General features: G+C 41.9%; 1 long non-coding RNA gene across 1 annotated transcript; it reads right to left on the reverse strand.

The window, feature by feature from the left end:
• Positions 1-25,915: 25,915 nt before the first annotated feature.
• On the reverse strand, positions 25,916-28,008 carry LOC127526177 (uncharacterized). The gene is made up of 4 exons (XR_007933804.1): positions 27,718-28,008; positions 27,494-27,587; positions 27,112-27,311; positions 25,916-26,304 (listed from the first exon to the last, which is right to left on the reverse strand). It is a non-coding gene; the product is annotated as an uncharacterized LOC127526177 (long non-coding RNA).
• Positions 28,009-72,089: the final 44,081 nt, after the last annotated feature.

Below are 72,089 nucleotides of genomic sequence, written 5' to 3' on the forward strand. Positions count from 1 at the left end.
GCTGAGTGCCCGTTGCTCTGCTACGGATGTCAGACCGTCCAGCTCTATGCCAACAATAGAGCCTGCCTTCCTCACCAGTTTGTCCAGGCGTGAGGCATCCTTCTTCTTAATGCTGCCTCCCCAGCACACCACTGCGTAGAAGAGGGCACTCGCCACAACCATCTGATAGAACATCTGCAGCATCTTACTGCAGATGTTGAAGGATGCCAGTCTTCTAAGGAAGTACAGGCGGCTCTGTCCTTTCTTGCACAGAGAATCAGTATTGGCAGTCCAGTCTAATTTATCGTCCAGCTGCACTCCTAGGTATTTATAGGTCTGCACCCTCTGCACACAGTCACCTCTGATGATCACGGGGTCCATGAGGGGCCTGGGTCTCCTAAAATCCACCACCAGTTCCTTGGTTTTGCTGGTGTTCAGTTGTAGGTGGTTTAAGTCGCACCATTTAACAAAGTCTTTGATGAGGTTTCTATACTCCTCCTCCTGCCCACTCCTGATGCAGCCCACGATAGCAGTGTCGTCAGCAAACTTTTGCACGTGGCAGGACTCTGAGTTATATTGGAAGTCCGATGTATATAGGCTGAATAGGACCGGAGAAAGTACAGTCCCCTGCGGCGCTCCTGTGTTGCTGACCACAATGTCAGATCTGCAATTCCCGAGACGCACATACTGAGGTCTGTTTGTAAGATAGTCCACGATCCATGCCACCAGGTATGACTCTACTCCCATCTCTGTCAGCTTGTCCCTAAGGAGCAGAGGTTGGATGGTGTTGAAGGCACTAGAGAAGTCTAGAAACATAATTCTTACAGCACCACTGCCTCTGTCCAAGTGGGAGAGGGATCGATGTAGCATATAGATGATGGCATCTTCCGCTCCCACCTTCTCCTGGTATGCGAACTGCAGAGGGTCGAGGGCGTGTTGGACCTGTGGCCTCAGGTGGTGAAGCAGCAGCCGCTCCATGGTCTTCATCACATGTGATGTTAGAGCGACAGGCCTGAAGTCATTCAGCTCACCAGGATATGATACCTTTGGGACTGGGGTGATGCAAGATGTTTTCCAAAGCCTCGGGACTTTCCCCTGTTCCAGGCTCAGGTTGAAGATGCGCTGTAGAGGACCCCCCAGCTCTGATGCACAGACCTTCAGCAGTCGTGGCGATACTCCATCTGGACCTGCTGCTTTGCTGGCACGAAGTTTCCTCAGCTCTCTGCTCACTTGCGCTGCTGTAATTGTGGGTGGGGATGTCTCTCCTATGTTGGTATCAGCAGAAGGATGTGTAGAGAGTGCAGTAATCCGAGGTGAGAGTGGGTTAGGGTGGTCAAACCTGTTAAAGAAGATGTTCATTTCGTTTGCTCTCTTCACGCCTCTCTCGATGGTGGCACCCTGCTTCGAGCTGCAGCCAGTGATGATCTTCATCCCATCCCACACTTCCTTCATGCTGTTATTCTGCAACTTCTGCTCCAGCTTTCTCCTGTACTGCTCCTTCGCCGCCCTGAGCTGGACTCGGAGTTCCTTCTGCACGCACTTGAGCTCATGCTGATCACCGTCTTTAAAGGCCCTTTTCTTCTGGTTCAAAAGGCCCTTGATGTCACTTGTAATCCATGGCTTGTTGTTAGCATAGCAGCGTACTGTTCTTACTGGAACTAAAGTGTCCATACAGAAGTTGATGTAGTCAGTAGTGCAGTCAACAACCTCCTCAATGTTCTCACTATGTGATCCCTGCAGGATATCCCAGTCTGTAGTTCCAAAACATTGTCTCAGAGTATTCTCAGCCTCCGGGGTCCACTTCCTGAATGATCGTTTGGTTACAGGTAGGACTCTCACTTTTGGTTTGTAGTGAGGCTGAAGCAGAACCAGGTTATGATCTCCTTTCCCAAGCGCAGGCAGCGGGGTGGCACTGTATGCGTCTTTAACGTTTGCATACAGTAAATCAATAGTCTTATTTCCCCGGGTGTTACAGTCCACATACTGGGAGAATGCAGGTAATGTTTTGTCCAGCGTCACATGGTTAAAGTCTCCAGCGATTAGCACAAGTGCCTCGGGGTGCTGCGTTTGTAACTTAGCAACAGCAGAATGGATGATGTCACTCGCTATCTCCACGTCCGCCCGAGGAGGTATGTACACGATGACAACAATGACGTGTCCAAACTCTCTGGGCAAGTAATAGGGACGCAGACTTATGGCCAACAGTTCGATGTCCCTGCAGCAAGTGGAGATTTTGACTTTAACATGTCCAGAGTTACACCACCGTGTATTAACATAGAGAGCGAGTCCTCCTCCTTTGTGCTTCCCACAGGTACTTGCGTCTCTGTCCGCTCTAACGGTGCTAAACCCGGGTAGCTCCACATTAGCATCTGGGATGGTGTTAGTTAGCCACGTTTCGCAGAAACACAACAAACTGCATTCTCTGTAAGTTCTGACATTTTTCACCAGCGCAGCCAGTTCGTCGATCTTATTTGAGATTGAGTTTACATTCCCCAGAATAACAGAAGGCACCGAAGGCTTAAAACGCCACTTTCTCGCAAGCTGCTTCATTTTAAGCTTAGTGCCGGCTCTGCTGCCACGATACCGCCTTCTTACCTCGTCGGGTAAATATGGAACCACACCGGCACTGGCATTTGTTCTCAGCGCCCGAAGTTGAGTACTTGAATAGGTGAGTCTCGGCGTGTAAAAATCCATGCCCATGTTGTAAAAGTAAGTGTGTCCAGGGAACGAATCCACATAAAATAAAGTGGTAGGAGTGATCAATAAATAAAAATAGAAAAATAAAAGTAGAAAAATACACATATATATACAGTCATACACGGAGCTGCTGAAAAGGCTGCCACTCTCGGCGGCGCCGGATGTCAATATCAAACTATTTATTTTTTCTTCAGCCGTGGGGCACGTCTTCCTCGTGTTCCACAGGCCCTACACAGTCCCCAAAACACACAAAAAAAAATCATCCCAAATCACACTCTTTGTCTTCCTCCACTACTCCTCCCAGGCAGCTTCGTCCTTCTCCTCCCAACTCTGGCGCCCTGAGTAGTGGCTGCAGGCTCCTCTTATAGCCCACCCGGAAGTGCTGCAAGTGCTCGTTGACCTACTTCTGGCTGCACTTCCAGGTGTGGCTGCTGTCCCGCCCAGACGGGCTCGTTAAGCCATGCAGCTCTATGCAGCTCTCCCTGGCAGGCCACGGAGCCCAACCAAGATGAGCTCCGATGTTCCATGAAAGTGGCCCCGACGCAACTCGGGGGCTGCCAACAATGGTTCCGAGGGACGTAGCGTGGCTCTCATGGCTGCTCCCCCGGATCTAGTGACAAAGGGGCGTCCCAGCTGGGCATGGGCCCTGGCCATCCGCCACAAAGACTATCACCAAGCAGTTTAATGTTGCTGTGACAACAACTGGAAATATTATTAAGAAGTTTAAGGTTCACAGAACTATAGCCAACCTCCCTGGACATGGCCAAAGGAGGAAAACTGCCCCCAGAATGGGCATAAGGATAGTGAGAATGGTAGACAAAAAGCCATGGATAACTTCCAAAGAGGTACAAGCTGAACTCCAGGATCAAGGTCCATCAGTGTCTTATTGCACCATCTGTCACTTTGGACAGTGGACATTGGAAGAAGATCCAGGAGGACTGAGTAGAATTTGCCAATTGACAAACCACAGTGCTGCTGGGAGAATGTACTTTGGACAGATGAGACAAAACTGGAGCTTTGTTGGCCAAGTCATGTCATCTCTATATTCACAGACAAAAAAAATGAAGCTTTCAAAGAAAAAAACACCATACCTACTGTGAATTGCTTGTTTGTAGTGATTGCCACCCAAGGTTGTGCACCAAAATTTTAGGTTAAAGTTCCCAACATTTTTGTCCACACTATTTTCAATCAAAACTCTAAAACAAAGTCTGATTTTTGCTGAATACAGAATAAAAATGATGAGTGCCAATTACTTTTGTCAAACAATTATGGGTTCTACTTTTTTGTAGAGGAATACCAACAAATTTGTCAAAGTCTGCTTATGTTACATACATAATAAAGACATTGAAAAATGTTTTCTATGTTTTCTGTTACTCGATTATGTTTACCTCTTTTGTAAGTCGCTTTGGATAAAAATGTCTGTCAAGCAAATGTAAATGTATTTCATATACTGAACTACACTGTTCCATGTCCAGGTATTAAATAAAAAATGATTTTAGTTTCAATAGACCTGTCTTGGCATGTCAAGCATAAGCATCATCAATATCTCTGAGTCTCTTTAAAACTCATAATTTTTCTGTTTTATTAGTCTTGTCTAACCATTACAGATTGTACTCCTCACCTTCGAATATGGATTACACCAAATTAAAGAAATAATGTTTGGAGACTGCAGTAGAGTGCTGACATCAAAACAGGGATCACAGACAAAACAGTTGGCTCAACTGATTGTAAGAGGGCATTGTGATAAAAACACAGACCAGACATCATAAAAAGGTTTGGGGCAGCCACCCATATAATATCCCTGGCTGCAAAAAGTTTTTTAAGTTGACAGCGATGTTCGCAATACTGAGTCCAAAACAGAACTGATTCCTTGGTGGTAAAATGGAGGCTTTAAAGGCCCATATAGGAAGTGACGTCATCGAGGGGGACGGACCCGGAAGTGGCGTCACCAAGGGCCCCAGACCCAGAAGTGATGACATCGAGGGTGCTGGACCCAGAAGTGACGTCATCGAGGGAGCCGGAACCTGGCATGATTTTTAAGGAACGGTCTGCAGGGAACTGAGAAAGACAGTTAGTGCACCCCGCCGCCCCCTGGTCAGATGTGATATTACCATTACTTAAGCCCTTCAGCTGCCTCCTACTCACACGTGTGTGACAAGGCCCTCCCTTAGCCCAGACCCATCGGGTTGGGCAACCTGCACCGAGAGGTCGTGAGCACGAGAGAGAGCATCAGCGTTGGTATGGAGAGAGCCCTTACGATAAATGAGCAAAAACTTATAAGGTTGTATGTCAAGAAACCACCTAGTGACCCATGGATTCGAATCTTTGTGAAGGACCATCCACTGTAAAGAAGCATGATCCGACACAAGAGTGAACTGTCGGCCCAAGAGGTAGTACCTCAACCGCGTAATTGTTTATTTAATCGCCAGGGCTTCCCTTTCCACCGCCACATACCTGGTCTCTCGATCCAGCAGTTTCCAGCTCAAGTACATGATGGGGTGTTCAAAATCATCGACACTTTGGCTCTACACGGCACCAAGGCCTGTGTCCAAAGCGTCCGTCTGGAGAATGAACGGGAGAGAAAAATTAGGAGCTATTAATACAGGTGCTGAAGTAGAAGCTTGTTTTAAATCACAGAACGCAGTTTCCGTCTTGTCAGTCCATACCACGTTGTTAGGAGCTCTTTTCTTCATCAAATCAGTCAAGGGCACCGCTCTCTCAGAGAACTGAGATACAAACTGGCGGTAGTACCCGGCCAATCCGAGAAATGCTTGGACTTGCCACTTGGCCATGCCATTTCAAAATGGCATCTATCTTTGAATACTGTGGTTTCATGGTGCCCCGACCCACCAGGTAGCCCAAATATTTAGCTTCTTTCAGTCCAAAGAAACATTTCTTTGGATTGATTCCGAGCCCAGCTTCTCCTAATGTCCGCAAAACGACTCTGACCTGCTGTACATGCTCCTTCCATGTGCTGGAATAGATGACGACGTCATCCAGATAGGTAGCACTATACGCATTATGGGGATGAAGCACTTTGTCCACCAGACGCTGGAAAGTCGCAGGAGCCCCGTGTAACCCAAATGGAAGGACACGATACTGCCAGTGTCCGCTAGGGGTGCTAAATGCTGTCTTCACCTTTGCGGATTCCGTTAAAGGAATCTGCTAGTAACCCTTTGTCATGTCAAGTATGGTCAAGAACCTTGCTTGGCCCAGCCTTTCGAGGAGGTCGTCCACGCGAGGCATGGGATAAGCATCAAATTGGGAGACTTGGTTAAGCCAACAGAAGTCATTGCAAAACTTCCAACTGCCATCAGGTTTCCTAACCAAGACAATTGGACTGGACCAAGGACTAAAACTTTCCTCTAGATAGATAGATAAATACTTTATTAATCCCAAGGGGAAATTCACATACTCCAGCAGCAGCATACTGATAAAGAACAATATTAAATTAAAGAGTGATAACAATGCCAATAACAATGTAGGTATACAGACAGACAATAACTTTGTATAATTTTAACGTTTATCCCCCCGGGTGGAATTGAAGGGTCACATAGTAACTATCACTCTACCACTCCTAGTTCCAGCATTCGCTTGATTTCCAGCTCCACTTCTACTTTCTTTGCCTCCGGGAGTCTATAGGGGCGCTCCCGGATGATAACCCCAGGATCTGTCAATATGTCATGCGCAATTAGAGAGCTCCTTCCGGGTTTCTCACTCACCACCTCTGGAACAGACAGGATAGCTGACTCCAGCTCCCGTTTCTGTCTGAAAGTTAATTCCTTGCCGAAATTAAGGGTGTCTATTAGAGCAAAGAATGAGCATGGCTGAGCGGAGGAGGGATCGGGATCCCTGTCCTTCCACGGCTTCAGCAAGTTTACATGATAAATTCGCTCGCTTGGTTGATGATTGGGTTGTTTCACCAAATAGTCGACCAGCCCTTTCCTCTCCTTAATTTCATAAGGGCCTTGCCAATGGGTGAGTAATTTGGAATGGGAGGTGGGAACCAATACCATGACACGATCTCCTGGATGGAATTATCAGAGCATCGTGCCACGGTCATAATAATGGGCCTATGTTGCTTACACCTTTTCAATATGACTTTTTATAATAGGTCGAATATTTCCAAATCTATCGCTTAATTGCGCAATATATTCCAATACATTTGTAGAGGGAAGAGCCTCTCCTTCCCAGCCTTCTTTCAAAATATCTTATATACCCCGGGGTTGTCGACCGTATAACAATTCAAAAGGTGAGAATCCCGTAGAGGCTTGTGGGACTTCCTGGTATGCAAACTGAATGAGAGGGAGGAGTTGATCCCAATTCCTCCCATCCACGCTGACCACCTTGCGAAGCATCTGCTTGAGAGTCTGGTTAAACCTCTCTACTAGACCGTCGGTTTGAGAATGATATACCGCGGTGTTTAAGTGCTTTATTTTCAGTAACTTGGCCATTTCCCTGAACTTTTCCAAGGTAAAAGGCGTCCCTTGGTCCGTTAAGACTTCTTTAGGGATGCCGCATTGCGCAAAGACCCCTACAAGTTCCCGCGCGATTGCTTTAGATGTAGCTGAGTGCAAAGGAACAGCTTCCGGGTATCGGGTCGCATAATCCACGAGGACTAATATATATTTGTGTCCTCGGGCTGAGGGATCTAAGGGTCCCACTATATCGACCCCATATTCTTTCAAAGGGAACGCCAATTAGGGGAAGGGGAACGAGAGGAGCATGGTCCCTCCTAGGAATTTGCCGTAGTTGACACTCTGGACAAGAAGTACAAAAACAGTGAACCTCCTTTTTAATTCCCAGCCAATAAAATCTGAGCTTGATCCACTCTAAGGTTTTTCCGGTGTCTAAATGGCCTCCAAGGAGGTGAGAATGTGCCTATTCACAAACCTGCCGCCAGAAAGTTTGTGGGATTAACAACAATTTCTGGACCTCCCCCTCATTCTCGGTGACCTGATATAATAAGTCATTCTCTATTACGAAGTGAGGTCCTTGTGGCATGGACTGATGCGTGCGTTGGCCATTAACGAGAACAACTGTGTTTTTTGCAAATTTAAGGGAGTCATCATTCCATTGCTCCCTTTTAAAAGAAGCCGATGTTTCTCTAAACTGAAAATTAATTTGGGAGAGAAGATCCGGGTTGACCTCAAGGGGCGGAGACTTGTTCTGAGTCGTTGAGGCGTGTGTGGATGATGTTTCCACCTGCGACAGTCCCGGTCTCTCCGTCCTCCTCACAGGCTTCCATACCTTTCTCTGCCAGCTGAATACACAGCATGGAGACAGCTTGAGAGGAATCATCCTCATCTATAACTAGGCCCAAGTGTGGATCAGGAGTAGCCTCTAGCTCACCGCATTTATTATTAGACCAGTCCCATCCCAGAATTACTGGAAAAGGTGGATCAGGGAGGACCGCTACAGGGAATTTTTTTAGCGATCCTCCTTTAGAAATGAAAACTAGGGTGGATTTATAGGTACAGACTTCTCCGTGAATACATTTGATACTGGTCTTTACTTTTGTCCTTTGTCGCAGCAAGAAATATCGGCAATCAACAATGGAAATGTTGCTGCCGGAGTTGAACAATACGTTGAGTTTATAAACATTTATAACTACTTGTCCCATATGGGAAACCATCAAGGGATTAGCAAGGGTACACCAACCACTCTCTGTCCTCTGCCTGCATTCCACCTCGCTCCCGGATAGGTTATCCGCCAAGCGGCCCGGGGACTTCGGAACAGGCTCCAGTTTATGTGGAAGAGACTTATGGTGTAGGACATAATCTCGAGGGAATCCACTAGAGGACCGTTCTGCTCTCCCAGATTTCGAGGCTGATTTAGGTTGTTTTATGAGCCGTACCAGCTCTTCCATTGAATAGAATTCTCACCAGACCGGATGGGCAAAGTGATGGGAAAGCCCTTGTAAAAAAATAAAGCAGGCTATTTGCTGCACTGTTTGAAAGGGGGTTAATTCAAATGGCCTTAGCCATAATGACACCTGTTCCCATAGTGCCATAGCTTGCCCCCGAACTGATCCCTTAGGATCGAATTTCCAAGCTTTTATTCTCCCTGCCTGCTGGTATGGGGCTAACCCATTTTTAACTCCCCACCCAGAAACTCGGCCCCGATACTTTCCTACCTGGCTGAAGTTTAGGTCCTGTCCCGGTCTCTTCTGGGACAAAATCCTGCCGGCTACGCCACTGTGATAAAAAGGTATAATATACCTGGCTGCAAATGGTTTTTTAAGTTGACAGTGATGTTCGCAATACTGAGTCCAACACAGAACTTATTTCTTGGTGGTAAGATGGTGGCTTTAAAGGCCCATATAGGAAGTGACATCATCGAGGGGCCCAGACCCAGAAGTGTCGTCATCGAGGGGGCCGGACCCGGAAGTGATGTCATTGAGGGAGCTGGAACCTGGCAGGATTTCTCAGGAATGCTCTGCAGGGAACTGAGAAAGACAGCTAGTGCACCCCGCTGCCCCCTGGTTGGATGTGGTATTACCAATACTTAAGCCCTTCAGCTGCCTCCTACTCGCACGTGTGTGACAGCATGTTGAAAAAATCGATGTGCTTTGAAACAAAGAGAAATATTGTTTAAGTGAGTCTCATATGAATTGGAAAATGTCATCTGGCACTTATATATTCCTATAAAACAATTTATTTTCTTTCTAAACCTCTAACCTCAGGCTCACATATTATTTACTTCATCTATTTTGATTTGTTCAGTGTAATTTAAAAAATAAATACAAATATGAACATTTTCTCAGTTGCCACCTTCTACAGATCCCTCCAACCTTTAGCTGTGAACATCATCAAAACATGTGGAGTTACTAAATTGTTATAAAAGAAAGAATCAATTTCTCAGCCTTCTCAACCTCTTAGACTACTGTACAGATTTTCCTTATTACATTTCTTTTTTTCTCTTATTAGGGATGATTTAAATAACCACACAATAATAATAATAAAAAAAAAATTCACAAATTGACATAGCCCTAAATCCCTTGGCAGACAGTGTCCCATCAACAAGTAATATAACAGATGTTGCTCTGTTGTACGAATTTATCAGTATAATTACATGTAAATGTCCATCAAGAATGAAGCTCATATGAAAATAAGAACAACATACATTATCAAGCCAGTGTGGAATCAAATCAGTGTGCAACAGTTATGTGATGAAGTGTTAATAAATCTTCATACTACAAGACGTCACTTTGAAACTAGAAAAATAGTAGCAGATTTGAAGAGATTTCATGCCAAGGAGCTTGAGAAATAATGGAAAATTATTTTTCATTAGAATAAAAATTATGTTATGATTTTCTTACTTTATATGTGCATGGCTTAATCTGTAATAACTTTGTAAAAGTTCTGTTAAAAAGTTTGGTTCACACTTGGGAAAGTGTCAGATTTAAAGTATATACATAAGATACAAATCTCCAAAATATCTTAAAGTTGTACCTTATACTATATAAACTTGGCTTGCATCAAAATATAATTAACAACTTAAGCATATGCTGCCTTTGTGTGAGTTTATTGAAATCTCAACCTAGTCACAATCTATAGGTTGACAGACAGGTTGGACTGCTCTTGGAACACAAGAAAGGGCAGAATAGGCTCTTTTTCCTGAAGAGACTTTGTGTTTTTAATATGGGAAATGACATAAATTACATCTTCTATAAATCTGTATATGATTTTCTATGCTGTGGTGTGCTGGGTTCTTAACATCACTTCAAGAGAGGCCCACTGAATCAACAAGCTATTTAAAAGGACAGACTGAGTTATAGCACACACACTGGACCCCCTGGAGGAAGTAGTAAAGGCAATAATTAAATCAATACCAGAGCCATTATGTACAATCCTGTGCATCCTCTCTCTTACATTATCACTGAGTACTTTCTGCCAATGAGTTTTTCAGAAGAAGCATGTCAGGAAATGCTACTGGGGCTCCTTTATCCATCCATCCATTTTCCAACCCGCTGAATCCGAACACAGGGACACAGGGGTCTGCTGGAGCCAATCCCAGCCAACACAGGGCACAAGGCAGGAACCAATCCCGGGCAGGGTGCCAACCCACCACAGGACACACACAAACACACCCATACACTAAGCACACACTAGGGCCAATTTAGAATCGCCAATCCACCTAACCTGCATGTCTTTGGACTGTGGGAGGAAACTGGAGCGGCCGGAGGAAACCCACGCAGACACGGGGAGAACATGCAAACTCCACGCAGGGAGGACCCGGGAAGTGAACCCAGGTCCCCAGATCTCCCATCTGCGAGCCAGCAGCGCTACCCACTGAGCCACCGTGCCGCCGGGCTCCTTTATATCAACAGTAATATGTCTGCATAATGCCTCATTGTTTTTTAGTCATTCAGGTTTGTGTGAGACCAAAATGTGTTTATTTATTTATTCATGTGTTTCTTTGTTTAAATATAATCTATCTATCTATCTATCTATCTATCTATCTATCTATCTATCTATCTATCTATCTATCTATCTATCTGTGGATTTTGCATGATTTTCTCACGTTTCCACGGGTGTTCCACAGACATTTTCCTCCCATATTCCCAAAACACACATATAAGCCAAATCAGGCACTCCAAAATGACACTGTATACCGAAGCATGGATGGATGTGTGAGTGTACACTGCGGTGGACTGAAGCCTTATTTCAGATGTGATTTTATTTGTCCAATTCTATTGTGATGGGCTGGATATTTGTATTTACATCTTTGAAAATTATATGTTTATAGGATCATTGATGTCACGTGTATAGAGTTACAGTGAGATTCAAAAATGCATATGCTAATCAACATGCAATGTGTCATCACTCATGTCATCACTGATGAGTGTGTATAATTACATTGACTTGAAATTCATGTCTTCTTTACATCAAAAATAACACATAATTAACATTAAAATTTGCTTCATTTTGTTAATGCTTCAAAAACTGCACTTGCTCAGTGGGTGCGAAATACCATACTTCTCTTCTCCTTTGTTATTAATTACTAGTAAGTGTGACTCCAGATTTGGCCTAATGGACTAATGTATTTGTAGTGGTTGCAAAGTCGGCTTCTGGTGAGGCCCAAGGGCTCTGTCAATAATGTTTGAAATATAGTCTTTCTCAAGAAAATTGATTTGTGCCCTAAGCTCTTAATGGCAAGTTCTTTTAATTCTTGACAATATGAAGAACTGTAAAAATGGAGTTTATCATGTGCTAAGGATGAACTGTCAAGAGTGAGGTCTATTTCTGCTTGCCTGATGATCACATAGACAACATGAGAACATTGGCACCTTTGTTCTGGAGCATTTTTGTGGAGATTCCTACACTGAAGATGACTTACAGTATAAATTGAATTTGGAAATACAGTATATGCTACTATATTATAACATCCATCCATCATCCAACCTGCTCTATCCTAACTACAGGGTCACGGGGGTCTGCTGGAGCCAATCCCAGCAAACACAGGGCGCAAGGCAGGAAACAAACCCCGGGCAGGGCGCCAGCCCACCGCAGGGAGTGCACACACATGCACACACACACACACACACACAGCAAGCACACCAAGCACTCACTAGGGACAATTTAGAATCTCCAATGCACCTAACTTGCATGTCTTTGGACGGTGGGAGGAAACCGGAGTACCCGGAGGAAACCCATGCAGACACGGGGAGAACATGCAAACTCTATGCAGGGAGGACCTGGGAAACGAACCCAGGTCTCCGAACTGCGAGATATGAAACATATGAAATGCAGATTTTAGAGTTAGAAGGCAAAAAATAGTATCTGTGTATATGAAGGTGGAGTTTAACACAACACAACAAATGTAAGACGTTAATGCTGTGATGTGTTTCATGACTTAGGAATCAAAAAGCACACAGGTTTTGAAAATACTTTCAAAGTTGCCCTCTAGGGGGGAACTACCAAACCCTGTCTAGAAACTAATGGGAAAAAAAAAATCTTTATAAAATAAAAAGGTTTATTTACCAAAAGGATCTGCAATACACACAGCTCTGAACAGCACAAGGAATTGCCTGAAAAAGCAAGGCAATCCACAATGAACAAAGTCCCAATACAGAATACAAAACTGTAGTCAAGAAATAGAGCACAGGGCTGAAAAATGCATAGAATACAAAAACAATAGCAAAAGCAAGGCATCATAAACATAAGAAGCACACCACTCCCTAGCACATTTGTAATGAACATCCAGGATCTATGGTAGGCCCTCCCATAAATAGGATGGCTGTTCCTGGTGGTGACCAGCAGGTGTCTCATGGGACAAAACACATGGGACATAGCCTGGATCATTACCACTTACAAACAAACAAAAAAAAAATATATACATGATTAGAAGGACCCTTGCTCTTCTCTGCACATAGAAATGGATTAAATAGAGTTTTAACAATAAATTAATGTTACTTTATTAAATTTATTAAAATATTTCAACTAAAGTTTCTTTATTTATTACATTTTTAGTCTGTCCTGTCAGAGTCAAAATGTATAAATTGTCCCTCTGACTGATTCCTGAACATGCCAAATAAATCTGGCCATGCAAAAGGCAAGATGTGTGCAAATAAATGCCAGTAACCAAGAGTTTGTCCTTTAGGTTTGTTTCTAGTTAAAGCAAAGCAAACTCCTATAGGGAATTGCAGTCATTTACATTCAAAGGGATAGTCACTGGGGATCATTGGAATCTGAGTAATAAATACTTTTTCACCTTTTGCACACCCAGTTATTATTGAGGCCTCGATAATATTGGTTTGCAATGCAGTCACTCTCAAATGGGTACAGTTACATACTGTAGTTTCAGAGCATTTAGATTTTGTAACTTTATTGATGTACTTTAAGGAACACTACTTCTTCATGATCTAAAACAGAATCAATTCAATTTTTTTTTTTATCCCCATGTGGTTTGTCAATCATATACATATTTTATCAGCAGTATCATTTTTAGGCAATAGTATGGCTTTTTCACATAACCACAAATAAGTTTTTATGTAAATTTATAATATCCAGGTAAAAGTTTTCGGCAGCAATATTAAATTAATTTCATCCAGAGCGTATATTTTCCCCTGATTCTAGCAGACATTTTCCAGAATTTCATTGTAAACTTTTTTCTGATCGTTCACTAATCTAATGCAAATAATGCGATTGTATCCTCTGTCTGAGTGTTCGAGAATACAGAGAACACAAGATTGAATGAGCCACTCAACAAACCTGGTGTCCTCATATAGCTTGGGTGTGGTGGGGGAGTAGCAGGGCCAATGGTCCGCAAACCCACCACATTTGTGAAGTGGTGAGAACAGTTTAGTGAAAGTATATTTTACGCTGGTCAGTCTGGTTGCTTGATGACACATGGAGTGCATTCCAGCCCAATAATCCTGTTGGCTTCAGGTGTAGGCTAGCAGCTGCAGCCACAGTTTGCAGAGAGGCAGACATGGACATTTTCGTTTTAATACTTCTTATTAATAACTAATTATTTCTTCTTTACTTTGCATTACATTAAATAAGCATACATACTTCACTCGTTTCAAGTTCCTAACATATCTGTAAGTAGGCTAATTCAATATCCCCCCCATTCATGGTTCCTAGGGGACTTGAATTTCGATTTTTCCCGTCAAGATGATAGCATTACAAAGCCATGTGCCAAACTTCAAATTTATAACTCATTTGGAATTTGGTTTTCAAAACTCAACAAACATACTATGAATGATTTGATTCCAAACAAATTTACTATTTAGATTTACTATCCTATATGGAGATAAGGTACATCTTTAACATGTCACTACACTGAGACACTTTTTTTTACAGAATTTCTGACACAGCAAAGAGGCCTTAACTTGCCTATCTGCTGTACAGAGACAGGCCCATTGAAGCACAGAGACCCTCAGCTTTAGTGGAGAAAATCTTCCATACTTAAAGTAATACAAAATTGTGAATGTTTATCTGTCTGCAAGCATTTATTCATGTTATTTTTAATCACTTCCTGAAGGAAACTATCAATAGTTGATACTAAATGTACCCATTTGGCCTTCATTTTAAGTTATTCATTGAACTGCTTGCTTTTACTGTTTAAACCCCTAGACCAGGGGTAGGCAATGTCGGTCCTGGTGAGCCGCAGTGGCTACAGGTTTTCATTCCAACCCAATTGCTTAATTAGAAACCAATCATTGCCAATCTCAGACCTTATTTAATTTTATGGCTTGTTAGTCTGTGCAATGTAAGGCTCTTATATCGTAGATTTTTTTCCTTTCCAAGGATATCATCCAAATGATTTGAAGCCTAAAACAGATCATTTTCAGTCTGTCACATTTTTCTATTAAGTGTTTTATTAAATCAAACAGTGCATGATGAACACACACAGATGTAATTGGAAAAAAAATAGCTGGAGAACTGCTGGCTGCTTTGTCTTTTACATCTTATTGCTAATAAGGAGCAATTAAAACACTGAATGCAGCAGTTTAAGATTGAAATAAGCATTTAAGGTTGGAGAACCTTAACAAGCGAGACCACTAAAATGAAGCATCAAAATGTCACTTAAACAATGTGTGCTTCATCAGCAATAATTGAGTTCTCGTTAAGGAACTGGGTTGGAACAAAAACCTGCACATACTGTGGCTCTCCAGGACTGACATTGCCCACCCCTGCCCTAGACATTTAGTGGATATGAGTCCAGGGGGCCTGACTTTGGGGTTACATTATAGTTGCAAGATGGAGAGAGGGTGGTGGTCATGAGGGTCTCACTGTGATAAATCTGCTACTAAGTAACCAAATTTATTGTAAAACTGGGCATAAATGAGTGTGAAATTTTTGTTGCTTACTTTAATATTAAAACAATTATCTATTTTTGTGCCTTTGGTTTTTTGGTTTTTTGACCAATGAATGAAGGGAAGAGGCCTGTCTCAATTTAAAAGCACAATCCTGCGTGAAGGGGCTTCCTGTTTGTTGACTACTTTCATTTTCATTATGTAACAGTATTTCGGCAAAAAAAATAGCATTTTGCACATTGTGACTATACAACTGGATGACTTGACATGTGGATTATGCAACACGAGTAATGTGAGATTTTTTCATGGAATATCATTTGACCAGCGTTGGCCACTATTGGATTCTTTTCTGTCAGAAACATTATTATGTCAATTCTGCATGAAAACATGACAATATTTTTATTTCCCAATCATCATTGCAAATTGAGTTGAGTAAGTAAAATAAAAGATATTTTTGTGTAACATGTATGGTAGTTCCAATACATTAATTAAAAAATAACAAAATCCTGACTGATTTAAACTCTTTAAAAATCTGCAAACTAATAATTAGGTAATTGGTTAAATAGGGTGCAAGGACAAATATTGTTTCCTAAAAGTTCTGCTAACTTGAGTTTATTTTGTGGTCTGATCAGTGTCTGCATTTTGTGACTTCAAATGCAGCCAAAGTCCTAATAACTCAAGAAGTCAGAAAAAAGGCAAAACATGAAAATGGGTAGGGAAAATGGTCTGTGTACTTTTTGGTATTTGAAATTTTGTTTCAGAAAATTTCATTTAAAAAAGAGAAAGTGACACTTATTTGATTTTTAACTTAAAAGGGAAAAATGAAAAATGCAAAACAATTACTTTTTTCCTTTTGTTCTTTCGCACATCAGAAAAGAAAAATGCAAGAAACGAGAATGAGAAAACGCCCTTTATTTATTTTGTCTAAACTGGAATTTTTTGTTTGTCAACAACTTGGTCAGGTAATTCACCACTTGCAGTAAACACTAGTCACTGGTGTGTGTCCATCATCACGACGTTGGAACAGTATTCAGACGTTATTTTACAGATGGCAAAACAAGGCCTGTCATCGAAAATTATATCTGAACGGAGAAGCAAGAGGGTTTTCTGTGAGAAATGTTAGAAAGTTTTGTGCTGAGCAAATCTCTGGCTGTTGACTCTCTGACACACATTTGGAGATAGAAGTGACAAAAGCTATAAATGAGGCAAGGCACTCTCTTCCTACACCTTATGATTGTGTCTGCTTGTCTTAACTGGGAGTAGGGGGGTTATTGCGAGACTGTGTGTATATGCGTTCATGTGTCTTGCAGGTGGTGGGTTGTTATTTAACAGATGTCTGTCACTGATATTAGTACAGTTAATTAGCACAATAATGTTTTAGTGTTACACATTTGGTTTTAGAATAAGCTACTTTACATTTGTTATTCTTGCATGAACTTTATTTTAAACAGGTGGGCCCAACATATGGCCGCAAAATGATGAAGGGTTATCTGTCGATGAAAGGGATACATGCTGCAGAGGGACGAATTGGGTCAATTTTAAGAGAGGTGCATCAACCTTATCATGGAGCAAGATGCCAAGTATGTTATTCAGTAATCTTTCACCAGAACTGTATTCAAAAGCTGTTTAAGTCATATTTGTTATGTAACATCTGTAATGGTAATTCTGTTTCACCGAATACAGTTTGAATTATTGGACACTTCTCCAGCTTATGATAAAATCTGTCTTTATCCTATTAGCTGTCATTTATTCTTGTGATTTGTTTAAGGTAGTTCAGAATCTTAATCCCACACCATACCATGCTGAATACATGGGGCACAAGCTTCACCTGGACCAAAACAAAAAACTTGCAATGTTCGGGGTCACCCATGTTTTAGCTATAGATGGATTCAGCAAAAAGATTGTGAGTCACTCCACAATACCGATCAAAAAAACAACTTGATCATCTATGAAGATGTTTTCAAGTAATACAACCTTTAAAAACTTTTATTTAATTACTGACTTATTAACAAAGGTCCCCTCCTTTAACCGTCACCTTATCGTGGTGGAGGGGTTTGCGTGTCCCAATGATCCTAGGAGCTCTGTTGTCCGGGGCTTTATGCCCCTGGTAGGGCCACCCAAGGCAAACTGGTCCTAGGTGAGGGATGAGACAAAGAGCGGTTAAACAAACCTCCTATGAAGAAAAACCATTTTGGACGGCGTTTTCCCTTGCCCGGACGTGGGTCACCGGGGCCCCACTCTGGAGCCAGGCCTGGAGGTGGGGCTCGATGGCGAGCGCCTGGTGGCCGGGCCTGCACCCATGGGGCTCGGCCGGGCACAGCCCGAAGAGGCAACGTGGGTCCCCCTTCCCATGGGCTCACCACCTATGGGAGGGGCCAAGGAGGTCGGGTGCAGTGTGAGTTGGGTGGTGGCCGAAGGTGGGGACCTTGGCGGTCCGATCCTCGGCTACAGAAACTGGCTCTTGGGACGTGGAATGTCACCTCTCTGAAGGGGAAGGAGCCTGAGCTAGTGCGCGAAGTTGAGAGGTTCCGGCTAGATATAGTCGGGCTCACCTCGACGCACAGCTTGGACTCTGGAACCAATCTCCTTGAGAGGGGCTGGACTCTCTACCACTCTGGAGTTGCCCCCGGTGAGAGGCGCCGAGCAGGTGTGGGTATACTTATTGCCCCCCAACTTGGAGCCTGTACATTGGGGTTTACCCCGGTGGACGAGAGGGTAGCCTCCCTTCGCCTTCGGGTGGGGGGACAGGTCCTAACTGTTGTTTGTGCGTATGCACCGAACAGCAGTTCGGAGTACCCACCCTTTTTGGAGTCCCTGGAGGGGGTGCTAGAGGGCATACCTTCTGGGGACTCCCTCGTTCTGCTGGGAGACTTCAATGCTCACGTGGGCAATGACAGTGAGACCTGGAAGGGCGTGATTGGGAGGAATGGCCCCCCTGATCTGAACCCAAGCGGTGTTTTGTTATTGGACTTCTGTGCTCATCACGGATTGTCCATAACGAACACCATGTTCAAGCATAGGGGTGTTCATATGTGCACTTGGCACCAGGACACCCTAGGCCTCAGTTCGATGATCGACTTTGTGGTCGTGTCGTCGGACTTGCGGCCACATGTCTTGGACACTCGGGTGAAGAGAGGGGCGGAGCTGTCAACTGATCACCACCTGGTGGTGAGTTGGCTTCGATGGTGGGGGAGGATGCCGGTCAGGCGTGGTAGGCCCAAACGTGTTGTGAGGGTCTGCTGGGAACGTCTGGCAGAGCCCCCTGTCAGAAGTAGCTTCAACTCCCACCTCCGGCAGAACTTCGACCACATCCCGAGGGAGGTGGGGGACATTGAGTCCGAATGGGCCATGTTCCGTGCCTCTATTGTTGAGGCAGCTGACCGGAGCTGTGGCCGTAAGGTGGTCGGTGCCTGTCGTGGCGGCAATCCCCGAACCCGCTAGTGGACACCGGCAGTGAAGGATGCCGTCAAGCTGAAGAAGGAGTCCTACAGGACCCTTTTGTCCTGTGGGACCCCGGAGGCAGCTGATAGGTACCGGCAGGCCAAGCGGAATGCGGCTTTGGTGGTTGCTGAGGCAAAAACTCGGGCGTGGGAGGAGTTTGGGGGAGGCCATGGAGAATGACTTTCGGACGGCTTCGAGGAGATTCTGGTCCACCATCCGGCGTCTCAGGAAGGGGAAGCAGTGCAGTGTCAACACTGTATATGGTGGGGATGGTGCGCTGCTGACCTCGACTCGGGACGTTGTGGGTCGGTGGGGGGAATACTTCGAAGACCTCCTCAATCCCATTAACATGCCTTCCAATGAGGAAGCAGAGCCTGGGAACTCAGAGGTGGGCTCCCCCATCTCTGGGACTGAGGTCACCGAGGTGGTCAAAAAACTCCTTGGTGGCAGGGCCCCGGGGGTGGATGAGATACGCCCGGAGTTCCTCAAGGCTCTGGATGTTGTAGGACTGTCTTGGCTGACACGCCTCTGCAACATCGCATGGACATCAGGGACAGTGCCTCTGGATTGGCAGACCGGGGTGGTGGTCCCCCTCTTTAAGAAGGGGGATCGGAGGGTGTGTTCCAACTACAGAGGGATCACACTCCTCAGCCTCCCTGGAAAAGTCTATTCAGGGGTCCTTGAGAGGAGGGTCCGTCGGATAGTCGAGCCTCGGATTCAGGAGGAACAGTGTGGTTTTCGTCCTGGTCGCGGAACAGTGGACCAGCTCTATACCCTTAGCAGGGTCCTGGAGGGTGCATGGGAGTTTGCCCAACCAGTCTACATGTGTTTTGTGGACTTAGAAAAGGCATTCGACCGTGTCCCTCGGGGAATCCTGTGGGGGGTACTCCGAGAGTATGGGGTATCGGCCCCCCTGATAAGGGCTGTTCAGTCCCTGTACGATCAGTGCCAGAGCTTGGTCCGCATTGCCGGCAGTAAGTCGAACCCGTTTCCAGTGAGAGTTGGACTCCGCCAGGGCTGCCCTTTGTCACCGATTCTGTTCATAACTTTTATGGACAGAATTTCTAGGCGCAGCCAGGGTGTTGAGGGGGTCCGGTTTGGTGGGCTCAGGATTGGGTCACTGCTTTTTGCAGATGATGTTGTCCTGTTTGCTTCATCAGGCCGTGATCTTCAGCTCTCTCTGGATCGGTTCGCAGCCGAGTGTGAAGCGGCTGGGATGAGAATCAGCACCTCCAAATCCGAGACCATGGTCCTCAACTGAAAAAGGGTGGAGTGCCCTCTCAGGGTTGGTAGCGAGATCCTGCCCCAAGTGGAGGAGTTCAAGTATCTCGGGGTCTTGTTCACGAGTGAGGGAAGAATGGAGCGTGAGATCGACAGGCGGATCGGTGCGGCATCCGCAGTAATGCGGGCGTTGCATCGGTCTGTCGTGGTGAAAAAGGAGCTGAGCCGCAAGGCGAAGCTCTCAATTTACCAGTCGATCTATTTTCCTACCCTCACCTATGGTCATGAGCTATGGGTAGTGACCGAAAGAACGAGATCGCGAATACAAGCGGCTGAAATGAGTTTTCTCCGCAGGGTGTCTGGGCTTTCCCTTAAAGATAGGGTGAGAAGCTCAGTCATCCGGGAGGGGCTCAGAGTAGAGCCGCTGCTCCTCCGCATCGAGAGGAGTCAGATGAGGTGGCTCGGGCATCTGATCAGGATGCCTCCTGGACGCCTCCCTGGTGAGGTGTTCCAGGCACGTCCAACCGGGAGGAGGCCCCGGGGAAGACCCAGGACACGCTGGAGGGACTATGTCTCTCGACTGGCCTGGGAACGCCTTGGGATTCTCCCGGAAGAGCTAGAAGAAGTGGCCGGGGAGAGGGAAGTCTGGGCATCTCTGCTCAAGCTGCTGCCCCCGCGACCCGACCTCGGATAAGCGGGAGACAATGGATGGATGGATTAACAAAGGTGGGTAGTAACGAGTTACATTTACTCCTTTAAATTTACTTGAGTAACTTTTTAAAAAAATTGTACTTCTAAGAGTAGTTTTACTGTACCATACTTTTTACTTTTACTTGAGTACATTTGTGAAGAAGAAACGCTACTCTTACTCCGCTACATTGTGCAACACTCGAATCGTTACTTTTTTTCCATTAGATACAGTACACTATATTTTTGCCAGAGAGAATCTGCCAGTGGATCTACTGCATGACTGTTTCACCAATCAGACGTAGCAACAATAATCACAAGACTCCGTGTCACCAATCAGACGTAGCCATACAGTCACATGACCACACACAAACTGTCGCGTCCTAGTGGCACAAATTCCTCACAGACAGCGGGCAGGGAAAGAAACAATATTGTACATGAAAAATGAGAGCCAACTCCTGCTTAACTATCACTTCACTGAGTGAATAACAAGCACGTTTTAACCAAACATGCACAGACACAGACAGTCAAGGTAAAGTGAGACTTCTTGTACGTGCACAAGCTGCCTTGTTCTAATGTTATTTTCTATCAGCTGTGCTATTTGGAGGGCAAGTGAATATGCAGTATTATACTGTCAGTGTACAGGAGGGGTGCCCAGACTGTTTTCAGCTTGCGAGCTTCTTTTAAAATGACCAGGTCAAAATGATCTATCTATATTAAAAATGCGATATATATATATATATACTGTATATATATATATATATATATATATATATATATATATATATATATGTATATATATACAGTGCATCTAGAAACTATTCACAGCGCACCATTTTTCCACATTTTGTTATGTTACAGCCTTATTCCAAAATGGATTAAATTCATTTTTTTCCTCAGAATTCTGCACACAACACCCCATAATGACAATGTGAAAAAAGTTTACTTGAGGTTTTTGCAAATTTATTGAAAATCTGAGAAATCACATGTACATAAGTATTCACAGCCTTTGCTCAATACTTTGTCGATGCACCTTTTGCAGCAATTACAGCCTCAAGTCTTTTTGAATATGATGCCACAAGCTTGGCACACCTATCCTTGGCCAGTTTCGCCCATTCCTCTTTGCAGCACCTCTCAAGCTCCATCAGGTTGGATGGGAAGCATCGGTGCACAGCCATTTTAAGATCTCTCCAGAGATGTTCAATCGGATTCAAGCCTGGGCTCTGGCTGGGCCACTCAAGGACATTCACAGAGTTGTCCTGAAGCCACTCCTTTGATATCTTGGCTGTGTGCTTAGGGTCATTGTCCTGCTGAATGATGAACCGTCACCCCAGTCTGAGGTCAAGAGCGCTCTGGAGCAGGTTTTCATCCAGGATGTCTCTGTACATTGCTGCAGTCATCTTTCCCTTTATCCTGACTAGTCTCCCAGTTCCTGCCGCTGAAAAACATCCCCACAGCACGATGCTGCCACCACCATACTTCACTGTAGGGATGGTGCCAGGTTTCCTCCAAACGTGACGCCTGGCATTCACACCAAAGAGTTCCATCTTTGTCTCATCAGACCAGAGAATTTTCTTTCTCATGGTCTGAGAGTCCTTCAGGTGCCTTTTGGCAAACTCCAGGTGGGCTGCCATGTGCCTTTTACTAAGGAGTGACTTCCGTCTGGCCACTCTACCATACAGGCCTGATTGGTGGATTGCTGCAGAGATGGTTGTCCTTCTGGAATGTTCTCCTCTCTCCACAGAGGACCTCTGGAGCTCTGACAGAGTGATCATCGTGTTCTTGGTCACTTCACTGACTAAGGCCCTTCTCCCCCGATCGCTCAGTTTAGATGGCCGGCCAGCTCTAGGAAGAGTTCTGGTGGTTTCGAACTTCTTCCACTTACGGATGATGGAGGCTACTGTACTCATTGGGACCTTCAAAGCAGCAGACATTGTTCTGTAACCTTCCCCAGATTTGTGCCTCGAGACAATCCTGTCTCGGAGGTCTACAGACAATTCCTTTGACTTCATGCTTGATTTGTGCTCTGACATGAACTGTCAACTGTGGGACCTTATATAGACAGGTGTGTGCCTTTCCAAATCATGTCTAACCAACTGAATTTACCACAAGTGGACTCCAATTAAGCTGCAGAAACATCTCAAGGATGATCAGGGGAAACAGGATGTAGTTCAATTTCGAGATTCATGGCAAAGACTGTGAATACTTATGTACATGTGCTTTCTCAATTTTTTTATTTTTAATAAATTTGCCAAAATCTCAAGTAAACTTTTTTCACGCTGTCATTATGGGGTGTTGTGTGTAGAATTCTGAGGAAAAAAATGAATTTAATCCATTTTGGAATAAGGCTGTAACATAACAAAATGTGGAAAAAGTGATGCGCTGTGAATACTTTCCGGATGCACTGTACATATATATATATATATATATATATATATATATATATATATATATATATATATATATATATATATACTGAGTATACTTTATACATAAAATATATGTTGTCGTACCTTGCATAACTGAATAACCCTTATGGCACAATAACAATTCAATACATTTATGGTCACTACAGTATTTGGATTTAATGGTCTTCATGTGGGAAAAGGCTGACTCGCATAAATAAGTAGAGCCAAATAATGCAGTCAAGGAGGTAGCACATTTCCTGATGTTTGGGTACTTTTCCTCTGTGAGTAAGTTCCAAAACTCTACATGAGCCCCATACTTCAGCTGAATGTCATCCTGCAGTGTCAAAATGTCATCCTCCACTGTAGAGCAATTTTAAGTGAAACAGTGTTGCAATTTTAGATGCGGGTGAATCACCCTCAACATCTTCCATAAATGGATAGCACTTAAATGTAGCGATTGGCTCAAGTAAAGCTGAGTCTTGAAACCGTCTGTCAAAGTCTGACAGACAATTTTCAGTCTGCTCTGTGTAGTGTATGCTGTCAAGTTGCTCACACACCTTCCATTGCGTCTGCAGCTCTGACACAAGGTTTTGGATGTTCCCCAAATCAAGGCGCTGCAGCTTTGCAAAATGTCGCATTTTTCGTTTGAAAGCATTAACTGAGCTAATCATATTGACCATGGTTTTCTCTTTTCCTTGCAGCTGTAAATTAAGCTCATTCAACATGTTGGTCAGATCGGAAAAAAAATGCCAAGTCTAGCGGCCATTGATCATTATTAAGTTGCTTGTATTCTGCATGTTTAATGACAAGGAGAAACTCCTTCTTCTCCGGCCAGGGGTCTTGAAATCTCAGCAGGAATTTCTCCCTAGCCATCTGCCCCAACGAAGGCCTCTTTTATCATCTCTCCATCTTGGAAGGACTTCTTATGCTTAATGATCGAGTGACTCACCCAGAAAGATGCTTTGGTGTGTCTGCCTTTGCTTTTGAATTCAGCCGAGTGAAAAATGATAGCTGTCCGATTAACTTGCGATTTTAGTTCCCTCTCCTTTCTCTTTCTCATATCGCTTTTCGGAAGGAAGTCAGTTTCATAGTTTTTATGAACAGTTCAAAGTGACTTTCCACATTTTCCTTCATTGGAATAGCAATGATAGATTGACAGATCAGACAAACACACTTCAAGTGTGACATTGTGAGAGAAAAAAATCCTCTTCCAATTCCACATCCAGCCCATACCCTTCCACAAACACATTTTTTTTTAAATCCCTTCTTTAGTTGATATAAATTGGAAGGCTAACTAGATCACTTAGATAGGCAGACTTTTTGCAGTAGCTCGCACGTTTGATTGTGCGTGCAGGATGACCAGTGTGTTAGAAGAAAAAAGATCTTAGACTGGCCGCCCTGTATGTCAATCAAGTGGCAAATGCCATAGGGAGGATATATGATAAAATTTTTTGAACGCAACACGATCTACCTGCATTATCTTTCCGATCAATGTATCGGGCACCCCTGGTGTACAGTATATCTTGATGTGATGTTCTCACATCATCGCTTCAGTCAGAAGAAATCGCCATATTTACAGACTTCATCCACAAGAGTAAGATTTTAGTACCATTAACAAAAGCTAAAAGTCTTATACTACTACTTACATACTTGTAAAACATTTAAGAGATGTTTCTGCTAACTCAGAACCACACAGATGAAAGGCTTTGGCCTGAGATCAACAACCGTGTCAACTATCCACTGAAAAAAGCCCTACTCCAGCTGATGGACCAGGAGGAGATACTGTGTGTCCAACCTGACCTTCCAGCTGTGCCACAATGGTCTTGTAAGTGTGGCAGAATCATGGAATGCTCATAGAATTCCAGATAAAAAATAAAAATGAAGTGTGAGAATGATTACAACCCTGATAATGACCACGCTTAAACACCTACTCTTATTCTGACAGGAAAAGGCATGCCAAATCACTTTGCGGAACCTGGGTGTAAAAGAAGAATTTCTCCAGAGCTCTTGCCACATGCACTTGAAGCTGCAGACCTTTACAGGTAGTACTTGTGATCTGCAATCAAAGAATATACAACTTTTGGAATTGATCCCTTCACAACAGAACAGGACAAACTAAGAATAGAGAGTGTGACACCAGAGGGCGCTGTCACTCCTCAAACCACGCAGACAAACGTCCAAGATACCAAGTAAAAGCACTAGAAATATTTTTAATTTCTTCTTTTCGATATTGTGCCACAGTAGGCACCACAATCACCCCAATAAACAATAAATCAATAATCACAATACAATAAATCAATCCTCTTCTCCCAGCAGCTCCGTCACTCTAGCTCCCAACTCCAGCTCAGCTTGCTGGGTCTCGCATAGTCCTTTATATAGTCTTTGACCCGGAAGTGCTCCTGTCCATCAGTCCATGTGATTGAATAGCACTTCCGGGTCAGATGAAGACTTATATTTTTCTTCAGCCCGGAAGTACTTCTGTTCTTCCATCCCCGTGACTTGGGAGTACTTCCGGGCTAAAATAAAAATCCTTGCGTCTCCCTGCAACATCACACGGTGGCACCCACGGTCCCCAGCAGGGTTGTGAATCTAAACTCCATATCCCATGATGCCCTGCGGGAATCCAGGGCACCTCTATGCTGCAGGGAGGACTCCATCTAGCGGCCTGGATGTGTCGGCCGGGATAAGCTGCCGGCCATCTATCACAAGAGTCATTTTGCAGAAAAATATTCTGACATTTCACATTTGTTTTTCAGAGCCGTAAATGGTGACTTTACACCATACAAAGAAGCTCTGCTCTTTCTCATAAACGTAACTCAGAGAAATGTATGAACTGCTGCATCTGAAAACTGTACAGAACAGACAGGAAACGATCAACTGACTGTAAATTTAAACCTTTGTGTGTGTAAACACCACATTACTCCTCTGTAAAAAATTATTTCAACACAGAAAATGCAGCTGTTAGACCAGTAACTTCTATAACACTGTTGTTGGCCTCCCTGCATTTTGCACAGTGCTGAGATGTCTCTAGCCACTGCTCCACACATGTCTTGCAGCCAATAATGCTTCTGCAGCACCGTGAGAGCACTGGTTCCTCAATGATGTCTTCAAAAGTAAATCACAAAAGTCACAGACTGTTATCTATTTACCTAGAACTTAGTACAAACTGTATGTTCTAAGTCTGTCTTATGACATTCATTTACAGACAGCATATACCTATATGTGCTGAAAGTTTTTGGTTATGCAGTAATTCCTCTTGTTCATGCTGTTCTGAGAAAGTCCCTCTCTATAACCACTTTGAATGTATTTGATGGGTGACAAAATCAGTCCTCTTTCTGTGCAAAAACTGCTCTTTCACATTTATTCTTAAAAAGGGGAATAGGTTTTCTTGATTAATTGAGGTCTGTGGGCAACAAGAAAAAAAGTTGGTGTGCCAAAAAAACAAACAGGTGGATTTCTGCTTGATTCAACGTAGGCAGTTGCAGCCCCATTTTAACTTTGAACCTTTAGGTTTTGCATGACTATGAAATTTGTCACCCATCACTTATAGCGCTTTGAGTACTGAGAAAAGCGCTATATAAATGTAATGAATTATTATTATTATTATTACACTGTAATCAATTTGAAAAGCTATATTTTCATAGTCAATAGAGCAGGGACAACTTCTGCTCAACTAAATGTGCATATGAGCTTGAGAATATTGTTATGTTATAGTAGAGCTGCATCTTGATTGTCCTAACTCTCTAAATGGACACTGCTAAGTAAAGAGCCAGCTTATTAAAAATAAGTTTGACCAAAATATTGCTTGAATGTGGTTTGACAATGTTTTTACAATTAACAGTGTTTTAAAATGTAATGAAAATGTTAGTTAATTTAGATGTAGTGCAATTACTATGCAAATTGTGAACATACTCATACAAACAACACAGCTAAATCCCTCCTTGTTGGTCTGCAGTTTGGGAGCAGTGAGTATGACTCTCTGGGTAACTGCAAGATCAGTGACCTCTCTGATTGCTGCTGTAACAGCTGGTAGACTTTGAGATGCCATTACCAACTGTTCTATTTTGACACTGACTTCTCCCAAACCGGCACTGTCATCATATTTACGGCTGCTACAAATACAAATGGAAAATCAAATGTCAATGGGTACTGACTGGCTTAAAGGTACATCACTGTATTGATAGATGATGATAGATGAAGAGATGTCTTACTGCTATTATGAGACATAAATCTAATTAATTCTTCTGTATTGCTGTACATCCTATAGCATGTAAATTTGTATTGATTTACATACCTCAGTTTCCTCCTCTTTGTTCCCTGGAGGCTATTAAAGTCTTGTTCAGGTACAACAAGAACTTTTCGTGCATTTTGTTTCCAGTACTGTGACCCTATGGATGAAAAACAACACCAAAGAACTGTTTAGAAGCTAATACCCTAAAACTAAATATTACAAAGAATCTGTTATGAAGTGTCTCTCCATAGGATAGTATGGGTTTTAGCTGTAATACTGTGGCTCACCTGTTGTGCCTTCAGACTCCAGAATTGCATTGCCCTGTGCATCTGTCAAAATGATGGGGTTGTAATTGCCAATGGCATCTTGAACTTTTCCTACTATCCCCTGAAGTGTAGCCTCACACTCTAGGAATCATACAACCACCATTCTGTTGGGAATCAACCTCCCACCAACCACATCTGCAAGGTACACTGATCTGTAAAACAAAACATTATAATTTTACATTTCTTGTAAAAGGCAGCAGGCCACAAATCCATTCAGTGATTGTTTGCTACTTGAGCCAGTTCTACTAGCACAGCTTTGCTATTCTTAACAATTCAATTGTCCATGCTTGTCCCGAGAATTATATTCCTTTATATTTTGCTTGTTCTTTAATTTATATATAACAAATATTCAAGAGAACAGACACACCCTACCTCTGAAATGTTTTGGAGATCACAGGGTGACTTGAAGTAGCATGTTGTGAATGTGAAGTGGCAGCTGCCACCACAGCCAGTGCTTGCATAAATGCAAAACACTGACCACTGGAACCTGCTGCTGGCATCAATTCCATGTCTTCTCCGTGAACCTCATAGTGACCTCTGGGTGTCAGGTCTAACGCGCTGAAAACACCAGAGGCTCCTCCGGGGAACATCTGTGATGTACAGTGTGTGCTGACACCTGTTTAAGAAAACGTTCTGTAAATCACGTTGCTCTCCTAACATGTGTTACACTTGTGTGCACTGTGAATACTCAAAACATTTACTAATTAGCTAGTAACTAGTAGCTGGTAAAAGTCACACATTTACACATGTACACACATTCAGAATGCTAGCACTATAAAAATAGCAAGACTTAGTGTTAGTAAATTAAATCACCAAATGTTAGCTGTTTCGCAGTAAGCAACAACAATAAAAGAACTGCTACATCAATGAAGCAATGTTTGCAAAACTTGTATCTTTACATGAAAGATGCGACTCAGTTTTTTTGCAGTCATGTCCTTATCCCGGAGTGTCACTCTTTTACTGTTCCGAAAACCAATGTAATGGTCCACCCTCTGCTGAAGCCAGTGCAACTTCAAGGCCGTTGATCAATGTGTTGTGAGGAAGACTGTTCGCACATGTCATCAAAAATCACGCAGAGAAAGAAGTACTTCCAGTTTCAGACAACGAAAATATGTCTGTTTTGTTGTTTTTGAGTTATTACACTTTCATTATGTGAATCACAAATGAATCCAGAAAAGTATGTGTAATTTTAAGTTTATGACTGCAATTTGTTACCATATAATTAAAAAATACATTATTTTCTCTCATTTTATTCTTTAAATAAAATAAAATTAAAATGTGAATTTCCCCTTGGGATTAATAAAGTATCTATCTATCTATCTATCTATCTATCTATCTATCTATCTATCTATCTATCTATCTATCTATCTATCTAATCAAAATCAAAATCTGAAAATTCCTTTCATTTTCATTTTTTCGTTTTTGCTTCTGAAATTTCAAATACCAAAAAGTACATGGATCGAAAATGCCAAATATGCTCACCCAAATAGACAATGCTATTGGTCCGTGTACTTTTTGGTATTTGAAATTGCATTTTAGAAGCAAAAATGAAAAAAAACGAAAATGAAAGGAATTTTCAGATTTAGATTTTTGATCAAAGAATAAAATGAGGGAAAATAAGGTATTTTTTTAATTCTGTGGTAACAAATAGCAGTCATAAACTTAAAATTACACAACTTTTCTCGATTTATTTGCGATTCAAATAATGAATGTGTTATAGCTCAAAAAAACCAAAATTGACGCATTTTCGTTGTCTGAAACCGGAGGTACTTCTTCTTCTGCGCGATTTTTGACGACACGTAAGAACAGCCCTCCTCCTCACAACACATCGACTGACGGCCTTGAGTTACACTGCATGGCATCAGCAGAGGATGGACCATTACGTTGTTTTTCGGAACAGTAAAAGAGTGACACTCCGGGACGAGGACATAACTGCAGAAAAATGTGTCGCATCTTTCAGGTAAAAATACAAGCTTTGCAAACTTGGCTTCATTGATGTGGCAGTTCTTTTATGAACGTTAATGTTGTTACTTACTGTGAAGCAGCTAACATTTGGTGATTTCATTTACTAACACTAAATCTGGCAATTTTTATAGTGCTAGCATTTTGAATGTGTGTAATTGTGTGAATGGTTGCTCATTGACAAGTGTAACACATGTTAAGAAAACTTTCTGTAAATTACGTTGCTCTCCTAACATGCGTTACATTTGTGCGCACTGTTAATACTCGAAATGTTTACTGTATAGTAGCCGGTAAAAGTCAATGAGCAACCATTCAAAATGCTAGCACTATAAAAATTGCCAGACTTAGTGTTAGTAAATGAAATCACCAAATTTTATCAGTTTCACAGTAAGTAATAACAATAACATTCATAAAAGAACTGCCACATCAATGAAGCAAAGTTTGCAAAGCTTGTATTTGTACCTGAAAGATGCGACTCATGTTTCTGCAGTTATGTCCTCGTCCTGGAGTGTCACTCTTTTACTGTTCTGAAAAAACAACGTAATGTGAGACGGTTGTGGCGAGCGCCCTCTTCTACGTGGTGGTCTGCTGGGGAGGCAGCATTAAGAAGAAAGATGCCTCACGCCTGGACAAACTGGTGAGGAAGGCAAGCTCTACTGTTGGCATGGAGCTGGACAGTTTGACATCTGTGGCAGAGAGACGGGCGCTCAGCAGGCTCCTATCAATTATGGAGAATCCACTGCATCCACTGAACAGGATCATCTCCAGACAGAGGAGCAGCTTCAGCGACAGACTGCTGTCACCATCCTGCTCCACTTACAGATTGAGGAGATCGTTCCTCCCCCAAACTATGCGACTTTTCAATTCCACCCGGGGGGGTAAACGTTAACATTATATAAAGTTATTGTCTGTTTTTACCTGCATTATTATCAATCTTTAATTTAATATTGTTTTTTTGTATCAGTAAGGTGCTGCTGGAATATGTGAATTTCCCCTTGAGATTAATAAAGTATCTATCTATCTATCTATCTATCTATCTATCTATCTATCTATCTATCTATCTATCTATCTATCTATCTATCTATCTATCTATCTATCTATCTATCTATCTATCTATCTATCTATCTATCTATCTAATGGTCCATCCTCTGCTGATGCCATGCAGTGTACCTTCAAGGCCGTCGGTCGATGTGTTGTGAGGAGGAGGGCTGTTCGCACGTGTCGTCAAAAATCGCGCAGAAGAAGACCTCCGGTTTCACACAACAAAAATGCGTCTGTTTTGTTGTTTCTGAGCTATAACACTTTCATTATTTGATTCACAAATAAATCGAGAAAAGTATGTGTAATTTTAAGTTTATGACTGCTATTTGTTACCACAGAATTAAAAAATACCTTATTTTCCATCATTTCATTCTTTGATCAAAAATCAAAATCTGAAAATTCCTTTCATTTTCGTTTTTTCCGTTTTTGCTTCTAAAATGAAATTTCAAATACCAAAAAGTACACGGACCGCTATTGATGATTTAATTTAGTTAATTTATTAAATTAAAAAATGAACATACATATGCAACAAAAAAGAAAGATTCCAAAGGGTGCAAATGTTCAAAAGTAAAACTAAATTCCAAAACAAAAAGACTGAAATAATCAAAGAACACAAAAACCAAAATAAAAAAACAAACTAGATTCTTAATACGGTATAAGCAAAAGAAAAATAAAACTCCAAAAATGAAAAAAAAAATCCAGTAAACCAAAAGAGGAAACCAAATTTGAAAAGCAAAGGTCACAAAGTCAAAGAGAAAACTCATATAAAGACCAAAAAAATTCAAAACTTGAAACATTAAAACAAAGATAAGTGCAGAATAGACAAGGAATCATAATGCAGAAGAGCTTGGATGTTGCCTTACTTTTTTCTTTTCCCATCAGCATCTTTCACACATACATTTGAGCATAAAGTCAATTGGTGACTTAAACTAACTGTCTGTGTGAGTTACCCTGTGATAGACCCTCATATTTTCTTTGATTAACGCCTATCCTCCATCAGATGCTGCTGGGATATCTGCCTGTAATCCTATAGTAAGAAAATGTAAGAAGGGCACATTAATTATTGTTTAATCGAGCTTCTAAAGAAAAACACATATGATATACATATAATAAACATTAAGAAACAGAGAGCAAGTAGACAAAAACAAGCAGGGAAGTAAGGACAAATACCTCCTGCTTAACATTTTTTACAGTAATTGACAGGATTTAGATGGTTACATTTTAGCTGACAAACGTGATATATTTTTGTTACAAATGTTCATCTTTTACTCTTAGGTATATTAGTTCTAATTTAGCTGTATATAATTACAGATTTTTTTGTCTGTATATACATTTTTTAATGCTTTGAGTTTACTTCCTCAAGTCTGTCAATCAATCAATCTGTACTCTATATTGTGCCTTTCACAGCACATAACAACACAATACATAAGAGAAAGTCAATGTGGTGTCACGCATGTGTGAATAGGAGGCATCCTCAAGGCTCCAGACAAGTGGCAACACCACATATGGGACAAGAGGGGAGTGCTCTTGCTGATGCAACATCTTTTCTTTACACAGTTCAGAGGGACGTCAGTCAAGGTTATATTGAGTTTGAGTCTTCAATATGGAATTTCTCCACAAAACATTACATTTTTTCCTTAGCCTTACCAATAAAGTACATGGGCGAAGTAACTTACACAAAAATATCATTTTTGAGTGGAGTATTCCTTTAAGTAGCATTCAAAGGCCCCAAAATAGTTAATCATTAAAATTCTTCTATAGCTATCTGGTTCAAGGACATCTTACAATTGGCATACACATGCACTTAGGAGGCAGTCAACTAGTCCTGAGGTGAGTGAAACATCTTGAGATGAAGGGTTGATTTATTTTTACTAACGCCTCTCTCTCTTTTTCATCAGACCAAAAGAAGACAAATAATCTATTTTACCTCAACTTCCACATTCCAAAGATGGCCTCCCAACATCACTTCTGGACCCCTGGTGATGACGTCACTTCCGTCACCGCCATAACAACGCACTTCCGGTCTCCAGATGATGACGTCACTTCCATCTCTCTGTTATGACGTCATCTCCTGCCACATCATTTCCTTCACCCATCATGCTCTGTATAAAAATGCCATTTTTCGGTTGCCATTGGTCAATTGCTTTCTTGAAGTATTTTGATTATTTTCATATATTCTTTTTTGCTTTGTCCGCTGGACAATATACAGGGTCATTCCCCAACTCTATTTTTGTGGTGAAGAGTCCATTAATTCATGACACAGTATATGTAAACTGTTTACCATAAAAACATTTTATTGATAACAAATTGCAACCTTCTGTCAAATTTTGAGTTGGGCAGTTCAAAGTAGCATTGCTTGTCTTACTGACTTAAACACTGTAATGCATTCTTTAAAAACATTTAGCATAAAAATGTCATGTGTAGGAACTAACTATACATAAAATGCATATAAAATAAGCAGGTCATGTTGAAAGAATCTGTCTAATCCATGCAAAGGGGATTATCAAAACTATTATTCTGCAGGTAATTAGTTTGGTGTTAGCTCAAGTGGAACACTCATTTTGAAACCACAAAGAAAAGTTTCAGCTATAGCCTAATACATCATTAGGTATGGAATAAAAGTAGGCAGAGATGGTGAAATTTTACCAGCTATTTCACAATGATTTTGTCATGGGATCTGCAAATCTTACAACCAAAAGGTAACACCCAGCCCACAAGTGAATGTAAAAATGGCTTTCTAAGTATTATTATTTTCATGAAAAACATTTTCCCTACAATACAAACCAGCTACTATGGATATCCAGTGGTCATATAGAATTAGAGCAAGAAGGAGAAGTGCATTATGCAATGCAAAAGAAGGAATAGAGAAACACAAGAAAAGAAAACATTAAAATATCCTAGGTGTAGAAGTACAAATGAGAGCTGAACATAGGGATATTGGTAGGCCATATGGTGACATAAAAGAAATGGAAAAATGTCACACAAAAATTAATTAAAATATATTACTTTACATATGAAATACAGTGAAATAGAGAAGAGAACCGGATTCAACACGAATAAGAAAGAGAAAAGATAAATGGGTGAAGAAAGTATGGAGAATAAGTGACTGGCATCAGAATTAAGATGTTAAATGGAAAGATGCAGGGTAGGATCCTGAAGACAACGAAATAAAAAGAACCTTTTAGAAGGAAATAAGGTGAAAGGGAAAGAAATGAGGAGACGAGAATCCAAAGCAATAATGAAACACTTCAAGTGAAATTAGACAAGTGACAAAAATTAATGAGAGGGTGAAAACACTGAATTTACTGTGTGGAAATATCACCAGAAAAAGAAGAAACTTCACAAAAAAAAAGTTTTGGGGACCGTCCGCGTAAATTGTCCTACAGACAAATAAAGCAAAAATAGCAAATGAATAATCAAAAGTACTGTAATGTAACATCTGACAAAGTTTATGGAACAAAATGATGTTTTTATACAGAAATAAATTATGGGAACAGGAAACGGTTGGCAGGAAGTGACGCTGAATGCAGGAGTCAGAAACAGCGTCATTTTGGAGGAAGCTTTTTGACTGCCTCCTAATTGCACGTGTGTGACAACTGATATTGAATTTCATGAAAAAAAATCAATAATGCATTAAAACAATTTAGAAATATTGCTTGAGTTTTGTAAAATGAAAAAAAGGCTTAAGTTCCAAAAAAATCTGTATAATGGTGGTCTTAGTAATTTGTTCCAGTAAAGTAAGTAAGGGTGGTTTCTTGCACTGGTGGTCAGCAAGCAGCACCATTTCTTTGGAGAGCCACAGTGATGTCAATGGTCAGGAAAATGGAAACAACAAAAATAAAAAGAACGGAAGGAAAGAGTACCTCCCAACTAGTTACCGAAAAGGAAAAAAAATCTGTTAATTTAATAGCAATACAAATACAATAAGATCAGGTTATAGTTAAGTCTCTGTTAATCAGAAACACAAATCTTAAAAGAGAAATCAAAATAAAAATGGCATGAAATTGTTTAAATAGTGAATGGAATGATTAGGCAAGACGATGTTGAAGCAGAAGAAAAAATAAGATCAGGGAACCTGAGCCATACTAACGCTGATAAGGGAATCAAATAAAGTAAAAATAAAAAAGTACATATTACTTCAGGTTATGGTTAGTGCTCTGAAATGAGTGCAATCATATGTGAGTTTTAGGTCAGTTCTTAAAAACAATCATTTTCTGATTTTTTTTTTTAGTAATTTGAAATTATCAGTGCAATGTCAGCACTGTTACTTAATAAACAATCTGAATATTCTTTTGAAAAATATGATCCCATTTCCTTGCTAAGAAACCATAGAAGACAATATGTGCTCATACATTAGGAATGCAAAGAGGAATTAGTCAGCTATTGATGAGGGGTTGCCATATATTTCTTTTAATAATTTAATGTTTTCTTTTGTAATGTAGAGTTCGCTGAAAAGAATGAAGCAGTAACCAGGGGCCTCATGCATAACGGCGTGCGTAGAATTCACACTAAAACATGGTGTACGTACAAAAGTGGAAATGGTCATACGCACAAAAAAAGTCCAGATGCATAAATCTGTGTGTTCGCCAACTTCCACATTCTTCCGCTCCATAAATCCTGGTCAGCGTGAAAAGTAACACACGTGCCCGCGCCTGCTGCCACTCCCAAACTCCTCCCAGAATTACACCTCTTTGAATATGCAAAACAATATAAATAGCCCTTAAGCTCAGCGTTCTGTGAAAAGGCAATGGCAAAAGCACGGGGGGAAATAGAAGAATTTCAGCGAATACCAAGTGGAGGCAAGGAAAAACGTTCTAACTGTTGGTTTAAACAGTGGTATAAACAACAAAAGGAAGTTGATCAAGTGACATAGAGTGTCAGAGAAACTCAACAGCTGAAGTTCACAAAGTCGCACAGTGCCCGAAATAAAAAAGAAGTTGTCAGATATCAAAGTCACCGTGAAAAGGCAAGTCATAGCTCACCGTCTGAGTGTCATATGAAAGCTTATTAGGGTACAGAAAACAGAAAAAAAAAATAGGGACACAGTGGGAAAAAAGCTAGAAATGTCAACTTTAATCTCAAAATTTCCACTTTAATCACATAGTTTATTTTGTCATTAGAGTTGAACTTCATAAACTTCATGTTAAAATCGTTTAATTTACTAGTTCCTCAAATCCCATCGTAACTAAAGTAGCATGTTAAATGCTTTGTTTTGTATTTGTTCTTCTATGTGTTCTATGTGTGTGAATCACTATGTGCTTCTTAAACAGGGTTTCTCTTCCTCCAACTGGACACAGAATTCATTACATTTGTGATATTACAGCTCTCTGAATAATTAAAACACTGAGATGTATCCTTGATATCATTTTCATGATGATAGGAATTAAAGCATGTTATTAAACATGGGAACACGGTGGCGCAGTGCTAGTGAAGAGCCAGTGCCCTTTCCAGAGATTGTTCCTGCCCCCTGCAAGATGCTTGTTGCGCCGTGCACAACCTTTGATGAAATAATTTATTGCAGCAGTACTGTCTCTTTCGAATGTACTAACCCCCAATTCCTGTCCTTCCTTTTCTCTCTCCAAATACCCAATCGCCACACAATCAGCTCTGTAATAGACATTAAGCCTTCTGTAATCTGTGAACGCCTATTCATCAAAACTTTTAAGGCACATTGAAATATTTTCGAAGTACATGTTTAATTATTCTATCCATCTGTTCTTCCAGTGTTACGCCAGCCCCAGCAAGAATACAGCGCAAGGCAGGAACAATCCGTGAACGGAGCGCCACCTCCTTGCTAGCGCAGCAACACTGTGTCCTCACATGTTTAATTATTAGCAATATAGATTATTTAAATGAAGTTAAAGTTTTATCTGTATAATATAATAAACATATTTTGCTGCATTTCATCTTAAAAATTATATCGTCATCATATGCAAATACACACTTTATATTGGCTCAGGTTGGGCAATATTATAACTGTATCGCAAGTTTACAGTGAGGTAATTGTACTTATAAGTACAAACAGTTCTACAAGGAGCACTTGATGTACTTATTGATTGCATTTATAGTTCTTGGGATGAAACTGTTTCTGAACCGCGAGGTCTGTACAGGAAAGGCTCTGAAGCATTTATCGCATGAGAGCAGTTCAAATAGGTAGCATGGCTGAGGCAGCGTGTGCTAGATGCTGTATACCGATAATTCTCTTTATGATCAGCTGCTGTAGAGCTGCGATTCCACACTCAGATACAGTGATATAAATACTCAGAGTGGTGCAGTGAGACTAATATGGAAAAAGTTTATCCGCTGTGGCAACCCCTAATGGGAGCAGCTGAACAAAGAAGAAGAAGGTGCAGTGAGAATAGTTTGGCTATTCCACGGACCATTATATTGTTACAGGTTAATTACAATCAGATGCCTTAAACTAATAAAAAATATGCGGTTAATTTCAGTGTATATGATAAAGCCACGTCAGGGATGTGGATCTAAAAAAGAAAGGGAAACCACACTGAAACAAAAGCACTGCTTTGACACTGGGTGCCGCCAGTTTGCAAAACCGAGTGGAGAACTTGCGTACGCCAGGGTATGAGCTACCGTGATAATGTGCGTGGATTTATGCCAACTTTAGGTTTTATACACCGCAATTTGAGCGTGGAAACGGGAGTACGCAACATTTTTGTGCGTAAGCACTGTTTTATACATGAGCCCCCAGGAGGTTTGTAAAGGCTACTACACAAGGGTATAATGGGGCTACAGCTCCATCCAATATTACTCCGAACAGGGCAATCAGAAAAAGGAAATGTTTAATTATTTTAATTTAATGTTACACAAGTGAGTAAATATTGTTCTTGTGAATGATGAAGCAGACAGCATACAGTGGACACATGGCTAAAAGGAGCAGGCATTGTTAATATCTCTCATAAATAACAGTAGACTGACTGGCCAGGAATAGGCTAAACAATGCAATCTGATATGCTAAATGGAAACAAGAATAAACTGGAACTTCAGTTTTCTGCAAACAATAGCTCCTCTGTATGGAGAAGCCTTCACTCTGTTACTAATTACAAAAATACATCTCCCAATGCTCACTTAGATTCATCCTTCCCTGACAAACCTAAAAAGTTTTATGGTAGATTTGAATAACAAGGTGCTGAGTACTTATATCCCCTCTGATCCTTCAGCTTTGAAGTGGCTGTAACACCAGTCACTTCTTCACAAAAGCCTCTCCCCTCTTTTTCCTTTTCCGTCAAGGAATATGATGTCTGGAAGCTGTTTACAATACAGAACTGCAAAATGTCAGCCGGTCCTGACTCTGTCTCACCTGCAACAATCAAACTCTGTGCCAGGCAGCTTGCTTCTCTCTTCACAGATATCTTTAATCAGTCTTTTGCACAGTTTACCCTACCAGATTGCTTTAAATCTTCTATTATTGTTCCTGTTCCCAAAAGTGATAAAATAAGATGCTTCAATATTGCTCTTACATCAGTTTTAATCAAAATATTTGAATGGCTCATTCTAACCTATCTGAAGTCTATTACTGCTACCGATCTTGATCCTCTTCAGTTTGCATATTGAGCAAATAGATCTGTGAATGATGCAATCAACATGGGCCTTCAAGTTGTGCTGAAGCATCTGGACTGTAAAGGAACTTAAGCCAGAATACTGTTTGTTCACTTTAATTCAGCTTTTAACACCATTGTCCCTGAGCTGTTGTTAACTAAACTTCTACAAGTCAAGTCAAGTCAAACTGGGGAGCATGCACTGGTACAGTGCGTTGCTGCACCCACTACATGACGAAACAACTCGAGATCCCAGTTGGCAACCCCCCAGGCAGACACACGGTCCAGTCCCATCATCCGGAAATAATGACCCTCTATCTGCCACAGCCAGGTGTTACATGAGCGACCCCTTGGCCTGGTCCAGCCACTCAGGTCCCCAACAATGAGGATCTTACGAGCCGGAATCACCCTCAGGGAAACACACCACATGGCCGTAGTGCCGTAATTGACATTCCCTCACAATGCAGGTAATGTGCCTCATTTGGGACTCCATGAGCAATGCTCATTCAACAAACCAACGGTACCCAAGAAGTCCAGTCTTTGTCTCAGGTCACAGATCACTTCTACAGACTGATATGAAACCTTCCATCTGTAAATGGATTGACAGTTTTCTGATAAACCAGAAACAATACATTTGTGAGGGCTACCACCTCTCAGACGCTCTGTATATTAGTACAAATGTCCCTCAAGGCTGTGTACTTTCTCCCCTACTTTATTCCTTGTACACCAATGATTGCAGGTCCACTGATCCTTCAGTTAAAATCTTTAAGTTTGCTGATGAAACCACTATTATTGGTCTAATTACTAATGGCAATGAAAACACCTTATAGAAAAGGGGTGTCATGTCTTGTGTCTTGGTGCGCTTCCACCAACCTAGAGCGCAATACCACCAAGACAGCAGAAATGATCATTGACTTTCACAAACAGCAGTTACAACCTCTCTCACTAGAAATGAATGATTCTGCAATCAATATGGTGGAATTCTTCAAATTTTGGGGCACAGCTATCACAAACATTCTCAGCTGGGACATTAACATCACTTACATAACTAAAAAGGCACAGCAGCAATTGTACTTCTTACACCAACTAAAGAAATTAAATATTTCCCAGTCAATCCTAGTTAAATTTTACAAAGCCATAACTGAATATGTAATCACATTCTCCATTGTTGTCTGGTTTGGTTCAGCAAATCTAAATTACAGTGTGTTGTGAGGCCTGCTGAGAAAATAAGTGGTTATGCTCTTCCATCTGTGGCAGATCTATACACATCTCATGCCACTAACCATGTCAAAAAAATGATCAAAGACTCCTCTCACCTGTTTCAACACTTATTCCAAAAACTCCCCTCTGGTAAATAGTGTTGTGAGCGGCTGGGAGCAGTACCCAGCCGGGATGCCTGGAAGGACAGAAGGAGGGATTACGCCTCCTCCGGACCACGTGGGGGCGACCGCCCTGGTGGCTATGGGGACCATGGGAAAGGAGCATGGAAGCTTAACCCTATAGGGGCCCGTGGTCACCACCAGGGGGCGCCCAGATGCCTGAAGAACCCTGGCCCTCAGCACTTCCACCACACCCAGATGTGCTGGGGAGACGAAGACCAGGGACACCCGGAGTTCTGACACACCAGGGAGTGCCAGCAGAAGCTCATTGGGGGCACCTGGAGCACATTCGGGTGAATATAAAAGGGGCCGCCTCCCTCCACTCGATGGCTGGAGTCGGGTGGAAGAGGACGGAGCGCAGAGGAGAGGAGTGGAGGCAGACCAGAAGAGTACAGGCATTTTGAGAGGCCAGGGCTTGATGGGTGATTGGTGCATGGGTGCCCGGTTGTGTGTGCTGTACTTACTGTAAATAATTATGTATAATAAACGTGTTGGTGCTTGAACCATCGGTGTCAGCCTGTCTGTGCCCAGGCCAGTCTCCATAATAGACACCTCACTAGTTTCTTTTCCAGAGCCATAGACCTCTCAGATCAGTAATTTAGCCTGTCTTCTTTGTATATTCATGCATTCTGTCATATACTGTATGAAGGTGTGTGTGTTTACAGTGCATTTGTGTATACACTCACACTTTTACTTGCACATCATCATTTAAACATCTCCTTTATAATTCTACTATTCTGCAACTTTGTTTGAAGTTTTTCTTTTTAACTTATGCTATTTATGTTATTTGTTTGTGATGTTATGTTCAGTTATAAGCAGCTCCACATATATCAAGTCAAATTCCTGTACATTAAGCATTGGCGAATATAAGTGATTCTGATTCTGAGATCTTTGAAAGTCTAAATAAGCTGAGGTTATATTTAAAAAAAGTTATTCAAAAGATGCAAAGAAGTTATTCAGTATACTTTGAATCTTTGAATGATTGTATGTATGTCATCATCACTGGAGATTTCAATGTTCATGTAAATAACAATTAGGACACTAAAACAATATCTTACACTCCATTGATCTAAATCAGCATATTGTGGGGATAAAACTGTGTTCAGATATTACATGTAATCGCATCAATGAGAATTAATGTGACATAGATGTACAATGTAACTATCTCTGTTATACAATAACCTCCAACAGTATAACATTATTTATGACATTATTTCATTTACATGCATTTGCTTAGCAGACACTTTTATCCAAAGCGACTTACAAAAGAGGTCAATATAATTGAGTAATATCAATTTGGGGACTGTTTGGGTCAAGTTTAATAGGACAAGAGTACAAAATTTATTATCCCAAGTGAAGAGTTCAGAACAAAATAGAAGTGAGTTACAAGTCCCAGATTTACAAAACCTAACAGACAATATCAGTTAGACAGACATTTATCAAAACATAGTGTCCTCAAATGACTCTTGAACACATTGAGAGAGTCAGAGTTTCAAATGGAAGTGGGTGGCTCGTCCCACCAGCTAGGAACTACATATGAAAAGAGCCTGGACAGAAATTTGATATCACGCAGATGTGGTATCACCAGATTTTTTTAATTATCAGATCTGAGTAGCTGAGGAGGAGCATAGGACCTCAAAAGTGTCTCCATCACTCAATCACTGCCCCAAGTTTGTAGACTGACTTGGCGTGTGTTAGTAATAATGAAATGAATTGTGGACTGAATGGACAGAGTTGGGATACTAAGAAGGTCTGTCTTTGTGAAGTTGAGCTGAACATGGTGTTCGTTCATCTAGGTTGCAGTATCAGTGAGCTTTGCAGAGATTCTAGCTGATACCATGTTGTTCTTTTATGGGAATGATAGTTAAAGCTGTGTGTCATCATCATAGCACTGATAAGAGGTGTATAGGGAGAAGAGGAGAGAGCCCAGCACCAATCCTTAGGGCACTCCTGTGGTCACCTGGTGCACCCTTGACATCTGTCCAAGCCAAGGCACACAGTAGGATCTGCCAAAGAGGTAGAGATGTAATCCATGTGAGGGCAGCCCCAGTGATGCCAAGGTCAGAGAGGGACATTAAGAGACATTATTATGATGTAGTGTCTGCATTTTCAAGTATTATTCAAAATCACCTAGAATTTAGTAATGCCAGTAATGTGCACAACAAGGTTTAATAATAGGCTAAAGCCTGCTGGTGGCAGTGAAACTCCAGAAAAACTTTAAAAGAAATAATAAGATACTGTTTTGCCATGAAAACCCAATCTGTCAAAAGGACCTGCTGCTAAGCTGAACGAAATTTTGAAAATTTGCTTACAGTATATTATCAAAAAATAGACCACTTGGCTGCCTGGGGGTTGCCAACTGGGATCCCGAGCTGTTTCGTCATGTGGTGGGTGCGGCAATGAGCTGTACCAGTGCATTCTCCCCGACCTGACCTGACCTGACCTTATAACTAAATGCAACACGTTGTAGTCCAATCTGAAAGAAAATGGTACTTCTCCTGAATCATAAATAACAGTTCAAGAAATCTAAAGCAAAGCAGTTGAATTATTACACATTTAATAAACCCAGCTCCATCCACATAGTGGATCAGCCAAGGCTCTCAATAATTTTCCACCCATCCATTTTCTTAACTCATTTTTTCAGTGCAGGGTTGCAGGGAAGCTGGAGTCTATCCCAGCAACATATGTCACACGGCAGAAAAAATCTTTTAAAAAGGTTCCACACACACACACAAAAACTAGGGCCAGTTTAGCACCACCAATTCACCTAATCCTAACCCATCCATCCATCCATCCATCCATTGTCTCCCGCTTATCCGAGGTCGGGTCGCGGGGGCAGCAGCTTGAGCAGAGATGCCCAGACTTCCCTCTCCCCGGCCACTTCTTCTAGCTCTTCCGGGAGAATCCCAAGGCGTTCCCAGGCCAGTCGAGAGACATAGTCCCTCCAGCGTGTCCTGGGTCTTCCCCGGGGCCTCCTCCCGGTTGGACGTGCCTGGAACACCTCACCAGGGAGGCGTCCAGGAGGCATCCTGATCAGATGCCCGAGCCACCTCATCTGACTCCTCTCGATGCGGAGGAGCAGCGGCTCTACTCTGAGCCCCTCCCGGATGACTGAGCTTCTCACCCTATCTTTAAGGGAAAGCCCAGACACCCTGCGGAGAAAACTCATTTCAGCCGCTTGTATTCGCGATCTCGTTCTTTCGGTCACTACCCATAGCTCATGACCATAGGTGAGGGTAGGAAAATAGATCGACTGGTAAATTGAGAGCTTCGCCTTGCGGCTCAGCTCCTTTTTCACCACGACAGACCGATGCAACGCCCGCATTACTGCGGATGCCGCACCGATCCGCCTGTCGATCTCACGCTCCATTCTTCCCTCACTCGTGAACAAGACCCCGAGATACTTGAACTCCTCCACTTGGGGCAGGATCTCGCTACCAACCCTGAGAGGGCACTCCACCCTTTTTCAGTTGAGGACCATGGTCTCGGATTTGGAGGTGCTGATTCTCATCCCAGCCGCTTCACACTCGGCTGCGAACCGATCCAGAGAGAGCTGAAGATCACGGCCTGATGAAGCAAACAGGACAACATCATCTGCAAAAAGCAGTGACCCAATCCTGAGCCCACCAAACCGGACCCCCTCAACACCCTGGCTGCGCCTAGAAATTCTGTCCATAAAAGTTATGAACAGAATCGGTGACAAAGGGCAGCCCTGGCGGAGTCCAACTCTCACTGGAAACGGGTTCGACTTACTGCCGGCAATGCGGACCAAGCTCTGGCACTGATCGTACAGGGACTGAACAGCCCTTATCAGGGGGGCCGATACCCCATACTCTCGGAGTACCCCCCACAGGATTCCCCGAGGGACACGGTCGAATGCCTTTTCTAAGTCCACAAAACACATGTAGACTGGTTGGGCAAACTCCCATGCACCCTCCAGGACCCTGCTAAGGGTATAGAGCTGGTCCACTGTTCCGCGACCAGGACGAAAACCACACTGTTCCTCCTGAATCCGAGGCTCGACTATCCGACGGACCCTCCTCTCAAGGACCCCTGAATAGACTTTTCCAGGGAGGCTGAGGAGTGTGATCCCTCTGTAGTTGGAACACACCCTCCGATCCCCCTTCTTAAAGAGGGGGACCACCACCCCGGTCTGCCAATCCAGAGGCACTGTCCCTGATGTCCATGCGATGTTGCAGAGGCGTGTCAGCCAAGACAGTCCTACAACATCCAGAGCCTTGAGGAACTCCGGGCGTATCTCATCCACCCCCGGGGCCCTGCCACCAAGGAGTTTTTTGACCACCTCGGTGACCTCAGTCCCAGAGATGGGGGAGCCCACCTCTGAGTCCCCAGGCTCTGCTTCCTCATTGGAAGGCGTGTTAATGGGATTGAGGAGGTCTTCGAAGTATTCCCCCCACCGACCCACAACGTCCCGAGTCGAGGTCAGCAGCGCACCATCCCCACCATATACAGTGTTGACACTGCACTGCTTCCCCTTCCTGAGACGCCGGATGGTGGACCAGAATCTCCTCGAAGCCGTCCGAAAGTCATTCTCCATGGCCTCCCCAAACTCCTCCCACGCCCGAGTTTTTGCCTCAGCAACCACCAAAGTCGCATTCCGCTTGGCCTGCCGGTACCTATCAGCTGCCTCCGGGGTCCCACAGGACAAAAGGGTCCTGTAGGACTCCTTCTTCAGCTTGACGGCATCCTTCACCGCCGGTGTCCACCAGCGGGTTCGGGGATTGCCGCCACGACAGGCACCGACCACCTTACGGCCACAGCTCCGGTCAGCTGCCTCAACAATAGAGGCACGGAACATGGCCCATTCGGACTCAATGTCCCCCACCTCCCTCGGGATGTGGTCGAAGTTCTGCCGGAGGTGGGAGTTGAAGCTACTTCTGACAGGGGGCTCTGCCAGACGTTCCCAGCAGACCCTCACAACACGTTTGGGCCTACCACGCCTAACCGGCATCCTCCCCCACCATCGAAGCCAACTCACCACCAGGTGGTGATCAGTTGACAGCTCCGCCCCTCTCTTCACCCGAGTGTCCAAGACATGTGGCCGCAAGTCCGACGACACGACCACAAAGTCGATCATCGAACTGAGGCCTAGGGTGTCCTTGTGCCAAGTGCACATATGAACACCCCTATGCTTGAACATGGTGTTCGTTATGGACAATCCGTGACGAGCACAGAAGTCCAATAACAAAACACCGCTCGGGTTCAGATCAGGGGGGCCATTCCTCCCAATCACGCCCTTCCAGGTCTCACTGTCATTGCCCACGTGAGCATTGAAGTCTCCCAGCAGAACGAGGGAGTCCCCAGAAGGTATGCCCTCTAGCACACCCTCCAGGGACTCCAAAAAGGGTGGGTACTCCGAACTGCTGTTCGGTGCATACGCACAAACAACAGTTAGGACCCGTCCCCCCACCCGAAGGCGGAGGGAGGCTACCCTCTCGTCCACCGGGGTAAACCCCAATGTACAGGCTCCAAGTTGGGGGGCAATAAGTATACCCACACCTGCTTGGCGCCTCTCACCGGGGGCAACTCCAGAGTGGTAGAGAGTCCAGCCCCTCTCAAGGAGATTGGTTCCAGAGTCCAAGCTGTGCGTCGAAGTGAGTCCGACTATATCTAGCCGGAACCTCTCAACTTCGCGCACTAGCTCAGGCTCCTTCCCCTTCAGAGAGGTGACATTCCACGTCCCAAGAGCCAGTTTCTGTAGGCGAGGATCGGACCGCCAAGGTCCCCACCTTCGGCCACCACCCAACTCACACTGCACCCGACCTCCTTGGCCCCTCCCATAGGTGGTGAGCCCATGGGAAGGGGGACCCACGTTGCCTCTTCGGGCTGTGCCCGGCCGAGCCCCATGGGTGCAGACCCGGCCACCAGGCGCTCGCCATCGAGCCCCACCTCCAGGCCTGGCTCCAGAGTGGGGCCCCGGTGACCCACGTCCGGGCAAGGGAAAACGCCGTCCAAAATTGTTTTTCTTCATAGGAGGTTTGTTTAACCGCTCTTTGTCTCATCCCTCACCTAGAACCAGATTGCCTTGGGTGGCCCTACCAAGGGCATAAAGCCCCGGACAACAGAGCTCCTAGGATCATTGGGACACGCAAACCTAACCCTAATCCTAATCCTAACCCTAACCTCAAATTTAACTGACAAGGACTAGAGGAAAGCATGCAAACTCCATTTGGTGAGTACTAATGACACAAAACCCATTCTTCTTTTTGTGAGGTAGCAGTACTAACTCTCTACCACTCTCCTGCTCCTCAATAATCTTGTGCTTTCCTATATTTAAGAATATCTATGCGAATATGTCCAAAATAAATGGTTCTGAAACTCAGTTCCAACCGACATCTGTCTTTAATTGGACACTTTGCCTAATCAAACTGATTTTCCTCAGTTTTTGTGTTTTGGGGTCAAGTTTGGTAAATTTGTATTATATAAACCAAGCATTTACGCTTGTTACACAGGGACAATTTACTGTTTTCTTTTAAGTGGATTTTAAAGATTTTCAACATTATCATGATTTTGATTCTGTTTATCCAGGTGTTCTGGTTACTTAATGCATTCTTTACTAATGAACACATTACTAGGACATATGCTGAAGTAGCTAAAGTGCATTCAGTGTAGTTTGCTCGAGTGTCTGCTCTGAGCATAGTTATTTGTCATTATTAGGGTACAATTAAGGGAGCAGACACCACAGAAGGAAGTTAAGCATTCAAAGTTACAGCAAAAATATTTTTTTTCTAAATGTTGTATAGATATAAAAATCACACTGCTGTTCTTTTCAGAATGAAGAATAAGAGAAGAGGAAAAAAGCCCAGCTAATTAAATAAGATTCATTTGAGGTAAAATGACTTGTTGGAACAAAAATCTGCAGCCACATGGGGCTCCAAGGACTGACTTTAAGAACTACTGCCCTAAATGAATCTTTGTAAAAGCACACTTTTTCATAAGTATTTTCAGGTCTTCTTTATAAACTAAAATTCCACTCCAAAACATACTGCAATTATTTTAGTTTAGTTTGCTTAGCACAGCTGGGTTTGCTATCATTAATGCGCAATTGCATAACCTTTCAAATGTGTAATAACATTTGTAATAATCTGCATGAGATATTACCTCCTTCGCTTTCTCTTTCTCTTTCTTTGAATCCTGCTGTGGTGCCACGTACCACTGCACCATTGCTAAATTTTCTCAGGTGCTCTTCATCCAACAGTATTGACCTACATTGAAACCACATGTTCTCTGAACATGTTGAAACATGTTTATGCAATGTTTACAGATATGTTTGGCTTAGAAAGTAAAGCATATACTTCCCATGGGCTCACCACCTATGGGAGGGGCCAAGGAGGTCAGGTGCAGTGTGAGTTGGGTGGTGGCCGAAAGCGGGGACCTTGGCGGTCCGATCCTCGGCTACAGAAGCTGGCTCTTGGGACGTGGAATGTCACCTCTCTGAAGGGGAAGGAGCCTGAGCTAGTGCGCGAAGTTGAGAGGTTCCGGTATCACGGGGTCTTGTTCACGAGTGAGGGAAGAATGGAGCGTGAGATCGACAGGCGGATCGGTGCGGCATCCGCAGTAATGCGGGTGCTGCATCGGTCTGTCGTGGTGAAAAAGGAGCTAAGCCGCAAGGCGAAGCTCTCAACTTACCAGTCAATCTATGTTCCTACCCTCACCTATGGTCATGAGCTATGGGTAGTGACCGAAAGAACGAGATCGCGAATACAAGCGGCTGAAATGAGTTTCCTCCGCAGGGTGTCTGGGCTTTCCATTAAAGATAGGGTGAGAAGCTCAGTCATCCGGGAGGGGCTCAGAGTAGAGCCACTGCTCCTCCGCATCGAGAGGAGTCAGATGAGGTGGCTCGGGCATCTGATCAGGATGCCTCCTGGACGCCTCCCTGGTGAGGTGTTCCGGGCACGTCTAACCGGGAGGAGGCCCCAGGGAAGACCCTGGACACGTTGGAGGGACTATGTCTCTCGACTGGCCTGGGAACGCCTTGGGATTCTCCCGGAAGAGCTAGAAGAAGTGGCCGGGGAGAGGGAAGTCTGGGCATCTCTGCTCAAGCTGCTTCCCCCGCGACCCGACCTCGGATAAGCGGGAGACAATGGATGGATGGATGGTAAAGCATATAGGGCAAGAGAAGTGCAGCATCTTCTTTCAGTGAGTAACCATGTCATTGGCTTCTTTCCAGAAATTCTAAGTATTGATGTTTGCTGCCAAAGAATAAAACTGAAAATTAGGCAAAGTAAGACCTCTTTCTTCTTTAAGTCTGTGAAGGGATACTACATAGAAATAAATGTTCTATTGTTGTACAGAAAACAAAATTTATTAAAAAAAGAACTTTCCTTTCTCGCATATTAAATATATGAAGTTTATCCACTGGCCACAGACCCTGTCTAGGTTGTGTGTGAGTAGACTAGAGACAGAAAGAAATGTAAAGTGTGCACAGTAGAGTGAAAGTGAGAAACGCTGTTTACCAAGGTCTAAGCCTGTGATCATTTGTGAAAGCTTGCAAAGTGACCAAAGGCTTTCCTTCTTTTTGTTAGGAATGAAATCCAGATGCCCTAGCATAGCCAATGTTTAAAGTATGTCACTTTGATCTGTAAAGTTTATTTCATTGTATCTGATTCATATGAACAGAAACCAGACACATTTAAGTAAGACAGTTGACAGGAAAAAGACATGTGTCTCTCACATAACACACGAGGTAGGGAGATGAGATGAGTCAAGTGTGTCACAATGCTGAAGTGCTGATGTGCCATATTTGTGCCAGGGTTGTCAGGGTCAACAACTACTTCAGCAAGCAGCCTCTGCAGTCAGCAAACCAATTGTACCTATGTTTGGAGGTAGCATGTTTAAAAAGAAGGTATAAAAATCAAACAACTGCATGAAACTCCAGAGCTCACCTATAGACTGATGGAAGATGTCATTCCTGCTCATGCCTAGGACACAATGCTTAACCACACTCACAAAGACTGAAAAGGCGCTGATCGCAGGAAACCTCAACTGCATCATGCTTTGGTCAAGTATAGCTCTCCTTTGACTACTGTTTTATTGTGAGTGTTCAGCCGATATTAAACTGAAGCTAAAATATAATCTTCCTTTAGTGATACTGATTCTTTCTTTCTTTTATAATCACTGCCGTACCACTAGGGAATGATATAATACTTTTTAGTATATATTTTTATGCATAGTAATGGTATAGTAAAGGCTGTGCCCCTTTCTGGATACAGGCCTGTGATAAGATCTAATGGCCAGTGAGATTTCCAAGAAGTTTATTTTTCAGCTAGCGTAGATGGGAGATACATACCAATTTAGTGTTGCGAGTTTATTGCCCTTTGTGTTTATATACTTTATTTTATAAATTTGATATTATCAATAGATTCTATCATTTTCTCTCTTATAAAGATTGAGTTACCCTCTAACAGAACATCTTAAGCTCTGAGATTCTATTCCTAACTTCTAGAAATATAAAATTTTAGTGCAAATCAACATAAAAGTTATAAAAAAAAATCTCTTTACAATATATGGTATCACTGTTAAAAATTAAAGACATGGCAGAAGAAAAAAAGCATTTCTAGGAATCTTAGTTAGAATTTGGTGCCAATTTTTTCCTTCTATTCTTTTAGCAAAAGTCCAGTCCCGGTGATCATTTTAAATTTGACAGCACTTTTCAGAAACAATGAATCCCCGCAGCATTATTCCATTAGCAACTGCATTTCATGGTGGATCACTGGTGACAAAGTCAGTCAGTCAGTCATTGTCCAACCCACTATGTCCTAACACAGGGTCATGGGGGTCTGCTGGAGCCAATCCCAGCCAGCACAGGGCGCAAGGCAGGAACAAATCCCGGGCAGGGCGCCGGCCCACCGCAGGGTACACACACACACACACACACACACACGCACACGCCCACACACACACGCACACACACACCAAGCAAACACTAGGGATAATTTAGAATCGCCAATGCACCTAACCTGCATGTCTTTGGACTGTGGGAGGAAACCGGAGTACCCAGAGAAAATCCACGCAGACACGGGGAGAACATGCAAACTCCACGCAGAGAGGACCCAGGAAGCAAACCCATGTCTTCTTACTGCGAGGCAGCAGCGCTACCACTGTGCCATCGTGCCGCCCCTGGTGACAAAGTGAATATGAAAAGGAGTATTTAAAGTTTTCTTTTATTACCCTCCTTTCTATCTAGCATTTAGTACCTAAACAGCTCTAGGACCAATTAGTTATACTTGCACTTTTCAATGCAGTCATAATCAGCTTCCTCAAAACCATGTTGATTCACAAGATCAGTAATGTTATTGCTTACTGCTGCTGATTCAAGCTTCCATCACATCCGTTGAACTCTTTGCAACCATCTGGCAATGTTTCACTTTGCAGAATTCAGTAAATTGCTCTCACAAGGCAGTGACATTTTCTGTGCAGTCCTGAGGTTATGTTTTTTCCGCATAACAAAACAGTCAGTGTTAAATTAACAGTTTATGTGTATATATACAAAAGCACTTATTACACATATACTTTATTAAGTAATACTTTAACACTGATTTTTTGCAGAGGTCTTTAATGGACTTTCTGTTTGGACCTGCTACATGAAGAAAGCTGTCTTAAGGTGTGCCAGAGGTAATATTTTGATCCCTGTGTTGCAACAGCAATGCAGTGTTTGAAGGAAGGAACACTCTTTCTGTAGCCAATGAAGTCTGGAAGTTTTCAAAGCACTGTGGGTGGCCTGGACCATTGTCAAGAACTAACATTTTGTAGGGCTCAAGGTGACTTGTGTCAAAGATTGAATTCACTATAGAGTCAAATAAAAACAATGAGTCACTCTTGAAACATTTTACAAATTACCCAGGCTTTCTTGGTTGCTGTCCATATCATAGGTAGATGCTTTGTAATCTACCCATTGAGAGTTTGTTGGTCCTCAGAAAGATAGTTTTATAATAAGCTAGCAGAGGTACCCAGCATTCCCTGGGAAAGTTGACATTGTGTCCTTGTGATATACATTGTGACTGTTAAACACTGATCATAGCCGAGTTTCAATCAAAGCCACCTCTGTTGTTAGCACTGGCTCATACCTTTACATAACTTTGAGAAGTTGCTTTAAAAACCACTCTGATAAATCCTTTTTGATGAAAAGTCAATCATATTTTAAAGCAGAAGAACCACAAGTTCAGACTTAGCAATCTCAAAAACTCCTCAATGCACATTTGTGTTTAATCACAACGAGCTGCTCAGAAGTTCTTCAGTATTGTTGAATGCAACTATCTCATTTATCTGATAAATAAATCCACTTGTTGCAGGCAAAGGACAGATGCCTGTTTGATCTATTACTGGATCATTGTATTTGTTTGAGCTGTATCCAAATGCATAAAGAACAAATTAACAAAAGTTATGATATGGCAAACTTAATTTTTTTCTGCTTTTGAGTTATGAAACATAGGAAATTGTTATTTGCTGTTTATATAATTTTTATATTTGGTCTGGAGCAAAGTGAATATTGATTAAGGTCATGTTTTTCATTTCGTTCAGGGCCAACTGGGCGACAGACAACTTGGCGAAAAGACAACTTGGTGACATTCTTTACCAGTTAGGTAATAGTTAGTTTCAAAGAGATTTTTTAATGATATTTAAATGATAACGTAGGGTGCCGGAAAATCCACAGAATCATCTGCTTTATGAGAGTCCCAGTACACTGAGAGTAAAGATATTCCTTAAGCCGTACTTGCTGGTCACCTCTTGTATTCTAAATAACGTTATCATACGATTACAATCAATACAATTTATATAAAGGATTAGCAATTTTGGTTGCAGAAGATAATGTCAGATAGAGTTTGTTCCATCTGCAGAATAAAGTTTGTTCGTCAATCATATAAATTTATTTTCAACATTTTAAATCATGTTGTCATTTAAATATAATTAAAAAATCTCTTTGAACCTAACTATTACCTAGCTGGTAAAGGACGTCACCAAGTTGTATTTCGCCAAGTTGTTTCTTTGCCAAATTTTCTTTCGCCAAGTTGTCTTTCACCGACTTGTCTTTTCTCTGAGTTGTCTTTTCGCTGCGTTGTCTTTCGCCGAGTTGTCTTTTCGCCGATTTGACTGTTGCCACCAAACCTTTTCATTTTTCCATGACACCTTTAGAAACTGGCTGTTTTCATGGCTTTGTTATTAGGATGCAATGATTCATTATTTTCGGGTGCTCCCAAGGAAAGTCAGTACCACCACCTTTATAGTCCAAATTAACTGTAAAGACTATTTGCGTTTTAGTTTTTAGTTCTATACTTAGACCACTGGCAAAGTTTTTCTGATCTTGATTTCAGTTCTCACGCTTGGCATTTATGTTTGTGCCTTTTAACTTCCTAATCTGACTTTTTCTTGTTTTGATATAGTGTATGTTTTCTCTTCTGGTCCTCAGACATTGCCATCTTGACATTTTCCATCTCTTGACCTTTCAGTCATAACACAAATAAACAAACAAAGTTTCTTCTTTATTCAGTAAATATAGAATTACTTGCAATCCATGACAATATTGGTCACTCTTTAATAGCTTTAAATCCTGATGTGTGTGACTGCTCACTGTTATGTATCATTTTGAATTTATATCTGTTTTATGTTTTAGTGTTGTTTTTGTCAATTTTGCATTATTGTTTTTCATGATTTTATGTTATTTCTGTCAGTTTCACTTATCATTTGTTATTTCTGTTCTGTCCCCTTAAATGTGTCAGTATCCCTGTGATTTGTATGTGGAGTCCCCAGGAACCAGGGTCACTTTGATGTCACAACTGCTGGATCGTCCTTCTAGCTATTTACTCCAGTCAGATGTGACACCCAGTAATTGATGAAGTAAAACTTCCTGATAAAGCAATTCTTGGATTTGTTAGTTATCCACTACAACAGTATATACAACCTCCAAAAAGTTGTTATCTCTCTATTATAAAAAAAATGTTGGGGAGGGAGACTAGGGAGATGAGACGTGATCTTCTCAGAAGACAATTTGAAGTCCCGCAAGAGACACTTTAACTTGCTCCTAGCTCTTAAAACAATGACAATCGACAAGCAAAACACACAGCTCGCCAGCAGTAGAAAGCCAGCAGATGATCCGACCACTTCTCCTTAGCGTGTGTTCATCCCCCCCTCCCAGCCCCTTCACAACGTGAGTGGCAGAGTGACGAAGTGGCAAAAAGGACAGCGGCTGTACAGGCTTTAAAATGATCGACGGGCAGCACGACAGCAGCAGCAGCAGAAAGACTACAAATGATCCGACGGCATTTCCTTAGCATATGTTCAGTTGCCCCCCCTTCACAATACGAGCAGCGTTATACGTCCTGTGAGAAAGAGATTTAACCAAGCCCGGGGCCGGAAGTAAAGGACAAGTATTGTTTTTACAATATCACACGAAACAAGGCAGTGAGACATCATTTAAAACAAGTCCACGAACATCTAACCTAGCAGTCTGCTTTTGGCAGACATGCTTCATGTGTTCTCGGCTCTTAAAACAACGACAAGCAACAAGCAAAACACACAGCTCGCCAGCAGGAGAAAGCTAGCAGATGATCCAACTGCATCTCCTTAGCGTGCATTCAGCCACCAAAACCCCCCCCCCCCCATCACAACGCAAGCGGCAGAGACACGAAGTGGCAAAAGGACAGCTGCTGTATAGGCTTTGAAATGATCGGGCAGCGAGACAAGCAGAACAGGCAGTTCGCCAGCAGCAGAAAGACAGCAGATGATCCGACAGCATCTCCTTAGCATTCTTTTAGCCACACCCCCTTCACAACACGAGCAGCATTATATGTCCTGAAAGAAAGAGATGTAACCAAGCCAGGGGCCGGAAATAAAGGACAAGTTTTAAAGTAAAAGTGAAAATAATGCATTTTTTGTAACAATTCCCATGAAAATAACAATCTCTTTAAATTGTATATCCGGTAAACCAAACCCGGGGGGTGGGTGAGCGAAGCAAGCAGGGAGCGGAGCCCTCTAGTAAATGTAAAAAATGTTTTACACGTGGTGGCAATATGTTAAAAAAAAGAAAGATGTAATAAATGTGGTGGAGAACATACAGTAAGTAAGTATGAATACTGTAAGGAATGTAAGAAATTTAAATGTAATTATGGTGGAGAACATAATGCTGAATACAGAGGACGTGAAGCATTTTTAGGAAAGTGAAAGTTCTGAGTAGTTAAAATTAAAAAAAAAAAAAGTTAAATACAATAATACTGTTGATACAGGAAAAATGAATAAAGAACAGAAAACTGAATTAGGTAAAGGGTGTCAATGTTAATGTTGTCTAAATAAGGATATTCTAAGAGTGAATAAAATGAGCTTTGTGAAGTTTTTAATAGATGTAGCTAATTGTATGGCACAAACACGAAGTTGTACTGAAAAAATTAAAATAATAGTGAAGCTGCAGAAAAATATCTAGGATTACTAGGTATCACATGGGAAACAGTAGATGAAACCTTGAAGCATAGAACATCAAGAGTCCAAAATTGTTAAGGAACCTAATAAGATTAGAATATTGGGGAAATAAGACTATTGACTTACTGTATGCAAACGTTAAAGACGCATACAGCGCCACCCCACTGCCTGCGCCTGGGAAAGCAGATCATAACCTGGTTCTGCTTCAGCCTCACTATAAACCAAAAGTGAGAGTCCTACCTGTAACCACACGATCATTCAGGAAGTGGACCCCGGAGGCTGAGAATACTCTGAGAGAATGTTTTGGAACTACAGACTGGGATATCCTGCAGGGATCTCATAGTGAGAACATTGAGGAAGTTGTTGACTGCACTACTGACTACATCAACTTCTGTATGGACATTGTAGTTCCAGTAAGAACTGTACGCTGCTATGCTAACAACAAGCCATGGATTACAAGTGACATCAAGGGCCTTTTGAACCAGAAGAAAAGGGCTTTTAAAGACGGTGATCAGCATGAGCTCAAGCGCGTGCAGAAGGAACTCCGAGTCCAGCTCAGGGCTGCGAAGGAGCAGTACAGGAGAAAGCTGGAGCAGAAGTTGCAGAATAACAGCATGAAGGAAGTGTGGGATGGGATGAAGATCATCACTGGCTGCAGCTCGAAGCGGGGTACCACCATCGAGAGAGACGGGAAGAGAGCAAACCAAATGAACAACTTTTTTAACAGGTTTGACCACCCTAACCCACTCTCACTCTCACCTCGGTGTATTGCACCCTCCACACATCCTTCTGCTGATACCAGCATAGGAAAGACATCCCCACCCATAATTACAACAGCGCAAGTGAGCAGAGAGCTGAGGAGACTTCGTGCCAGCAAAGCAGTGGGTCCAGATGGAGTATCGCCACGACTGCTGAAGGTCTGTGCATCGGAGCTGGGGGGTCCTCTACAGCGCATCTTCAACCTGAGCCTGGAACAGGGGAGAGTCCCGAGGCTTTGGAAAACATCTTGTATCACTCCAGTCTCAAAGGTATCACGTCCTAGTGAGCTGAATGACTTTCGGCCTGTTGCTCTGACATCACATGTGATGAAGACCATGGAGAGGCTGCTGCTTCACCACCTTAGGCCACAGGTTCAACACGCCCTTGACCCTCTGCAGTTTGCATATCAGGAGAAGGTGGGAGCGGAGGATGCCATCATCTATATGCTACACCGATCCCTCTCTCACTTGGACAGAGGCAGTGGTGCTGTAAGAATTATGTTTCTAGACTTCTCTAGCGCCTTCAACACAATCCAACCTCTGCTCCTTAGGGACAAGCTGACAGAGATAGGATTAGATTCATACCTAGTGGCATGGATCGTGGACTATCTTAAAGACAGACCTCAGTATGTGCGTCTTGGGAACTGCACGTCTGAAATTGTGGTCAGCAACACAGGAGCGCCACAGGGGACTGTACTTTCTCCGGTCCTGTTCAGCCTATATACATCGGACTTCCAATACAACTCAGAGTCCTGCCATGTGCAAAAGTTCGCTGATGACACTGCTATCATGGGCTGCATCAGGAATGGGCTGGAGGTGGAGTATAGGGACCTAATCAATGACTTTGTTAAATGGTGCGACTCAAACCACCTACACCTGAACACCAGCAAAACCAAGGAGCTGGTGGTGGATTTTAGGAGGCCCAGACCCCTCATAGACACAGTGATCATCAAAGGTGACTGTGTGCAGATGGTGCAGACCTATAAATATCTGGGAGTGCAGCTGGATGATAAATTAGACTGGACTGCCAATACTGATGCGCTGTGCAAGAAAGGACAGAGCCGACTATACATTCTTAGAAGGCTGGCGTCCTTCAACATCTGCAATAAGATGCTGCAGATGTTCTATGAGACAGTTGTGGCGAGCGCCCTCTTCTACGCAGTGGTGTGCTGGGGAGGCAGCATTAAGAGGAAAGACGCCTCACGCCTGGACAAACTGGTGAGGAAGGCAAGCTCTATTGTTGGCATGGAGCTGGACAGTTTAACATCTGTGGCAGAGCGAAGGGCGCTCAGCAGGCTCCTATCAATTATGGAGAATCCACTGCATCCACTTAATAGTATCATCTCCAGACAGAAGAGCAGCTTCAGCGACAGACTGCTGTCACTGTCCTGCTCCACTGACAGATTGAGGAGATCGTTCCTCCCCCAAACTATGCAACTCTTTAATTCCACCCAGGGGGGTAAACGTTAACATTTTAACATTATACATAGTTATTGTCTGTTTTTCACCTGCATTATTATCATTCTTTAATTTAATATTATTTATTGTATCAGTATGCTGCTGCTGAAGAATGTGAATTTCCCATTGGGATTAATAAAGTATCTATCTATCTATCTATCTATCTATCTATCTATCTATCTATCTATCTATCTATCTATCTATCTATCTATCTATCTATCTATCTATCTATCTATCTATCTATCTATCTATCTATCTATCTATCTATCTATCTATCTATCTATCTATCTATCTATCTATCTATTGCAATGGAAAGCAGGAAGTTTGATTGCAAATGGCCAAGATTTTCAGAAGTTTGTATCTGATATGGCAATTCTGCCCAATATAACATGTATTCAGGAAACATGGCTAATGCCACATTCAAATGTTCATATTGCTGGTTATGTTATTATAAGGTGGGATAGATTAACTTGGAAAGAGGGTGGTGTTGCTAATTTTGTTAGAAAAGACATAAGAGTATACAGTTGTGAATGTGGATAAAAAAGCTGACGCACTATTGAAATCTTTGATAAGAAAGGGGGAGTTAAGGTAGTAGTTTTTTATAACCCTTGTGACTCTAACAACAATAAGGTTGTGTGGTGTGGGGATTTTAATGCACTTAGTCCACTGTAGTGTTGTAAGGGAATGGACAGGAATGGATTAACAGTAGAAGAGTATTTAGACTTGTGATAGGGGTACAAGATATAAGAAATAATACAGAAATTCCTATAGATCTTAGATTAGTCTCTAATACATTGGCTGGAGTGAGCTGGTGGAATATTGAAAATGATAGGGAGTGATCAGATTCCTATAATCACTGATTTGGGTGTAATTTTATATAAAGTAAAGGGGACTAGTATAAGGAAATGGAATTTTAGCAAAGCAAACTGGAAGAAATTTAAAATATTATTTGAGGAACGTTTGATAGGGATATATGTAGAGAAGGATGTGGATTTATGGTATGGTAAATTATGTGATATTGAAAATCAGATAGTGTTTGAAATGATTCCGAAGAAAAATTATGTTAAGAGGAGGTTGTGCCATTGTGGAATGAATAGTGTTCAAAAGCAATTAGTGAGAAAAATAATGCATTTATGAAAAATTAAGAAGAATCATTGTATGGATAATCTTATTGTATATAAAAGGGCTCAGGCAGTTGTAAGAAAGGTGGTGCAACAGTCTAAAAAGACTTACTGGAGGTCTTTCTGTGAAAGTATTGGGAACAAGACTTCAGTTACAGATACCTGAAGAATTATTAAAAAAAGCGCAGAGGCTAATAATGATAAGAGAATTCCAGCATTAGATGATGGGGGAAGAATGATGGTAACAGAAGTGGACAATGATGAATTGTTAGCTAAAACATTTCTTAAAGTTCATAGTGAAGACAATTTGACTGAATAAGTAAGGAGACATAGGAGTGCAATTTTAAGATTTGTGTTGAAGGCCTTTCCTGAGATTTCTTCCATTTTTTTCATACAAGGGTTTTTTTGGAGCTTTTTCTTGTCTTCTTAGAGAGTCAAGGCTTGGGTGGCTATCAAACGACAGGGCCTATTAAAGCCCATTGTGGCACTCCTTGTGTGATTTTGGGCTATGCAAAAATAAATTGTATTTATTATTGGAAGCAAGAAGTGGCGATAATGAAGTTATGGATGCAGAGTTTCCTTTAAGTGGATTTTAAAAAGCAGTCACAAAAGTTAGGAAGATATATCCTGAAAAAGATGACTTATGTTTTTATATGTTTGAAAATATGTAGAAATATCTTTAGAAATAATACTGAAATTCTATAATTATATATGGAGGATAGAACATGTTCCCACTTCATGGAAAAATCCAGTAGTGGTACCAATTTTAAAATCAGGTAAACCTCCTTTGGACCTTTCTAGTTATAAACCAACATCACTTACTTCACACTTATGTAAAATCATGGAACGAATGATAACAGAGCATTTAAATTACTTGTTTGAAAAGAAAGGAGTAATAACATCATCAGAATTTATTTAGGAAAGGCAGAATGATATTGGATTCTATCTAGTGTCTGGAAGATGATATTAGGAAAGCACATGTCAATAAAGAATTTGTAGTAGCAGTATTTTTTGATATAGAAAAATCTATTTGAAAGGTTCATGCAGGTAAGAGTGGTAACTGAATATTCTAAGTCATATAAGTTAGAGAATAGTACCCCGCAAGGGAGCGTGTGTAGCCCACTGATATTTAATATAATGATTAATGATAATTTTTTTGAAAATTGGGACTGGTGTAGGTAAATCATTATATTCAGATGATGGTGCATTATGGATCAGGGGAATACATTTCAGTTATACTGTAAATAAAATGCAAATGGTCATTAAGAATCTGGTAGACGAATGGGCAGATAAATGGGGTTTCACACTGTCTGTAAATAAAATTCATGTGAACTGTTTTACAAAGAGTCAAAAAACCTGCACTTAATTTTAAATTATATGATCAACTGCTAGAAGATGTTTCAGAGATAAAATATTTGGGCATGTTGATGGATAGTAGCCTATGTAGAAATCTCATATTGGTAAGATAAATGTAAAGGTGTATTGAATATACTCACATGATAAGATATGATTGGGGAGCTACCGGAAAATCTTTATTGACTATTTATATCTGTTAAATAAAGTCAGTCTTTGATTATTGATGTGTGGTTTATGAGTCTGCTGCACCCTCAAGATTAAAATGTTTAGAGGTGATACAAGCAAAGGCTCTAAGAATGCGTTGTGGTACAACAAGATCCTCCCCAGTTTCAGCCATATTAGTTGAAATGGGAGAGTTACCATTACAGCTTTGCAGATTGATATTGATGATGAATTATTATATCAATTTAAGAGGACATGGAAATAATTATCCTGTTAAAAAAGTGTTCAATGATTGTTGAGAACATTATAAGAAAAGTATAATTATCTTTGGGTGGGTGGGTTCATATCATGCAAGTAATCTAGGTCTTTTGTCATAAGTCCAACTGTAGCCTTAGGTATAATACCCCTTTGGTTATTTCCATTTCCAATAGTTTATCTAAGTCTGCATGATTTAAAAAAAGAAAATCAATCTTCCAGAATGGAAGATGTTAGTTAATATATTAATGAGACATTTTATGGAACAATCACAATTTTCACAGATGGCTCTAAACAAATGGAAAGGTTGGAGTAGCTGCTTATGTACCAAAAGTTACAGGCTAAAATAATTAAAAGAATCACAAATCATTTATCATATATACAGTTGAATTGGTTGAAATAATGCTAGGTTTGCAGTGTGTGAAGAAATTATGCCAAAAGAGTTTTTTATATGTTCTGATTCATATTCAGCACTGGTGAGTATTAAAAATGGACTGACTAATTGTAGATTGAATTTGTTATTAGAAATTAATCAGATTTTATTTTGCCTACAAAATATGGGTATATATGTGGTTTTCTTATGGGTTCCTTCACATAAAGGAATGAAAGGGTTGATGGCATGGCTAAAGAAGCTGTAAAACTGTCTGAGGTGGATATAAATATCTCAATTAGTAAAAAGGGTGAATAAAATCAAAAATTATTGGATTATATCAAAACCAATGGAACAGTGGGAAGGCATTTGTACAAAATACATAAAAATGTTAGACTTGTGGGGGAAGATGGAAAAATAAAAAAGGAAGAAATAATTATAACCAGATAAGATTTGGACACATAATGATAAATAATTCATTATATTGAATAGAAAAACACCCATCCAGATTTTGTAGTCAATGTGAAGCATACAAAGAGGAAAGGAAACAACTTCAGGGAGCAATTCAAGAAATGGGGGCTAATAGTTTTACTTTAAAAGATATGATTAGTTATGAAAATAACTAGCTATTATCATAGAGCAATATTTCAGTATTTAAATCAGTGGAGTAATTTAGTTTGTGTTCTAAACTGATGGTTTTTTTCCCTTCATATTCTGCACAACACTCCAGTCCAGTTGGTAGCAGTAACACACCATAAGTGGGTTTGCCAACTGCAATAAAAAGACAAAAGAAGAAGACCCAGTAGTTGAGTATAGAACTGGCTTGGAGTTCTGTAAGTATTGTGTGTTTTAATTGGATTTGCTGGTTTTTACATTTTTTTTTGGATAAGCATTTTGGAATTTATTTACTTGTGAATTGCCATTTAAGCACATAATTTTTGCTATTTTTGAACATGTTTATTATTTCTTCTTTTTTAAAATAAATACTCAAATTATAAAAAGATTAAAATTTTGGGAATTGTCTTTACAAGCCAGAGTTTTCATAGTTTTATCTCCCATGCAAGGCATTTTTGTATATTTTGGGATTCTCTCAGTGTTGTTGAACTTTTAAGCCAACTTCACATTTTTGGAGCCTACTAGGTCAGAAACCAGCAGTTAGCAGTTAGCAGTTGGAGAAAGCTGGATCTGGGTGGGCCTCTTCTGTAAGATGGTAAAGATTCTGGCCTTCTTTTTTGGAATATTTGGGAGGCCTTGCATAATTTTTGCCATGTCTGCAACTCACTCAACAGCAGTGAATATATATGATATCTTCTTCAGTAAAAGGCCAGTTTCATCCAACTAAACATTAGCTCTTATGTAAAAAGATAACTTTTTGGAACTAGTGACTAGGGAGGACGTACAAATTACCCTGGGATATGTCTGAGCGACAAGTTTGAGTAAAGTACCAACATAGAGACTGTGAAGAAGAAGGGCCAGAGTCAACTCCATTTGAGATTGTTTGTATGCAGGCCATTCCTATATGTTTTCTAACAGTCTGTATTGGTTATTGTATTTTTCTATGCTGTAGTGTGCTGGATAAATAACATTAGTGCACTAAGGGATGCCATCAGAATAAATAAACTGAATAAAAAGGCTATTTTAATCTTGGGAGTGGACTCACAGGAAGAAATGGTAGAACAGAGATCACTCAGGAAGCAGCATACAATCCTGGACAACGACTCTCACCTCTTGTATAAGGTTTTGGCTAAACAGAAAAGTACCTTCAGTGACAGACTAAGAGAGCTGTGTTGCTCCAAGGAGTCCTATGTGAGGTTGTTTCTATCCTTTGTCATAAGGCTTTATAATGAGTCACCCCTCAGCCAAGGTGACATCATTCCCTATTTGCTGAAAGGTACTGAGCTAGTCTAGCTCCTGTATTGCAAAATTGTGACTTATAAGTATGTTCAATTCTAATCAATATACACTTTGTAAATACCTACACTTTATTAATTTACTTATAGTTAATTCATGTTGTATGTGTATTTGTACCTTGTTAGCATACTTAAGATTATTACAATTCTTGTTATACATACAGTATGTGTGTGCCCTTTTTGTCTGTTGCTGTAACCCTTGCTATTTCCTCCATGATTATATATCTTGGTGATTTGTTCCAGGGTCTCCACATAATCCTGAACTCCAGGGGCCTCATGTATAAACGGTGCGTTCGCACAAAAATGTTGCATACGCCCGATTCCACTCTCACATCGCTATGTATAAAAAATAAACTTGGCATAAAGCCACACACATTTTCATGCCAGGTTAATCTCTTTTGCAAACTGGTGGCATCCAGCGTCAGAACAGTGCTACTGTTCCTGTGTGGTTTGCCTTTATTTTTTAGATTCACATCCCTGACGTGGCTTTATCAAATACACTGAAATTAACCACATATCATTTATTAGTTTAAGGCATCTGATTGTAATCAACCCATAACCATATAATTGTGCACAAAATGGCCAAACTATTCCAAATACTATAGCTGCTTTAGCGTTGCCACTGTCAGAGCACCACTCAGAGTATTTAACCCATTGTATCTGAGTGTGGAATCACAGCTCTACAGCAGCTGATCAGAAAGCTCTACCGCAAATTGTATCAAGAGTGGGGAGAAATATTGGGATAGAGCTTCTACCACATGCTGCCTCAGCCATGCGCACAGACTATTTGAACTTCTCCTATTCAGCAAATGCTTCAGAGCCTTTCCTGTATGGACCTCGCGGTTCAGAAACAGTTTCATCCCAAGAGCTCTAAACGCACTCAATCAGTCCATGAAGTGCTCCTGGTAGAACTGTTTGTACTTATAAGTACAATTACTTCAGTGTAAACTTACACTTGTAATATTGCACAACCATTTATGCTTTCATATTGTATATTTTTCATTGCTTTTTTATCATATTATTATTATTGTTGTTGTTATTTTACCATTTTAAAGGAAAATAAGTTTATGGAGGATTTGCATATTGAATATCATTGTACCATACAATAACAATAAAGGAATTCAATTCAATTGAGAGCACGTATTTACAGATGATGACGACTGGCTTCTAAATCACTTTAGAGTGAACTTTCCAGGTGCTAACTTCGTGGAGCTCTTGATATCATTTTAAAGATGAAATGCATTAAAGTATATATAGTACATTATACAGATACATTTTAAACTTCATTTAAATAATGTATATTGCTAATGATTAAAAATGCGAGGACTCGGTGGCGCAGTGTCAGTGATGAGCTGGCGCCCTGTTCAGGGATTGTTCCTGCCTCGCGCTGTATGCTTGCTGGGGCTGGCACGACCATGGATGAACAGATGAATGGAATAATTAAACATGTACTATGAAGATATTTTAATGTTCCTTAAAAGTTTTGAAAAATCGGCATTCTAAGCTTACAGATGGCTTGACATGTATTAATGAGCTGATTGTTTGGCAATTGTTATTTGGAGAAAGAAAAGGAAGGACAGGAATCGGGGGTTAGTACGTTTGAAAGAGACAGTACTGCTACAATATATTATTTTATTTAGGGTCGTGCACAGAGCAGCAAGCATCTTGCTGGAGGCAGGCACAATCTCTGGAAGGGGTGCCAGTTCATCGCTACCACTGCACCAACGTGCCTCAATGTTTTATACATGCTTTAATTTCTATCATCATGAAAATATCAAGTATACATCTTAGTATTTAAATTGTTCAGAGAGCTGTAACATGAATGTAATGTATTCTGTGTCCTGTTGGCGTAAGAGAAAGCCTGTTTAAGAAGCACGTACTGATTCACACACGTAAGAGTACATAGAATATGAAACATTTAATGTGCTACTTTAGTTACGATGGTATTTGAGAAACTATTAAATTAAATGATTTTAAGATGAAGTTTATGAAGTTCTACTTTAATGACAAAATAAACTACTTGATTAAAGTGGAAATTTCGACCTTTTTCCACACTGCGTCCCAGTTATTTTCTTTTCTCTGTACCCTAATATGCTTCCATATGATACTCAGTTGGTGGGCTACAACTCATCTTTTCATGGCGACTTTGACATCTGACCACTTCTTATTTATTTCGGGCACTGTGCGACTTTCTGAACTTGAACTTTTGAGTTTCTCTCACCACTCTGACACTCAATCAACTTTCTTTTGTTGTTTATATCACTGCTATTTATATTGATTTGCATATTCAAAGGGGCGTAATTCTGGGAGGAGTTGAGATGGAGCGACAGGAGCGTGTACGAGCGTTACTTTTCATGCTGACCAGGATTTATGGAGCAGAAGAATGTGGAAGTTGGCATCCGCACAGATTTATGCATCTGGATTTCTTTTGTGCATATGAACATGTCTGTTTTTGTACGTACGCCATGTTTTAGTGTGAATTCTGCACACGGCATTATGAATGTGGCCCCGGGTTGTCAGCTGTGCAATTTTCTGTTCATAACGTATGTTACTCAAAATAAACCCACATTGCTGTGTTGTTCTTTTTATTAAATGGTATGCATATCCTTATGAGTCTGGTTGCCATTTTAACCACTATCACTGCAAACCTGCACAGTGGTTGAATAATGTGTTCTGGTTATTTCAGAACACTTTGTCACTTTTTACATTCTTTTTTATTGTTTCTTTCGTATTTTGCCTGTGCTTCTGAATTTTACTTTATTTCCATTTTGAATAAATTTTATTTTGTGCTCCTGTTTATTAATTCAATTTTTTTTTTCTTTTGATGTTTTATTTTGTTTTAAGTACTGCTATGTTAACATCGATTAGAAATGTAAAGTTCTCAATAGGACTGCTATTTGACTTCCTTTACTGGGTAGTGTTGGGTCCTGTTAGGATTTCTGCCTCTGGTTCCTCGTTTCACAGGGAGTGTGCCCCTGTCCTAGTAAATCTCCATTTCTTGCTTAGTAATCATTATTGGTCTTGGCCTATAAAATTGGGACAGCAACAGAAGTAATGGAGTCTGGGCTGTCCTTCTTTTTTTAGCACTTTGTACTGGAAAAAAACCTTTTAGTTAGTTGCTTTAGGATTCAGAATTTTGATCTATCAGCCTTTGATTTTTTAACCTTTGCACAAGCATTTTTTTTATTTTTGCTTATTTCTTGTTGCATGCTACATGGTTTGATCTCTTACAATTGTTTTAGATTCTCTCTCTGTGTTGAAGATATAAAAAAACTTATTTTTTCTTACCTGTTTATCATGTCTTTTCTTAATGTGGGTACTCATTTGGTTGGGCATCTCAAAGAATTACCTGTTGAGTATGAAGGGCCACCACTCTTCTCTAAATTCTTGTTGGCTCACCTTCTTCACCATTTGGAATCTTTTGGCAGAAACAGGTGACCATCTCTGAAAATCACTTTGGGAAATGTGCATCTTCTGACTTTGGGAAATGTGCTTCTTCTGAAAGCAGACCATTTAATTTAAACTGATGTGTTTGGTTCTATAATAGCTAAGTTGCAATATCTCACCCAGATAATTTTAAAATATTTCAGTGTTTTGTTCCCACTTTGTGACTTTGTAGTTTGCTCCATTCTCATATGACCACTTTAGTGAAAAAGTGCTTCCTGACTCAGGTCTCAAATACACTATGCCCCTAATGTCCTCTGTTTCCATCAAGTATGTGATTTACTATTTTAAATGAAAATGATCAGTTTTGTTAATGGAGAACTTAATTAGGCATGGCACAGACCTTTTTGCTCATTCCAGAGTGAACTTGGTTGCACTCACCTCAATGTCTTCTAGTGCTGTTTTGTCTTTTTTTTTTAGTAAAATGTTAATTAGAACTGCCCACACCTCTCCAAATGTGGCTTAAGTAATACACTGATTATTATACAGTACTACCTGAACAAATTATTAAATTATTGTATAGTTCCACTATTTTTGCATATTTGTTATTTTTTTACATCAGACTATTTGCCTATAGAGTAATTCATCTTTATAGGGGCAGGTATTCTACAGGGAATGGATGTGAGGTGGTAGGTTTGCACACAATATGATGTAGCTTTACTCTGCCCTGGTATTACTTTATGAACATTGTTTTTATTTTGTACAATACTTTTGACCAATTTCCATGTGTCACAAATGTAGTATAGGTAAGCTTTTTTTGTTAAGCATTTTATTATTTGAATTGTAAGCTGCCAAATCCTGAATGTTTATGGACTGTAGTATGTTTGTTGAGACTCTGTGACTGTGTGTTTTTTTAAAAGATGAAGCCTAGAGAAAACTGATATTTTGGAACACAGCAGTATTTTCTAAATCTGTGGTTTTTCCACACAGAAAGGTCACTATTGCTTCAAAGGTAGCAGATACCTTAGCATCATAAACTGCATTGCTAGTTAACATTCATAATGGAAAGATTTGACTTTTCCTTAAAAACATCCTGATAGTAAAATGAGTGACAGAGATTTAACAGACATTACTGAAGACTAGCCAAATTTAGGCAAGGGTCAGAAACACCAAAACTCTGTAGATTGTATATCAAATTGTAGGGATTACATTAAATTAAAAAGACTGAAAGGTCTGAACAAAGTTAGGGTCAATACTAGCAAAGTGCTTGCACAAGGCCTTTTCCTTATTTTTCAACAAACTCAGATGTGTTTCCAACTGTGTGACCATTGTAACCTGATACGTCACATAGTATATGTCCCATGCACCTAGCAAAATGCAATTAATTGTGTGAACTAATTTTGTGTCTCCTAGGAATTCTGTACTAAGATAAGCAACTTCAGAAAACTAATTAGTAATGGTAACAGTTTAGGTACTGCAAAAATGCATCTGTTACTCATTTACTCTTACGTACCAAGACCTTATCTAAGGCTTCTTTTGGTGCTAATAACACTTACAAAGCATTAGTAGAGTGGTTATTCATCTCTACAATGTGTACTACTAAATAAACTTCACTTTGTAACTGTCTTCATAGGAGGTTTATTTAACCGCTCTTTGTCTCATCCCTCACCTAGGACCAGTTTGCCTTGGGTTCCCCTACCAGGGGCATAACGCCCCGGACAACAGAGCTCCTAGGATCATTGGGACACGCAAACCCCTCCACCACGATAAGGTGGCGGTTAAAGGAGGTACTGTACTGTAAAAGTACTGTACAAATAAACCTCCTATGAAGAAAAACAATTTTGGACGGCGTTTTCCCTTGCCCGGATGCAGGTCACCGGGGCCCCACTCTGGAGCCAGGCCTGGAGGTGGGGCTCGATGGCGAGCGCCTGGTGGCCAGGCCTGCACCCATGGGGCTCGGCCGGGCACAGCCCGAAGAGGCAACGTGGGTCCCCCTTCCCATGGGCTCACCACCTATGGGAGGGGCCAAGGAGGTCGGGTGCAGTGTGAGTTGGGTGGTGGCCGAAGGCGGGGACCTTGGCGGTCCGATCCTCGGCTACAGAAGCTAGCTCTTGGGACGTGGAATGTCACCTCTCTGAAGGGGAAGGAGCCTGAGCTAGTGCGCGAAGTTGAGAGGTTCCGGCTAGATATAGTCGGACTCACCTCGACGCACAGCTTGGACTCTGGAACCAATCTCCTTGAGAGGGGCTGGACTCTGTACCACTCTGGAGTTTCCCCTGGTGAGAGGCGCCGAGCAGGTGTGGGTATACTTATTGCCCCCCAACTTGGAGCCTGTACATTGGGGTTTACCCCGGTGGACGAGAGGGTACCCTCCCTTCGCCTTCGGGTAGGGGGACGGGTCCTAACTGTTGTTTGTGCGTATGCACCGAACAGCAGTTCGGAGTACCCACCCTTTTTGGAGTCCCTGGAGGGTGTGCTAGAGGGCATACCTTCTGGGGACTCCCTCGTTCTGCTGGGAGACTTCAATGCTCACGTGGGCAATGATAGTGAGACCTGGAAGGGCGTGATTGGGAGGAATGGCCCCCCTGATCTGAACCCGAGCGGTGTTTTGTTATTGGACTTCTGTGCTCGTCACGGATTGTCCATAACGAACACCATGTTCAAGCATAGGGGTGTTCATATGTGCACTTGGCACCAGGACACCCTAGGCCTCAGTTCGATGATCGACTTTGTGGTCGTGTTGTCGGACTTGCGGCCACATGTCTTGGACACTCAGGTGAAGAGAGGGGCGGAGCTGTCAACTGATCACCACCTGGTGGTGAGTTGGCTTCGATGGTGAGGGAGGAAGCCGGTCAGGCGTGGTAGGCCCAAACGTGTTGTGAGGGTCTGCTGGGAACATCTGGCAGAGCCCCCTGTCAGAAGTAGCTTCAACTCCCACCTCCGGCAAAACTTCGACCACATCCCGAGGGAGGTGGGGGACATTGAGTCCGAATGGGCCATGTTCCGTGCCTCTATTGTTGAGGCAGCTGACCGGAGCTGTGGCCGTAAGGTGGTCGGTGCCTGTCGTGGCGGCAATCCCCGAACCCGTTGGTGGACACTGGCGGTGAAGGATGCCGTCAAGCTGAAGAAGGAGTCCTACAGGACCCTTTTGTCCTGTGGGACCCTGGAGGCAGCTGATAGGTACCGGCAGGCCAAGCGGGGGTGGATGAGATACGCCCGGAGTTCCTCAAGGCTCTGGATGTTGTAGGACTGTCTTGGCTGACACGCCTCTGCAACATCGCATGGACATCAGGGACAGTGCCTCTGGATTGGCAGACCGGTGTGGTGGTCCCCCTCTTTAAGAAGGGGGATCGGAGGGTGTGTTCCAACTACAGAGGGATCACACTCCTCAGCCTCCCTGGAAAAGTCTATTCAGGGGTCCTGGAGAGGAGGGTCCGTCGGATAGTCGAGCCTCGGATTCAGGAGGAACAGTGTGGTTTTCGTCCTGGTCGCGGAACAGTGGACCAGCTCTATACCCTTAGCAAGGTCCTGGAGGGTGCATGGGAGTTTGCCCAACCAGTCTACATGTGTTTTGTGGACTTGGAAAAGGCATTCGACCGTGTCCCTCGGGGAATCCTGTGGGGGGTACTCCGAGAGTATGGGGTACCGGCCCCCCTGATAAGGGCTGTTCGGTCCCTGTACGATCGGTGCCAGAGCTTGGTCCGCATTGCCGGCAGTAAGTCGAACCCGTTTCCAGTGAGAGTTGGACTCCGCCAGGGCTGCCCTTTGTCACCGATTCTGTTCATAACTTTTATGGACAGAATTTCTAGGCGCAGCCAGGGCATTGAGGGGGTCCGGTTTGGTGGGCTCAGGATTGGGTCACTGCTTTTTGCAGATGATGTTGTCCTGTTTGCTTCATCAGGCCGTGATCTTCAGCTCTCTCTGGATCGGTTCGCAGCCGAGTGTGAAGCGGCTGGGATGAGAATCAGCACCTCCAAATCCGAGACCATGGTCCTCAGCCGGAAAAGGATGGAGTGCCCTCTCAGGGTTGGTAGCGAGATCCTGCCCCAAGTGGAGGAGTTCAAGTATCTCGGGGTCTTGTTCACGAGTGAGGGAAGAATGGAGCGTGAGATCGACAGGCGGATCGGTGCGGCATCTGCAGTAATGCGGGCTCTGCATCGGTCTGTCGTGGTGAAAAAGGAGCTGAGCCGCAAGGCGAAGCTCTCAATTTACCAGTCGATCTATGTTCCTACCCTCACCTATGGTCATGAGGTATGGGTAGTGACTGAAAGAACGAGATCGCGAATACAAGCGGCTGAAATGAGTTTCCTCCGCAGGGTGTCTGGGCTTTCCCTTAAAGATAGGGTGAGAAGCTCAGTCATCCGGGAGGGGCTCAGAGTAGAGCCACTGCTCCTCCGCATCGAAAGGAGTCAGATGAGGTGGCTCGGGCATCTGATCAGGATGCCTCCTGGACGCCTCCCTGGTGAGGTGTTCCGGGCACGTCTAACTGGGAGGAGGCCCCGGGGAAGACCCAGGACACGCTGGAGGGACTATGTCTCTCGACTGGCCTGGGAACGCCTTGGGATTCTCCCGGAAGAGCTAGAAGAAGTGGCCGGGGAGAGGGAAGTCTGGGCATCTCTGCTCAAGCTGCTGCCCCCGCGACCCAACCTCGGATAAGCGGGAGACAATGGATGGATGGATTTGTAACTGTCACTGGTGGCCTAAATGAGACATTTCTCTTTTAAAATTGCATACTTAATGATAACACCTGAGAATCCATCATATTAACAAGTAATTGTACCAGCATATTAAAGAGTCTTATTATGCCACTCTGCATAGATATGAATGACTTATACACTGATGTTTTATACGTGTAATGAAGACCAAAAGAAGCTTTTGTTAAGATCTTGTTACATAAGAGTAAATTAGTACTAGATGCATTTTTGTAGTACCTAAACTAAAGTGTTACCTTAGTCATTTTTTACCAATGTCGGGATATGCTTTAGCCTTGCAACCCTGAACTGAATTAGCCGGACTTAATATTATATTAATGAATAACCTTTACTAGCAAGCACAATATGCAAACTGAGGACTCTGGGAGACAGAAGTTCAAATACCGTTGAGAATGTGAGTCAATGTGAATCTTCAGACTGAGTATTTAACAGTTCACGTTACGTACAGGGTGTATGCTCAATAATTAGTTCTGTATCAACAAGGTCAAAAATGAAAGGAAATGGATTATTATCACAGTAGAAAGAATGAAAAAGAAACAATCTGATAAAAAACTGCTTTTAAAAACAAATTATAAATTCCAGTGCATCTCCAGTATATGCAGATCTCCCAGATTATCTGTAATCTAAATTATTGTATTGCTGTTAAATGGTGGTGCCACAGCTCGTTAGTGTTGGCAACACTGTGGGAAATTGTTCTACCATCACTTGATATCAAGGATTTCAAAGGTTACTTTCCAGTTTAACCATAGTAAAGTACAGTGCTGCGCAGCTGCCTGACCTCACCATGGACATGGGTTATTTTTACATCTGGGTTTTTGTCATTCCAAAGATGTGGATGTTAGGAGTTTTGGCCTGGTATGATTGTGTGTTGGTGTGGGTGTGTGAATGTACATTGTCAATGACTGCTATACTAGACATCATTCGTTTTTGCATTTTCCCAATATTCCAGGATAGGCCCTGCTCCATTTTTGCCCTGTAGTAGAAAAAAAACATCAAAAAACGAATGATTGGATTTTGTGAATCACGTCAATGTGCCTCTGTGTGACACACAGTCTGTTCTAAGGTAGCATTTTACTCAAAGGAAGACATCTCCCATTCTGCTCCCTTATTATTTGTTGTTACAAGTTACCTAATAAAGCACTACTTGTGCAACTCAGATGTTATGGTTACATTATGTTTGTACAATAACTAGTTTTTGCTATGTTTTCTCTTTTGTGTTTTGGGCTGTGGTGTTTGTCTGCATGATTGCAATGTTTGCATTTTTGTGCTGTCTGTTTTTATTTATTGCTGCTATTTGTAAGTTGTATTAATTTGTTACATCAGTAACAAAAGTTTGAATAATTTTGTGCTAGGTTTCTACAAAAGTGTAATCCTAGAACAGAAACAAAAACGAAAGTTTAAAAATCAAAGTTCACAGGTTTGCTTGGATGTGGTCAATCATTTTTGCATCAGCCTTTGGAATCAAGTGGCCTGTAGCAATGATTGCAATTTGTTTAATTGTTTTAACATTCCTACCTCATAATTTCCATCTTATTATACAAAAGATCTTTGATAGAGGATGTAGTTGCACCAAATGCATTCCAAAGCTAGAACTCCCACAATGCTCTCTACAAGACCCTGTCAAGCAAATGATTCTGTGTGTGGCAATAATTTGTAGCCTTCAGTGCTTTACCAATCTTCCACTTAGTTGTGCCAAGAAAACTAAAAGTCAGGGCCATTTACTATATGGTTGAAAATACTGACAAGTTGGATACCCTGGCCAGTTCTGTACTGCTTGGCGAAGGTTTTTCATTGAATACGTCAGTGATCAGATCTTTGGGGTGTTTTTAAAACTTAATTAAGTTTATGTAATGGCTTGAAGGTGTGATTAATGTTGATAGCTGAAGAAAATGTAGACATATACTTTCAGTAACAGACATAAAAACAATATTCCTGTATTATTTACTGAAAAAGAACCATATATTTAGCAATGTGTCATTCTTTTATTAAATGCATTGTGTATTGGAGGAGGCAGTGTGGCCTGGTGGCTAAGATGCTGCACTCTACAAGGAAACTGTTTGCAATATCAGCCTCTGACTTATTTTGTGACACTGAGCAAGATGCTTAACCTGCCTGTGCTCTTACTGTAAAGAGTGCAAGTAAAAATTTTTAGAGTTTAGTACTTACTTACAAAGTACCCTGTGACTGTAGTGATTATTGAAGTCACTATCTAAAATAAAACAATTGTAATTGAAAACTATACATGTTTCACATCAAAATCTGTTGCCAGATTTTTCCCCAAAATTCAAAGAATTGGATTAATTTATCTTGAGAATATAACTTACTTAGCTATAACTACAGCCAATTATGGGCTATGTTGTTTAGATTAAGTGAGACTGTGGCTGTATGTATGTAGAGGCATGTGTAATTTGTTTATTCAATGAAATGTAGTCTTTCCAAGTGTTAATAGAGTGCTTTTCTTAAGTAACACAGCTAGGTT

Source organism: Erpetoichthys calabaricus, chromosome 1, assembly GCF_900747795.2.
Source record: "Erpetoichthys calabaricus chromosome 1, fErpCal1.3, whole genome shotgun sequence".
Taxonomy (NCBI): Eukaryota; Metazoa; Chordata; class Cladistia; order Polypteriformes; family Polypteridae; genus Erpetoichthys; species Erpetoichthys calabaricus.